Source organism: Anopheles coustani, chromosome 2 (assembly GCF_943734705.1).
Source record: "Anopheles coustani chromosome 2, idAnoCousDA_361_x.2, whole genome shotgun sequence".
Classification (NCBI taxonomy): Eukaryota; Metazoa; Arthropoda; class Insecta; order Diptera; family Culicidae; genus Anopheles; species Anopheles coustani.
Genome location: NC_071289.1, coordinates 7496166 through 7568079, shown reverse-complemented (window position 1 = coordinate 7568079; position 71914 = coordinate 7496166). Strand labels below are relative to the sequence as shown.

Genomic DNA, 71914 nt, shown 5'->3' with positions numbered 1-71914 from the left:
TGCCATCAATCAACCAACGGAGCCACAAATGGTGAAATTATGCCGCCATAAAAAGGTGCAACACAACTATTCCGTTTCTCTCGATTTGTCTTGCGGTTCGTCGCTTGGTGTCTTTCGGATGAACGTTTGTCGTTTTTCCCCACGAAGCGCCTCGGATGGAGCCGTGTAGGAGGCTTTGGCGCTCCGGTTTTTTCGTCTTGTTTTCGGTTTGGTGGGTTGTAATTATTTATTGCTTATTTATGAGATGAAACGGTGGTTCAATGTTCACTGCAGGATGGCGTTTTTTTCTCTTCTCTTCATTCTTTCACCATTGACAAAAGCCTCGCACAAGAACGGGGAACCGGGAGCCATTTATGCTGAACGTCGAGGTACACGATTCTTCTCGATCTTCCCACCCCAAAAGCGCACCCCACACCGCGCCTAACATGGCACGGGTTCGTTTATTTTGATGCACGGCGCTTTGGCACTGCCTTTCTCCACCCGGGTTTGTTGCCTTCCTTTTGGGCTTTGCTTCAGTGCGCGGGTGGTGGTGGCACTCTCTATCGTTATGTTGCGTGATGTTGCACAACACGGGATATGCGGTTGCCCCGCGTAGTGGCCCGGGGTTCTTTCGCTCCGGGGTGAAATAATGATGCACGTAAAGTGGAGCGTTGAAATGGTTAAATTTTCCGATGCCCAATTCGGGAAAAATGTTGCTTTATGGGGAAACGAAGCGAACGGAACGGTCGGTGGTGGAAGTGCTCATTAGAATTCGTCCAGATTAGAGGTGGTTCGGTACAGCAGCACGGTGGAAGGCGCAATAGACGAATAAGAACACGGCAATGAACATAATAATGCATACCATAGTATGAAGCATAGAATTAAGATGCACGAATATTGTTTTTTCTTGTTATGCCGGGAGAATAAACGGCAAAGGGGAAGGGGAATGTACGGAGTGCGTCTCGAGCGGACGGCCAAATGCAGCAGAAGTGCGGATGTGCTAGAATACCTCACCGCCAGATGAGGTGGAAGTGGTCGTAAAAATGATTACGGTAGACAAATGCGTAATCATTATTTTTATTCAGGTTGCTAGCGGACGCTTTTCCTGCGTATTTCGCTTGCCGGTGCCGTGTTTTAATGCCTTTCCCCCCGGGAGTTGGGGTACTGCTCGCGGCGGAGTGCAATTGCCGAAGAAGCACCCCGAACGGCCACGTCCGGCCATGCAGCCAGCATGGACTGGAGGAAGATCATCTGGGCGCATTTCATCTCCCGGGCATTCTCCCGACTTTCGGAATCTCTACCGAACGGGAAATGACTTTGGCTGATTAAATCGTAATAAAAGGAACTTCAGCGGACCAAGGCACTCCCGAATCATGATTTACAATGACCAACAGAATGTACGACGAACGCTCGGCGGAGGTAAATGCACCGTCAACCATTAGGCTTCACTCGACTTCAAGCGGGACGTATAAAACCCCGAGAAAAGTCACCGACCCACGAGACCGGCTGTTCGTAAGAAGAGAAAAATTCCGATAAGTGGAAATGACACACGGTAGTAGAGAGAACGAAGAAAAAGAATTAAAAAGCGTACCTTTCGAGCCGCCGAAAAGAAAGTCTCCCCCTATTTGTTCAATTATGTTCATCCACTTTATCGAACGGCTCGATCGCGCGATCAATCGTGCGTGATGGTTAGTTGCAGGAGTGCAGAGCTTCTGGTTCACCTGCTCCTCCTCCATTCCACCTGAAGTCGAAGGAAGTTGAAGTGCATTTGTGCCAGCTCATCCTAATCAAATCCTTTCGATCGTTGCTCGTGATTTCTGGTTAGGTGAAAGATGACCGCAAGCTCCTGGGAGTGAAGCTGGTGTCTAATGCATCTCGACCGTACTCCGAACCGGTCGTTCCAAAAAACATTGAACCCAAACCCTAGATTTATCGGGACGTAAAAGAGTGGAAAGAAAATTACCTCGGGACTGACGTCTTGTAAGGTAAATTGCGTCACCAATCAATGCATGTGAGCCTGCAATGAACCGGGAAAGAGGTTCATGTTCACGCCATAAATAAATTAGAGAAGAAAAAACCCGACCCTCTAGGTCTGTGCGTTTTTTGGGACGTTCGTCCTATTTTCCGGGGGCGAGAATTTGATGTGTCTTGAATGGTGTCTCTTCAGTGATTGCAGCTCAGGTGGGCACAATGTGGACAGGGACAAAAGTACGCACGGGAGTTGGTGGGAAGCACGGGCAGGAAATAAAGGGCATCAAATTGTCGTCTCGACGATTACTTCCCGTGTGCTTTTGGGACATGTTCGGCTTTGGACCTGCTTCCTCCGCCGTTCGGTGGTCCTAAACCATGGTCATTATCATCACCATGATCATTCGTCAACGGAGACTGCCGTCCGTCAGCGATCGTTAAAGCACTACACGGGAAACACTTTTCCCACAAGCTCGAGGACGGAGATGCGCTTTTTTCGGGAATGTGTGCATGCGTCAAGGCGGTCCGAAAGGTATGTGCGGCATCTTCAGTGGGGGGAAAGTTGTACAATTAGTGACCAAGTGACCAGAGCCCGCGCTGGAAAATGTCACTGCATTGGCGCTGATCGGTAGTGCACGATAAGCTTTGATGGATTTCCTTCCAAGATACGCTCGTCCGGTTCACTCTCTCTCCAATTTAAGCTGGAATGTTTGTGAAGTGATGAAAGGATCCAACGAGAGTTCCGGTGCCAGGAATTCACTGCACGCCAAATTCCCTCATCCTAACCTAAATTTACCCAGAACCGATCATCCGTTCATGCGTCCCCTGGACCAACTCATTTTCCGCTAATCTTCCACCGGGCGTTGCAAAAAAAAGAAAACTCCGTTCTCGTTCTCTCCAGGGCCCGTTTTCATAATCACTTTAAAGCCGGCAATTGCCGACTCTGGTCCCCAAGCGAGACGCTGCCATGCTCGATTCGTTCGCCCGGTTTCCCTGTATTCCCTTTGCTCCAGAACTCTGTGTTCTTCTTGAAGCTTGAAGCAGGGAAAATTTGAAACCCGGGAAGCACCGGCGGGTTGTGGGAGGGTCGTTTTCATGCGTGCGATATTTCGTCCGTGCTCCCACGTGGCACAAAATGCGTACGTTCGGCGTTCGGTCGGAAAATGAAGCACCTTTCGGAGCCATACGGTGCCTAGCGCACGCATCATTTTCCCGGGTCCGGGGACGATAAGTAGGGCACGGCGGTGCGTGGACCCGTCCCCTCCCGTGCTTGGGGATGATGATACGCACGTCTATGCGCGCAAGATTGCATTATTATCCATAATTTCCATCTAAATTTTCTCTAATTCTTTCTGCCTCATTTGCTCAATTTCAACCCAATTTCCGTGATTATGATGCTGTGCCAGCAGTTTCGGGTGCTGCTCGTGCTGCGTGAGATGGTTCTTGCTGCCGGAGCGGTTGGAGCATATGGAGTTTGCTTCGTTGCCTCCCTGACACATCTGCCTGCGATCACGATGCAGCTGGGTGGAGTTGTGCCTAAATTGACATCTTAGAACATCCGGTGCCTCAATCGTACGTCGGAGAAGAAAAGTTTACTATGTAAATTGCATTCCAACTGCTTTAAAATACTGCTTTGCTTTGAAAGAACAACATTTGTGTCTGCTCTAAAGATTCAGAAATTATAGTTAAAAATATCAAAATCACTTACAAAAGTATTTATACCACATATTTCATTTTATTTACTCATGTTCCTATTTATTTATGAAACTTTTCAATTTATATCCCCAAAAGAATTTGAAAATGCTGTTACGATGCAACAATATGTTTCATTTCATTTTTCACTGGTAAAAAGCCAAGTCATCTGGTGAATTTGGTTTGTTATTAACCTCAAAAAGAGATATCTCTAAACTATATCCGCTGCGTTTAGTCAATGTTTATGTTATTTAACATCCAAGTGGAAGGTATTTTTATTTCTGACTGATAAATGATTCACTCTTTGCCCAATCTGAATTCCCTGAAATTGGTTTGGTTTTGTTACTGACTGTGCAGGATATAAATAACCCCCATTTTAACGTCAACTGCTCGCTGCAGAATGCTAACAAAAATGTTAATGGTTTGCGGGTGCAGCAGAATTGCATCAGCAGTGGAATAAAAGAACCAGAGGAAATAAAAAAACCCAGACCTCGACCTTCAACAAATTCAACTTCCAAATTTGTTTATGATGTCATCGCCAACTGCAGCTCGTGTGCACCAAGTGCAAGCCACATGTCAGTGTTTCACTCTGTATGTGTGTGTGTGTGTGTGTGTGTCGAGTAGGAATTTAAATAGTGTGTCCGTTGTGCACACGGTCACCTTCAGCTCGTCCACCCCCGGGTCTTTTCCGAGGGCTGATAACGAAAAAACAAAGCTGGCGGGGCGGCTTGACACCAACAACAAAAAAAAGAAACAGATGGAATGGAACAACATTAGACAAAATTAACAACACTTCCTGGCCGCCCGCAGAAGCCTTTAGTTCTCTGTTTGCCTGGCGCAGCACGTCGCCGTCGTCTTCATTGTCGTCGCAGCCGGGCGTACGATAAATCTTTTCCACCTTTCAAGACGCACGTTTTTCGGCCGTGGGCAACGACGACGACGGTTGCACCAGCGGCTGCAATGGCGGAGGAGGGTTTGCACTTTGCTCGAAACTGCATGCCACCCGTGCCTCTCTAACCCCTCATCACGTTAGTCTCCCGCCAGGGGCGTGAAATATGGTGGCCATTTGGCTAGAGGGTATTTTTTTCTTCGTCGGTTGGTCGGAGCGATTCTTTGGTGTTTTTATTTCACGCTCCCCAAAACGTCTTAATGACTGCGTCCTCGCGGAGGGACACGGTGGCATCAGGGCCCCGGCATCGTGACCTTGGCCGGAAGAGGAGCAGGATGCGTGTGCGCAAGTGAGTTGCACAATTCTTTTTTATCTCCAAAACCCGCATGGTCGTCCGTTTGTTTGTGCATTGTGTAACGCATGTAACGCAGTTGCAACGCCATTGCTTTCGGGTTTTGACATTCAGCCATTGACGTGCGCATAGCTATTATTGGACGCTGGAGGATCGCAGATTTGCATGATTTCATCCGGCGCTGGATTGTTGCGCAAGTGCTATGCTTTGTCGTGCGCTCAAAATTCGAACTGACCCACGAACACGAACAACATCCGACAGTTGTGGTCACAAATAGTGGTTCTCCTTCAAATAACATACCTGTCGCGTGGTGTGTTATTCGAGAAGGCTTTTTTTTCGGTTACTTAAATCACCTTTGGTGAGGTTGTTTTCGGTTTCGATCCTCGACGATGCAGTTCTCCGGGTCGTGGGTCCGGAAATGCCACAAAATGCGTCGGTCAGCGTTAGAAGTGTTTCATCGGTTCGGACCCCCACAACAACGCCCCAAAATACCCATTAGTCATTGCGTCTTGGCTCGCGGGATGGAGGAGGGTTTTGGGTGCAATCCGGGTCTAGGACCGGGAACAGTCGTTAGCTTTGGCGTGAGAAACCCGTTGTTTATCGACCGGGCGTTCATAGAAAACGCTCCGCTGAAGGGAAAAACAACTGACCGCCGGATAGTTTGTAGTTGTGTTGTTTGGTCCACCGTTTTGGGACTGCCCGTTATCGGTGAGAAAAATCTCCCCGTCTTCCCACACCTCCTCCCCCCACCATCGGTTTCGAATGCGATGCGACGCCACAAAGGCAACATGTGTGACCCCAGTCCACCTGAGCGAAGGCTCCCGGGAGAGGAAAAACGCACATCTCATCGTGTGGAATGATGCACCCGTATGTTGCCTCCTCCTTTTCTCCCCTTCCCTTCCCCTCTCTCTCTCATGCCGGTGCGAGAAATGGCCAACAATCCGACACCTTTCCGGTTGCCGTTTGATCCGCGCGCTTTGCGACCGCGATGCTATCTAGTTTTAGACCTTTCTTTCGGCGTATTTTGTTTTTCTTTCCTCAAGTTCTTTGGCACGGGTCTTGAAGCATTTTGTTTCTTTCCTCTTTGAAATGGTTTTCTCCTTCTTTGGAGGGATTTTTCTTTTCGTTTTCCTTTTTTTTCGGGGCGAACGAATCGGCGATGGTCAAGGAACTTTCCCGCGCACATCACATGCGTTGCCCGGCACAATTCGATGCGATGAGGTCCGAAGTTGATTCATTTCGCCTTCGACGAATTACCCTTTTTCCCGCGGGGAGGGGGAGGGGAAGATGCGCTCGATGCATTGAATCGCATTCGATACACTCCGAACCGGTGTTGTTGACCTTCTTTCGAGGTTTAAAGAGCCCAACATACTTGCTTTCTTCGAAGCACGCTTGCGGATGAAGTGATGATGGGGAGAATGATGAAGTGATCGATTACTGCAGCTCGAAGTAGATGGTCTTTAAATGAGCAACTCTTTTTGGTAGTAATGCCCGGTAACTTGTAATGTTTGGTAATTACATTCAATGTTGTTGATATGAAAACCTGATGCAGTTGAGTAAGATCATTTTAAATTTCTTTAAAAACATTAAAATTTTAATATCATTTTGTGTTTCATTTCTAAATTACTTCTAAGTTACTTTACAAAATATTCAAAAGAAACAAATAAAAAAGCATATTTCAATGTTCTTAACATTCCCAAAAATCGAACCTATAAACCATGCATTGAAAGCGATGCAATCTCACAGGTCTAGTCGACGCACCGAGCAAGTTTCCCATCCAATCTCGATGCTCAATAGACAAATCCACCGTGCGTTGCACGAAGAAGCACGGACGGGGGAAAAGGGAGGGAAAAAATCTGTTGTTCCTTCTGACCACTGAAGCGCATAATTACCTTCCTCAACCGTCGCACACATAACCGGGGCGCGCTCGTTACGGTTTTCCATGCGCCCCGGCCAAGGAGGCCTCGTATTTTTCTTCCCCCCCTTTCCCCTCCACCCCCTCCGATGCTCGCCCGCAGTTTCTATGCTCGATTTTCTACGCAACGAGCAACAAAAGGCCGATGCGCGATGCATCCCGAAAGGGGCCTGCGTTCTGGAAAGACGCGTAATCTAGCTTCTCATCATCATCATCACCCCTCGTCCCCTTTCCGCCGGCATATATGTGTGTGGACGAATGTTTCTTATGTTGCGCTTTACGCTCGTCCTTCTGCTTCGGCGGCGCATCCAGGTAACTGGCCAGTTCTCCCGACTGCAAGCGCATTTCGGGCCCGAGCGCATGGTTACGGCGCGTTTTCGACCAATTTCTTTCATTAACGCACAATAATCGTGTTTAATTATTTCCTGACTTTTTCCCTCACGAAGTAGAAAGAAGAAGGGAAAACGAAAACTTAAAGGGTTCGTTCGATGGGGAATCCCTTTTGGGTTACCTTCTGTCCATCCGTGTGCGTGTATGTGTGTGTGTGTGTGGAGGATCGCTTATGCAGGATGGAAGGTCAACGAGCCTTTTAAAAGTTACGTTCTTCTATGCTTCTTCTTCCTTTTTCCCGATACTTCCCGGCGTAACCCTTTGCTCGGATTCGGTTTTCTTCGAAGAAATCTTTGCCCTTTTCTCCATCCATCCACTCCCAGCGCGTTGCATCGGCCATTTGCTCATCTTCCTGCACCGATTACGGCCATTATGTATGGCCCGGTATGGACAAGTGCGCGCACTGGCCAGCTGTAGGTAGGTCACGCTGGACGCTAGCCCGGTGGAAGGAAAGTGATCGAGTTCGAGGGGAACCGTATTGGATAAACGAGTCCACACACGCGGGGGCTTTGGGCTTTGGGCTCCGAGGAATCGCCGGGAATCCATCAATCTTCCTTTTCTTCTCGCCCCATCGGATGCGCACGGAATGAGATTTACCCCTCACCAAGGTGAGCTAAGGTTACTTGGGGTCTATTTTTTATTTTGGGTGAAGATGGATTTTTTAAAAAAACCCCAGCGCTCATCCGTCGACGGTTCGATCTCGCGTGGTGGAAATAATTATGGTAGATAATATCTCTTAGAGAGCATCGTTTTGGAGATGCTGAGGGGCATTATTAGCGTGCGATCGGTACTGCTCCTAGTAGTTATATATAAGCGGTAAACTGTAGTTAAAGCATCGGAAAATTTTAATAACAACAACGTACATTTGCCCCCACCTGGTTTTGAATGAAAACGGTTTCCATTGTGAGTAGGTTTTTGAATAAACAAATTTACTTTGCCACGAACGTCAGAACGTCGAAAAATAAAAAGCATGCGGGTTGCACCGCCAGGATCGCGTTCCGCCGATGGCCACGTAAGTGGAGCCGCCCAAGCCTGTTACGTAAACCGCGACCATCCGACTCGAATGCACGCGCTGATAATTTCTGCGACGCGCGAGTTGACCTCGAAACGTTCCACTCGTGGGCCAAGTCGAAGAGAGCGAAGTAGCGGGGTGGAAAAAAAGGAAACACAGAAACCACTAAACAACCATCAAACTGTGCACCGCAAGAAGAAGCAAAAAAAAAAACAAACGAGGCTACCACAAGATAACGTACCACGTACCAGCAGCAGGAGGCGGTCCACAGAAAAGCAGAAGAAAAAACAACCAAAATGGAGGACAGAAACGGCGCGCCGATGGCGATGATGGTGTGTGCACCGCATCAGCCCGAAATTTCAAACTCAAACAAACCTTCCCCAAAATCCCACTGACACATATTTTCGGCCCCAAGTTGTCCACCACCTCCCCCCGGCCCCCAACCCCCTGGTGCCACTTCCGATGCAGTTCTGCCCAGCGCAGCATGCATCCCGAGTCGGAGAAGCAGGAGGTTGCCTGTTTTTGTGCTACTCACTCACTCGCATCGATAATGAGCATTGGGGTGGGTTGGGCATTGATGGTGGAGGGTAGGGTACGTTGGGTGATGCAAGGCCCACCCTTCCCCCACACGGTACAGCTTGTTTCCCTTGTTTTGGGCCATTTGGCGAACATCTAACAAGAGGAAGCCATAACATTTGGGGGGAGTTTGGCAGGAGAGAATGCACGAGCCACCCCTTGGGAAAAAAAGTGAGAGTGAGCGAGAAGCGAGAATCGCCAAAATTTCCCTCCCCCCCAGTCCCCGCCCCGTGCCCACCAGGGCGGGCCCGAAAAGAACATGGCGCATGGCGAAACCGTTTGCGCACCGTCATTCGCGCGCTAGTAGGTCTCGGAGCTGCATCGACACCGTTTTCTTGCGGTGCCGGCCTATATGGCGGTGGCCGACATTTGTCTTCACTCCTTCGCCTCATCCTCTGCCCCCACCACTCCTCCACCATGTGAAGTCGTAATGGCCGTTTTTTTCTCTCTGTGTCGCAGTTGCATCGGATTTCAAGCCAGTGCAGAGCGCGATCAGGAGCACAGGATCGTTGGGCGAGCTTCGCGGGTATCACTGAGTATCTCCCCCCGGTGTGTAGGCATGATGGGGCCGCCTTTTCTGAGGTGGTTTGCGTGTGCGGCCTGTTCCTCTGCCGGTATTATTAGTATTCTTGCGGGTTTTTTTTTGCTATTCGTTGCCATTTTGCGTCATCGAGCTGCTGCATCTTTGGTGGCAAATGTTTCCTTGTGTGCGCGGTGTTCTGTGTGCGATGAGCGTAAATGGCTGCTTTTATAATTGCGTTGCTCCAAACCCGAGGTGCCCGATTGTTCAAAATTGTGGAAAAGTTTGATCAGAATTTTTTAACCGAGTTATGGGAAGATAAAAACGATTTTAACACGTTGACTGCCACGGCTATCATTTTTGATAGCCAGCTGTCATTAGTTCTAAAAAGTTTTTGCCCTATAAATAAATGAAAATGCAACAGAAAAAATGTACCAATATTTAATATCAATACTCTGGGAAGCTAAGTTTTTGCTTAGCTTTCAAAACCCGTTAGTTTAATAAATGTTGTAAAAGAATATTATTAAAAAAGATTGTACTAAAAAGTGTGCTAAAAACGCTAGGCAGTCAACGTGTTAAACATACTTCTTGAGATTTGGTTGCAAAGTATAAAAATTCGTTACTGATTAAACTAAGATAGTAAATAAAATAATGTGAACAGGCCGTTTCTACTTTGGAATAATGCAAAAAGAACAATAAAAAATTATTTGTCACAGTCAATCATTCAAATTTGAAATATCATTTTAAACATTTAACGAGAGTAGAAAATTACATATTTAATTTGTCTATAAAACAATTCTCAACCGGGAAAAAAGATTTTTGGATGGTAATTTTGTGCAATATAATCCAAAACACTCATAATGCTTAATCTCTACATGTAGAGAGTGATGTAAGCTTATTATTATCCCAAAATTCGACTTCAAGCGATGGGTGGAACTGGTGCACCCCTGCTTTGCGACCGAAAATGCAGCCGGATGGTGTTTTCGCCACATCGTGGTCGTGTGATTTCCGATAAGAACCGGACGGGTGGGACGGTGGGTGGGTGATGGGGACGCGCTGTTTGTCTGAAATTTTCATGGTCAAGTTTAAATAGCTACGCCACGATGAGCGAACCAAAAAAAATAATAATAAGAAAAATGATCCCAGTAAAACACATCACCCGAACACACACGTTCCGTTCGACGTGTAATATCGTTCCGCCCCAACTCTTTGCTGCTCATTCACAATCTGTATGCATTTGGCACATTAGCACTCGGTTTGCAGTTTTGCGCCACAGGCTCTGCGAGTGTTTGGGAATTGTGTGTGTGTGTGTGCGGTATTTTTTTTATCTCATCTTGCTCCGATGCAGTCTTGCAGAGCAGATAATGTGTGGTGTGTGGAAGCGAAGACGGTCCCGAACCAGACGCGCTACTTGCCGACAGACGAAGGAAATTGAATGCATTCTTTCTTCGAAGCCCGAAGGTCACGGGGGTGGTGCTTTTTTTTGTTATCTTCCACTTTTCATTTCAACTTTTCGCCTCAACGAGCTGGTTTTATTTGCACTCAGAAAAGTGGCGCCGACTCCGTGATGACGCCGGTTACGACGACGACGACGACGACGACGACGTTCGCTTTCACTTTCAATGTCAATCTCGTGCCGGCGGAAATGGTTGATTACGAGACGGTGCAGCTGCAGGGGAGCGAATGCAGATTTTTCTTTTAACGCCCGGCGTTGACGATTACGTTGATGTATATCGGTCGAGCGACCGAAGTCGGCAGGCTGGGGGTTTTTCTTGGCATTTCTTTCTTTTATTTTCCACCATCAGTCGACGCTCATGCCGGAGATGCTATTTATTTTTAACAAGCTGCCTTAGTAATCGCAATAAATTGATGTCATTTTTCGTCTGATTCATTACTCTCGTCTGCAGGTACGTCTATCGGGAACGGAAGAACACAGTGGCAGTGCAGCAGTTACTTACCGATGATTGGGATATTTCTGGTTTGCTCGGTCGCTAAGGATTGGTATGTTGTTGTTCTGTCAGTAGGAAGACCATTTTAATGACAATTTCCGGCAAATGAAATTTGTGGTTTTGTAAAAATGAGTTTAACTACACAAAAGATGCTCATGCAGGATGAATACTTTAATTATAAAATCCTTTTAAAACTCCTGGTTTATCAAAATAAATAAAGTCCCTTGAATCTGATGTGAAAATCATATAAAATTTAGCTTGAAAAGTATGTAATAAAACTGCAAACAAATATCACGAAAGATGCAGAATGATGGCACGCCATCGATGCACTCTACCGAGGCCCGGTTTATTCCTAAAAACGAACCGTCGTAAAATTACACCAGCAGCATAAAACCAAACCCACGGTTTTCATGGCCATGCAGCCGACAGTCGGACGCATGCCAGCCCGGGTTTTCCGCAAGCAGCCGAGAGCGAGGCAAAACACGTGCGGAAGGGAACGCACCCGGTAGTAAAAGTAATAACAAAACACGAAAAAAAAGCGCACCATCGAAGAGAAAAATCGATTTTTCGCATTTTCATTTTCATTTGTGGACCACCGACGGAACCCAACTTAGGTGCAACGGAACAGTTTCGTGGGGCTTCGTATTCGTCCACAGGAAGTACCATCGGCTTTCGGGGAGGGGCGGGCAGCCGAATGCGATTTTTCCTCCCTCCGGCGCACAAATACGTTTGTATTTCGGTCGGTTTCGTCCGCTCGGCGGCAACCGAAAAATATTGTATGTGAAGTTGTCTTTGCTTATCTCATTTGTGACTCGTTCGCTTGCGCTGCAGGCACCCACTTTTCGCACTTGCGATAACCGCATCGTTATGTTGTGTGAACATTGACCAAAAACTCAGTCAAAAAAAAACAAAAAAAAAAGAGGGGGGGAAAGAAAACGACAACACCGATGTGCAAACATAAATTGACGGCCATTTTTCCTGCCCGAAGCCCGAAGCGCACTTGAGCCGATGGCACACATATTTTTCCGAAACCAGCCATTAGATACCGGGAGCGGAAAAGAAGAGAGGAATAGGGAATAGGAGGAAGGCACCGGAGAGAAGGTGGAGGCGCCTGCATATAAGCAAAACCAGAGCAACTCGTTCCATGTGCTGGCACAACGCCTCCCGCACTCCTTCCCCGCAAGCCCCCCAGAGCCTTGATGTATGTGCGGCAGAACGGAAAAACAACCTGCAGTTTCCCACCCCTCCCGCCGCTCCTAAGCTTCTCCCCACCCCGACGTCACCCGTTATCTCAGCCCTTTTCCCATTTAAAGCACACCGACCGAGCCACACTCACGGCATGTACCTACACATGCACACGGCGCTCGTCGTCGTCGTCGTCCTTCAGGGCCATTTCGGTCGTTATCCATTTTCCTGCTACGGCTGCCCGATGCCCTTTGCGTGCTTTCTTGCAGCCCAGCGAACGGTCGGTAGGGGGAAGGGGAGGTTTTTCCTATTTACGTGATTATATGCTGAAATTCACTTTCACTTTCCCGGCGTCCGGAGCATTAGGAGGGGCAAGGAGGGAGGGGTGGGGAGGGGAGAAAGGATCCGAAACGGGCACTCCCGTGTCCGACTTTTCACCACGTTCTGCAACACACCGACCGGTGCGCCTGTGTAGTAGTGGTAGGGTTTGGGTCCGTCTCGGAAGGCGCTTCGTTGCATCGCATTTTCTCATTTTCTTTCCACCTTCTCCTTCCTCCCCTCCCTCCAATTACCCGACCGGTGCCCAAGGGAGTTTCCTTCTTCGCAAACAAAAACCAAACCCCTCAACGACGTAATCTCTCAACCGTATACGTATCTCACTATTTCTTTCGCTCTCGCTGTCTTTTACCACCTCCTCCCGTCCGAGTTTTCCCAGCGTCCTTCGGTTGCGATTTTCACCGTTGCGTTTTTCCACTGCAGTGCACCCCTTTTTATCGCTCGCTTCCTAGTGTCGGGTGTATGTATTTTCGGTGCCCGTCTCGTATGTATGCGTTCGTGGTACCTACACCAGCGCCGGGGACATGGTTGCATGGCGATGTATGGCTACACGCTTCCTTCATTCATCCCCATTTATGTTCTCTCTTTTTCTTCCCTTTGGTTCCCTCTCTTTCTCCCTCGTCGTTTGCTATCCTTTTCGTACGGATTATCCTGCCCGGGAGAGGATTGTGCACGCATACATAGAAAAATGCAACTGCGAAAAACGACTCCGATTCGGTCGCGGTTGTTATGTTTTGTCAGTAAAAATGAATCATTCCCAAAAGCAAATTTCCCATGAGGCAATTAGAAAAATAATTTTCCTATTCATATGAAACTTCACGGTAGGCCAATTGCTGGTTATTTTCCAAGAAACCAGATCCTTTCCGTTCTCGGAAAACGTCGAGGAAAAGTGCCTTCCTTGCACCCTTGCCGGGAAATGGAAAACGTCCAAAAGTGCAGCAACGAAGCACGACCCGAAAACCCGACGGTTCGGCTTCTGCGCATCACGGTCCATCGATCGAACCGTCCGCCGTCGGGGCGAAACGCACCGGAGCGCCAGAGTGGTGCAGGGAAAGCGGTGCAATGTGATGGCAGGAAAATCAACCCCGGTTGCGAGCGGCGCAGGGAAAAAATGTGGGCCAAGCACCCTCCCGTTCGAAGGAAGCATGTGCAAAGTCAGTTGTTGGGACTGGATTGGGGTGGTGTTGGGAAAGCGCAAGGGCCGCGAGGGAAAACAAGGAAAAGTGCGTAACGAGCGCGCTGCGTTCTTTCCGTCCGGGAGGAAAATTCGTCTTTCCTCCATTCGTCCATCACCGCATCGGCGTTCGTCGCGCTGTGTGCGTTTTCCATTTCCTCCTGGGGATGGAGAACTGTTTTTTGTTGCTCTTGTTTCGTACATGCCGCCTCTTGTATATTGTTGTCCTGGCCGATTTCCCGCTTCAGCTGGTGCTGCACGTGCACTGGTGTGCGTACGGAATGGTTTTTGCAGCCGCAACGCACCGGGATGGGAATGTGCAGCGCTGGATGTAGTCCGAGTGACAACCGAATCTGACACAGTCCGTCGTTCGGCTCGAGGTCCGTGGGGGGGGACTCGAGGGGGTTGGGCGAGCCAGGCCAAATACCAGGCCGATTTACATAATCGATTTCCTCGCGAGCCTGGCTGGCTCGGTGCAAAATTGCTGCTGGCTCATTTACCGATCCGGTGCTGCATAGAACGAGTCCCGTAAAATCTGGAGATAAACACCTTCGTGAAAATGTTGTGAATATTGCTCCTTTGACAAATCTGAAACACAGCAAGTTCAATCCATCAAAATTGTTTGTTTTAAAGTTACTGAAACATTCAAAATCTGTAGAAAACGTAGCCTATGATTCATGCAATGTCCAGCGACGCTTAACGCATGTTAATTTAGGTCGAGCGAAAGCAAAAAGCAACGAAAAATAACAACTTTCAAACACGAGAAAATGATGCTAAAATTAAAATTTGAACGATAACAGACACGTGTCAACTGCAGGTTTCGAGCAGGTGCGTCGTTCTGTTTATGCAAATGAGAAAACTGGCTCACTGGAGTGGCGAAACGCAAGCGGTGGAGCCACATCTGGCTGTTGGCATTTTTTAAATTTTGAGCTAGACTTTTGCGGTTTTCTATAGCGATGGATCGGTGTACTTTTGGTAGAGATTTAAACCATTTTTTGATGCTCTAGAGGCCATGGGACTTGGTAGAGTTTGAGGTGACCCTAACCTTATTAAATAATAAATCACAGTGAGCATATACATCTCCAAGTTGCCGGTTTGAGGATGTGATTGTTAAAAAATTGAACACAAGAAAACAATTGAGATGAAATAGTGATGTTGGACAGGTGGGATAGATATTGATTTTCCCAAAAGGCCGAAAACAGTAGTGGTCTTTTTGTTTGTGCTCTGAATTGAACAACGGTCGAGCCTAAACTTTGCTGAAGCTACTTAAAAAGCGGTGCCTTCGACAAATGGATTTTGCATTCATTATTCAAACCGGAGCATGGGACATAAACATCCAACGCGAAGAATCTTCTTCACGATTTTCACGGATGCTCTTCCGTGAACTGGAAAGGTGGTGTTTTAAACTCGTTTCCGCAATCAAGCCGTTACAACGGTTGCAAAACATGTTTACCCACGACAATGTGTATTTTTAAAGCCTCTTGAGTCTCTCTCGGTTTCTGGGAAATGGTTGAGGAAAAAAGTCTTGATGAAAGATGTTCACGTAGTATTCACGAAGACACACAGGAAAAAAGAGAAGCTACGGAGTAAAGCAACTTTCCGCCAATCGATGCTTCCACGAATCGCTACGACGGGCCATCTTAAGGCTCGACGACCTTCGTTGGCGGGTCGGAAAATCGATGTTGTGTTTGGAATGGAATCAAGATTGCGGAAGGGAAATGAGGAAGCTGCATGTCATGAACAACGTCCATAATACTATGAAGGAAAGTTTTCTTGTATTAAAATATTTTAACTACCTAATATTAGATGCTGTTATAATGTTTCTAATGTGATTTATTCATTGTTTGGACAACTTTGAAACACATTTCCTTAGAAGTAAATTCAAAACAAATCATTTTCAGTTTGATTTATTGTTTCAACAACACCACGATGGTATATAAATCTAATTTCTCCCGGATCAAACTCGCCTTGAACAGTTTCCCAGCGTTACAAGGTGTAACACTTCCGTACCTTGTGTTCAAATACCAACCGAGCACGAGCATGGTCCTTCCTGCCCGGCCAAAGAAGCAGGTTCGATGGCACAGAACAAGGACGAAGCAGCCCAGTGCACGTCCTTCTATCCCGAAAGCCATCCCTTCAATCCCTCCCCCCGGGGACGCTGCCAATGTTTCCTGCAGTTCCACTTTCACTTTCTGCTGCACCACTACTATTACTGATGGCGTTACTTTCCACGAGCCCCAAAATGCCGGCACCGCTAAGCGCCAATGCACTCTAACAAGCGTTAACGAAACATACACACACACACACAAAAGAAAACGTTCATAGGATGTGTTGGTGAATGCAGGTTGAAGAGGGATTGGGGGGTTGTTTTTCCTTGCGGGTAGGAAATTTGAAACAGTGCCTCCGATGCGAATGTGTGTGTTCGGTAAGGTTTGGTGTGTTATGTACAAACATCCTTTAACAGCGTTGGAGCCTCGGTGGGTTCCGGATACTTGCGTGGGAGCCGGAAGAGGATGGCATATCCTTCTCTCTCTCTATCTCACGAACTCTACCAATACACGCCCGGACTGGGTTGGAAAAGTGCACGTTCCAGGGAGCAAAAATTGTGCCAAACTTTTGGGCGACGTTTGCTGAGCGCCACTCCGAGGAACTCGGATTTCACATTTTCGCTCGTGGATTTCGAATTTCCATCGATTGCTTGCTCTCTCTCTCTCAAACACAAGATCCTTGTCACTCTCTCGAATACTTCCTTTTCATCCAGCGGAATATCCTATGTTTCCTCTCTTTCCGGTAGTACATCTCCTTCAAACTGCAATACTGCTCCCTGCAACTGGTCCAAATGTTGTGTTTCACCCTGCTCCAACGACCCCCCCACGCACTTGGGGGATCGCTATATACACGCAATGTACATCGCCTAGGACATGCATCGCGTTCCGGTGCGTCCTGGGTCGGGACAGGTGGGAAAAGGCGGGAAAGCATTCCGACCGAGCAGCAGCAGCAGCGGGATGCCACTTTTCTGTACATAAAACTGTAAAGCAGCGTCCCACTGGAGCTGGGTGAATTTGGTGGAAATATCCGTGTGTATTTGTGGGTGGTTGCGAGGGTTGCTCTTGAACTATAAAACACACCAGCGCAACGCAACGTGAGCCAACAAAGGAAAAACGGCATTCCATGCTCCCGGTTCGGTGATTCTTGCCGTTGGTGACCGTCTGTGGGCTTCGGGAGGGGGTGGTAAAGGGCAAAGAGGGATGAGAGGTTGCTGCTGCTGCTGCTGCTCTATATACCAGCTAGTACATCATGCTGTCATGGCGTTTTGCTCGGAGCTGGTTGACTGCTTCTGCTGCACATGGCCCCGGCTGCCAACAGTCACATGAGGAGGAGGAGGGGGGAAAATCGGGTGGAGGCGGTGCGTAGAACTCAAGGAAACGTGTTCAAATTGGAGAACAAGGGAGCAGGGCAGCTGGATGGAAACGGTTGGCATCGAATGGTGTTTCTGAAGTCCTTGATAGGATGTCCTGCCGGGTTAGGGAGATCGAAAGGAAGGGGGGGCTTGTGGGTGGGTTTTAACACAAAATGAACTCACGTTGAAAGTGAAAGCGACAGCCAGCAGGAAACGCTAGCTTTGTGTGTGTGTGTGTATGCCAGCAGGGATATAATAACAGAGATCAACAATGGCAACGGGGAAAATAATAAGAACACGATCATCCGTTTGCATTGAGAAGCGCAGTTGTGTGGGTGGTGGGCTGAAACAATGCAAAGGGAGGTGGAAGGAGGTGGAAGGGTGGGAAACAAAATGATAGCGGTTACATCGTCATCATGATCATCATAACCATCATTATCATCATCGTCATCAGCGGATGGAGGAAAGTTCAGCAAAATTTTCCTTCGCTGCGTTTCCTCGTTTTCCCGGCGAGTGAATAAAACGCAGGCAGGCAGAAAACAGGAAGAAAAGAAACAGACAATAATAAATATGTTTTAGCTTTCGTTGGAGAATTTGTTGATTTGTTGCTCGAAAGCCGCCCGCCAGGAGCTGGAGCTGGAGTGTCCGGGTCAACTAAATTGGGTTGCCGTTGCTTAGAACTCCCAGCGAGAACACACCAGGGTGCGTACCAGTGTGGGCGGGTGGGCTTTCCAGCTGCGAGCTTGGTGTCCTTCTAGGCTCACAGAGAAGACGCAGATCGCATGTAGCCTACAGGGCCAACAACGTGTACTAGCGCCGCTGCGAGACCATCGAATTTGGCCCTTATTAGTTCTGCCCTGCCGTGCACTTCGTTTGCAGCGCTGATGAAGCTGGCAGGTTCTGTATTTTCCCGTGGCTAACATATTTCTTTTTTTGTCGGTCTTATGAGTTTCGATTTCTTTTTCATGTAAAGAGCAGAGCATCTTCTGACACAACGAACCGGGGGCATAATAGAGCTTCACTTGTTCGGTTTGGCTGCGTTGGTATACTTTTACTTTCTCCTATGAATGCCTCCATATCGTGCTGAATGACGAAGCGTACGACATCCCGCCCATTTCGTGGCGTGTTAGCCTTCGTTTTCACTTCTTCCGCCGCCCCCTCCCAAGATCAATTTTGAAACGATCCCAAGCACAAGCGTCGTGTGGCTGCCTACGGAGACGTGGTGTTTTGCGAGGCATTTTTCTACGTATGGCGCCCAAACAGGCCCAAACTGGAACATTCCGTCTGTTTTGAAGGTCGTACAATAGCGTACGAACGTGCCAGACGCGACCAATAAACGCAGATGCAAATTCGATTCGAATGAGAATTGTATTTTCCTTATTCTTTTGGTTCCTCCAAAGCAAAGGCTTTCCTATGGGGGGTCTGTTCTGGAACGGCAGAGCTGCTTTTCTTTGGGAGATCTGTTTTGGTGCGTCTGGTTTTGTATTTTCTAGCACTAGATTGCAAGAAGTCATCATATCTGAAATGGTCTGTTGCTTCCAATTCACTTTCTAACGCTGTCCCGTTTGGGGATTTGGCTTCTAATCAAGAAATGTGTGCGCATCATGGATGATCCAGGATCTTCCGTATCTTTTCTACGGATGTTGAAGAAGACTTGGTGATTTTAAGAAGTTGGGCTTCTGCCTTCTGTAGGTTCAGCAAAAATGGCGCTACGAGAAAAAACTATAGCGGTTAGGAATTATTATTTGGCAATCTTATCAAAAACATCCCGACATTGATTTGATGCTTTTGTGTGTGTGTGTATTTTTTCTCCGCCCCGAAGCACCATGCAATCAGGGCTTCATCTCCACCGTCTATCACCGACCGAACCTGTCTCTTTCGCACAAAAGGAACAATTGGAATTTGATGAAAACGGAAACGGAAAAGTGTGCTCCTTCGTTACTCAACCAAATGATGGAAGTAAACCAGAGCGGAGAAGCGGGAAAACATGGAGGGTGAACTTATGAAACCTAGGCGGAAAAGCCATTCACCAGCGGTACGAACGAAGGGTGGTGGAAAACCAGGAGATTTTATTCCATCGAAAATTGGTTTCATTTTCGAACGCGTGGCACACGCCGTGCATCTAGGCGGAGGTTTGAATTTTGGAAGAAAGTATCCCAACAAACCGGTAGCTGGAAAAGGGTTAAAACGGGTTATTCAAACTAGGGGTTGGCGGATGCAAATGGGGAAAAGAATTCAGGGAAAGAAGGGTGAACGGTGAATGTTTTGAATTCCTCGTGTTTCAATGTATCCTCAGGATAAAGCCGGGAGCAAAATCGTTTTATTTTCATCTGTTATCACATTTATATCTATCATGCTAATTATTCTTCGTTAAGTATAACATGACCTATTTTACTTGGAATACAAAGTTTTAACTATATCCTTTTATAAAAGGTTTTGTTGTCACCAATGTCAGATAAAAGTGTGTAATAGGTTTGAACATTATATAATAGCCTTATGACCTTTTTATCTAACTAAGAACGCTTGTCCCCTTGCATCTAGGGTTTACAGGTAAACATCCACGAGTAGGTTAACAGACTCTTGTAACTTCATCGGAGGAGAAACTCGACTGTCGAGTCTTCTCGAGTGGCTCTTGGCAGTCCTCCCTCGAGCTCGAGTGCTCCGTTGTTCTTTTCTTCTTCCGCTTCGGCACTCTGGATTTCCCCATTTTCCGTCACAGGGACACTTCTGCGAACGAATCCAATCGAAAAAAGGATGCTGCAAACCGGCTCCATGGCCGGCGACATTCGCACATTCGTGCAATCATGAGCATATACCAATGTTTCCAGTGCTGAAACACAAGTGTCATATATATTGGACTCCAGCGAACTCCAACCGGAGAGCAGTCCGGCCAACCAAGGGTCCTTTTCCTTAGTCGCACGTGTGCACTCACGCACGGTTGTTTGAGTGTGGGAAGGAAAATCTGTCCATCAACGTTGTGTCGTCGTTGGCTTCCATCATGTTTATCCTTTTTACCATGTATTTCACTTCCTTTGAAAGTGTGATAGTATGCTGTGTGAGCAGCATTAGTTTGCGTAGAATTGAAGTGCAATCGGAAAACGCGGGGAAGAAAAGAGGACTGCCAAACGTAGGCCCCCTTTCCGGTTCTGTTAAGTGAAGGCTTAAACTCACGCAAGGGAATGGAAAAATAAATGTTGCATTTCCGTCGCCTCCGACGACTACTTCTAAGTCTCTATTTCTTGTTAGGCGTACGATCTATTGCTACCCTTCAATCGACGTCTTTCAGCGTTCACTTGTTTACCTCGGAGCCTTTAGACGGGTGGTTTGGAAGTTCTTTTTTCCCCCCAAACGGCAAACATCGAAAGAACTCTGGAGTGAAACATTCTGGCGATGCAAAAAAGAAACGCTCTATAATTTATGGCTTCCCTGCGCTTTTCCTGCAATCGAACCGAAAGGGAAAGTTTGCCCAAAGTTTCGTGCAAGCCGGAGGGAGCGCAAAAACACTTCTTTTTCTTTCCCTGTTCCCTTCGGTTGGGCTCTTGATCCAAACTGAGCTAAGTGTACATGCGAGCATCGAGACCGAAGTTATAGAGCATCGAGTTGTTGAAGGGAAACCGTTACATATTTGAGTTTCCCTAGGTGCTCCCGAGAAGGTTTGCTGGCAGGACGTGGGTGCTTGGAATAGGCCTAGTTTTTCCTGTACTATTAGTGCTTTTTTTCATTCCGGTATAACATCGATGGCTGTGATGGGCAGAGAAAAACGCAACTGTATTTATTGTTGTTTCGTTAAAGTTTCGGTTTCGAGTTTTGCGACTCGTAACTCGCCAGCTACGGAAGTTGACTCCTAGACGAAGAGCCTAAGGGAAGTTTAAGGGCGACTGTTGTCGCCATCGTTTGCGATTTTTCACAATTTATTTCCGATGTTTTTGATTCCACAACCTGCCCGTAGGAGTCGCGTGGAAGCAACGGGTTTTTATGTTTCGTTGCGAATCGAAGTAACCGGTTGGAAAATCCCCCAAGCAGCACTCCGGTGAAGGACACGGAAAATGTTATGAATCTAGAAATATTTATTGCAAAATACACTCTGCCGGAAGGGGTTGGAAAGTTTTTGGTCTATTTTTGCCTAGAGCAGCGGTTTCCTTCTGGTTGCAAATAACTCCCGAGCGCGCGGCAGCGATCGATAAGCACGGGAAAGCTACTCGAGCGATGGGGAACGGCTTCAACCCGGTTACAATCCAGTGTTCGTTTTGTTCCACCGAAACGCTTGCCCAACCGCACGCAAAGCCCAACGCCGATGCGGCTGGCCAGTTTTACAACGATAATACCGATACCGACCCGTAAGTCCCGACAATGGATGTGTATGGTGATAAAATTCATTAGGCGTCTCCATGTGCACGAGCTGCTGAAGCTCAACCCTCAGGTGTATTGTAATACAAGTCGTGCTGTAAATCTGGCACCCAAAATCCAAAACGGAAGAGTTCACGAAGGTGGCACGATGGCGGGAAAAACGCACCCAAAGCAGTTCTCGCTGGCCACCCAGAAGATACATCGAGGTACACTAGCATTCCCGGGGCCATTCTAAGCATTGGGCCGTCACTATAGCCATAATAATAAAAGTAATTACTCCTTTTCTACCGCCGAACCAACCGGAACCGGGACAGTAGCGCACGCCAGTGCCGGGGCGCAGTGGCGCTGTAAATGTTGAAAGCTTTTGTACAGTCATAAAAATTAGTTTTAATAACCGGGGGCTGCCGGTGTTAGGCCTCCCTCTGCCCGCTGCCTGCTGCCCAAGGCTGCGGTGTGCGGTTGTTCTTTTGCTCGAGTTATTCTTTAGCCCAGTTTTTCGCCTTTTGGGGCGGGGGATCCTCGAGCAGGGTGCGAGGGTGCCATCGAAAGGCTGAAAGCTCTTCCTAATCAGACATCCGGAGGCATATCCGATTACGACGATTGCTACGGATTTCGGGACAGAAAATTAATCCTTCCAAAAGGTGCTCCATCTCATACCACCATCATTTTCTGCTTGCTGAACCCTCGGAGCCTCGAATGCCAGAAAGTGCGGGATGAGATGGAGGTCATTTGATATTAATTTGCAGAAGCTTAATTTTTACGTCGCTGCACTACACCAACTAACCATGGAGCCCGGAGTGCGTTTCTAGTTCAGTGCCGGTTTACAAGGCATTATGGCTCGACACTGGCCAATGTAGTACATGGAAGGAGCATTTTGTGTTAATGGAAACATTGGCAACTGTTGGGTAGGCATGGTTGTTTGGAAGTGTGGAACAAGAGGTCCTTTTTTCCTTTACGTTTCAAAGGACGATGAAGCCGGTAGAATCTATGGGCCCTGGAGGCAAGCATTCTTGCCTGTATAGTGGTGCTAGTTTGAATAGTAGTTTTTTGTCGAAGTTAATTGCCAACGGAAATCCGTAGAGATTGGCTAACGCATGGTCTGAACATTAGTTTTCAATTACGCAGTTTTCCTTCGTTTTTTCATGCTGAAGCCCAAGTGGGAAAGGGTAAAAGTGAAGGTCTGATACGTGTTGTTTTTACAATAAGTTGGCGTGGTTTTTTTTGTGGAATGTACGGTATCCCCAAGCAGTTAGATGGATTGGTTAATTTTTTAAATTATGATAATGATATTAAACCAAAACAGTTAGTAATCTGTTCATCTGCAGCAGTTGACATTATTTTTGTGGTTTTTGGAAAAGTTTACTTTTGTTATCACTCAAGTATATTTTTATGGCACTTAACTATTTATCATAAGTTCAATTGTTTACGTTTCCTTTTTCAGTTATATTGTAACAAATCCTTTTTTTATATTCTGCCACTGGGCTTATTATTACCCATAGATAACCAGAGTTACTTACTTAGTTATCTTGTTAAAATTTATTCTTTTTAGTTATTAAAGCCATTAAAAAGCTTTTCAAATAAAACAGAAGTAAAAAGGTTTTCTGCCTTTACAAAAGATAGTACAAATATCCACTGTCTTGGACAACGGTCCATTTATCGATAAATGGATCCATTATGGCTTATTATACTTATCTTGGGTTAGTCGTTTACACCTTGCATACACCTTGTCCAATTGTTTACGTCATTTTTGTGTATTTTTGGTGACGGATACTTTTTGTTTACTTTTACAATGCAACGATCAGCTGTAAAGAACGATAGGCAGAAAATAGTTCAATCACGGTGGCATTTCTCCAGTTTCCTAATCGGATTACGTTTCGACTGGATTCGTTACAATTTACGAGCAGTGAAGTGTAAATTATACATTGAGTGAAGTGTCCGGGACGCCGTCATCCGTTGGCGTGACGGTTGAGGTTGGAATTCTACTTGGTCCGTACTACTTAGTTCAATTATCGGCACGAACAATTTCTTCCCTAATGCTATTAATCATCAGTGCTTTTTCACTAATAGAGACTGTTTTTCATCTCGGTTCATTCCAGATCTCATCGACGCAGGCCATTTGCAGTGAAAAAAGGTATGACCCGTTGTAGGACGACATCAAACTTTTCGCTAAGGGTGTCTGTACTGCTGCCGAAACTTAAGCAAGGAAAGATAAAAGTGTAGTAAGCCGCCCAGTTTCGCACCTTACGTGACCGGCGAAATTAGCTGAGAGGTGGAAATGAAATGCGATTTAAGATTAGCATACCATCGTCCAAGCTGGGGAGAGAACAGTCATTTGATTTCTTTTTTGCCCATGTCGACATTTCTTCAAGGGAAGGCGTTCTTTGCAACGACAATCGTTCTAGACCCGAATGGAGTTCCTAGTTGTTGGCTCTTAGCAAATGGGTCGATTAAAGAGCAAACCTAATTCAGGCGCTGGAAGTAAATTATCTTATCGGACAGTTTAAGATTCTTAACGCAAACACTTAACCAGTCAATCAAAACCAATTTTGCTTTATTACAATAATCGTTTCTTATCTGTCAGTTGAGGTTGATAGCAGTTTCTCTCGGTCTGGAAATTAATTTTGATGAATCGCATTTATTTTGTAGTGGAACTAATAACCAGTTGGTTACCTAGAAGAAGCTGCCTACTTGATAGAACATTCTAAAACATGCTCATTACTTGCTGTAAACATAAGTCACCCTGCGTCGAAGGCTGATTAACAAAGTCGGGAAAATGTTGCATGTCCTTGAAGGATTTCCTGTGCGGTTGCAATGATTTCGCTAGCCGGGGGATTCACGTGCTCTTCATTCCCGCTCGGGTTAGCAACCAGATTGGCCGTCCTGTGCCGCCGCTCATCTGATCGGTGTACCGGCCCCCGACACGTGGTTCGTGCGATAAACGATGATTGTTTCTTTAAGTTTGAAGTTTTAATTACTGCGCCAACCCGGGAGGTGCGAATGGGTTCGGTGTCGCTGGACCTGTTTTCCGCTGCACCGGCTCATATTGCATGTCAGACGTCCATTAGACGGGGGAGCGTATCGCGTTCCGTTGTGAGATTTCATTATTTGATAGTTGAGTTGAGTTTGGTGTTTTTCACAATTCCGCTGGGTGTTGGGTTTGACACCGCGGCGAAGACAAAGTTGTCGACAGTCCGTAGCTTTTGGCGAAAATTCTTAACCAGTCTGGTGCAGCACCGTCTCGCGTATTTAGTTGTTTTGAAATGAAACTTAGATAAACTAACAGGAATTACCTCAAGTTGTGTTGAAACAACTATTTTTTATTTTTTCAGCACGTTACAAACGGCTCTGCCTAGCTGTGAGAGGCGCGTGTCCAGGAGCTTATAACTCCTTTTTCTCAAATTTTACGTCAGATCTCATTGCAAAAAGATTGTCCAAAAAGGGGGAAAAATGTGTCTCAGACTAAGATCCAATTTGTGTCCCAACCCTACCCAGATGAAACGAAACGAAGAAACGATTGACCGTAGGAAAACGAATTCGTACCTTGGGAAATTCCTGTTTTCCCCCTTTCTTCAAAGTCCTTTGATGGTTCCGGCTTAGTGCACGTGTGTGCCCGTTGTGCGCCTCTTGCCATGTCCGAGCTGTTCGTGCAGTAATTACATCGGAGTGCGTACGCGACAACTGCACGCAATGGCGCAACGTGCGCTCCTTTTTATCCTTATATTTACCGTCGCCTAGTACCGCCTCGTCGCCCCTCATGTCCGAGCACCGACCTAGCTGAAGTCGCTTGCTAGTATCGATCCGGTGCAAATGCAAGGCAACGTTTACGAACATTGAGTTTTAATTCCTTTCCATTGAGTTGTACTCTTGTAAAACTTTTTTCCAAATTATGACGTAAGCTGGCAGGTAATCTGTTGGTAACCGTTAATGAGTGGCGACAGGTTTGGCACTGGAAAGTGTGTTTGCATTATGCATTTTTGTCATTTCCGGCATGGTGTCGTTCTCTCGCCCCTGCGACGCTAGGATGCAAAGTTAGGCCGTCCCGTTAGTCTAGCTAGCAAGTATAATTAAGCTCTACGAACTACGAAAGTAAGAGGCCAAAACACAGCACAAAACACTAGTCGAGCCCGGTGTTTGGCCACCGATTCCACGCTCGCCACAGTGCGTACCGTTTTTCGACAGTTTTTTTTCTCTTCTGTTATTATTCTGCTGGGTGTTACTTTGGGGGACATTAAGATATACATATTCAAATGTTGTCACCCGTCGCTCGTACGCGGCCACACTCCACTCCGGTTTCTCCCTCCGCCTCAAGTCGTATTTTGGTGCATTTTGGTTGTTTAACTCTTGCGAACGACACACAGCATAGGCACCGGACTTGCACTCAGCAAGGGCTCACACCGGGGGACGGGGTACTGGGTGTCGGAGGGGTGGGGTGGGAATTAGTTGCGTATAATTAACCTAATTAGCAAACTAGGGGAAAATGCGCCGCGTGTAGCACTCAGCGAAATGTATGCGCCATGCCGACTGCACGCATGAACCTCCCGGGGTGGAAGCGCACCGGTCGGTCAAAGGGGGACAGATTATATTATCACAGCAACTAGGAGGACAGCACAGCGAAATAAATGCTGGTGCACGGTATGTTTGTTTGGCTTTGGTTTTGGGGTTGAATATAGTCGCTAACTTATAATTTTTATATTTTAGAAATGTATTTCATTGTGTGGGCTCAAGAAACTCTTCTTTCAAATGGAAGAAAAGCTACGGCTTTCCCTCGGCAAGAAAATGCTTGTTTCAGCAAAATTCGGGCACATTCGTCCTGCTTCATCCGTGTCCGCTCCAGCAGCGAGGAATGAAACAACCCATCATGCCACTGGAAATTGGATGTCCGGATCCTGACACGCACATTCGCACTGCTGCACACCCCTTCCACCCAGCCCGTTGATCGGTGTGGCGTGTGCATTTGCCAGCGGATGGGCGGCGGAGGACGGGTGTGCGCGTGATGAATTTTCCTTCACCCCTGCGGCGCCCGCGGTGGTGGTGGCGCGCGGGCTGGGCTACGCAATTTGATGCCATGGCGAGTGTACGTGCGTGTGTGTGTGTACGCGTTTGCCGTGAGAGCCTTCCAACTGCGAGGGGAGCGAAAGAAGGGGCAGAAAACGGAAGCACACAGAACGGTTGTGAAGCGAGAGGGACGAGAACCCGGGCAGCGCCGGGTGTTTGATACGCACCGCCGGGAAGTAAGGTGCCCCGTAAGGTCTGGTGGAGGAAGGATTTTGTCGTGGCCATCGTACGAAGCGGGGAGAATGCTATCGCTTCCAGCGCAGTAGCAGCAGCAGCAGTAGGCACGCAGTTGTTGGGGCACCGGAAACGGCGAGGCGGGATCAAGGACGCGGGCGGCAGGACGTGGGATATGCCGTGGGAATGGGAAACGCACTCTCGCCATTGCGAATGCGTTTGAAATGCGCATGAACCGATAAAATGACGCACAAAAGCACCACCACTACTGGTGAAAAGCGGGAGGTCCTAGGGTGTGCGTCTGTGTGTTTGTGTTTCTGTGCGTGAGAAGGTAGCGGAAAGGGGGTAGATTTTCGGGCAGGCCTAGAGCATAATGCCATGGTGTTCTGTTGTTGGTCGCCATCATGCTGGTTGCGTTTCTGGCGAGGACGTCGGCGAGGACGGGTTCGTGCTCCGTAGAGAGTTGAGAGTCTCAAACGAATACCTACCTAGTACGGTTTTCTATGCTCCCACTCCATCCCCCGGTCTAGCTCAAAAACGGCATCCTAGAGCGGTGGTAGGATGGTGCGCTTCGGTGCGTATCATTCTTTCCCCAGCAGAGCCTATTTTATCGCGGAAGGCACGTAGAAGTGAAGAGGCGCCATTCGAGTGCTGGCTCGATTCCTCGAACGATCAACGATGGATGTACCTTGAGGAAGCGAACGGAAGCTGCGGGAGCTGCACTTTGTTGCCCCCCATGCACCCCCATCCCGATCGGTTTTTCTAATCTATTCTCGTTAGTCCTTGCTGCGAGTTGAGTTGATGGGAGTAGCACTCGAGTTTCGAACGCACTCATCTTGGAAGACATGCACTGTGTCTATTCCTAGTCCACCCTGTATGTGTGTGGGGAAACAAAGGAAAAACTACGGACTATGTCGGGGGAATTGGCTCGTCCTGGGACGAATCTTGGAGATTGGGGACAGTTGCGTTTTTTGGTAGGTCTTTTGTCCCCCTCTTGTTTGTTTAGTACCTACTGTCCACAATGGGAAAATGCGTCAACGTCGAGTGTGGATGGACGTACTTCGTTCTGTGGCTTAGGTATATTGGTTTTTCCCGGGACCTGCATTGTTTCGGCAAGCCTCCGGAGGATATTCACGACTGTCTCCTCCTGATAGTGAGTGACCGTTAAACCTACGGTTTCATTTCACCAATGTGGAAAGGATACCCGGTTGGTAAGGGCATGTATGCGAGAAGAATTTTGAAATGGAACCCTTTCGGTCCAAGTTTGAGCCATCAATTCCGCCCAATGCGTTGGTGCATGGCGGCGTGCGGAGGAAAAGTCATTACTCCAGCAAACCAAATTGACTCGGACTTACGGACGCGTCCACGACGCTCGGCCCTTTTGGCCAGTCATCGTTTTTAGGTGCGTTAGCGAGTGTTTTTGTTTTATTCTCTTTTCCATGCGGAAAGCTTGTTTATCTTTTTTTGTAGTACTGTAAACCATGTCCTCCTTTAGAGTGCATTATTTTTTTTCGAGTAAAGAAGTTTTCGCCATTTTATATGTGTTGATGCGTCGTGTGGCAATTTTATTTGTTTTAAAGTTGTGTGTGGTCTTTGTTGCCCGAAACTGCAATCTCTCACCGCACTTTTAAGCTGCGTGCGTTCGTGCGCAGTTTGGCTGTAGACAGTTTCTTTTTGTTTTTCGCCAAACATGCGTGTAAAAACTGACCCTGGCCAGTGGTTGGTTTGTGCAAACTGCCACCATTTTGGAGGCAATAGCTGTCGGACGTGATTCTAGACGCCAATGGGACGAGGCTTGATGGTGTACCGTTTGCAATGGTCATAAGTTGGTCGCGTTGCATTTGCAGTTCCTTGTGAATCATTCTCATTTTTATGTACCTTCGATTCGCCAGATTGGGGACATTTCTTTTTATGGTACGGAATGCACCAACCTTGCTGTCCAACACCGATTTGATGAAATTTCCACTCCACAAGGTGCCGGTTCCATTGATCCACACGATTCGCACGTCGAACGAAACGAAAAATAAAACAATGCGAAAAAGTGGTGCCAAGGCCGGAAAACTTACGCACCCCAGACGTACCCCAGACGCCCAAGGAAAGATAAAATCGGCCGGTCGCAAAAAGAGAGAGACGGTGATGCTGACGAACGAAGTAAAACGGAGTAAGCTGAACACATTATCCACCCGTCCCGGCGGCGGTCAGCTTCTGCTTGTTTTTCTTGTAGGCCTTCGAAGGAGTAAATTTGAAAACCACGGCGACCAGTGAAACAGATGACTTCGTGCGTGCGACGGACCGTACGCACCGTCCGACTCGAGAGTCTCCGCATGGGCCGCGAATTGGCTGAGGATGCGATTTGAAGGTTTTCCAGTCAGCTGACCGGTTCTTTTTAGGTTCGATCGTGTGTCGCGCTTGCATACGCACTTTGAGTGTGGGGATTGAGAGACAGATTGGACGATACGGTAACCCAACGGTGCTAAAAAGAAAAAAACGAGTCCGATCACTTGGTAACCCTCCAAACGATCGAGTTATGACTCAACGGATTTTTTGCCATGGCTGTCTGGTTGAATTAGAGGCGCAACAACGGTCGAGGCCACGCAGAAGGTGCGTTACGTATCGTACGACGGCGTTGGAGAAGGGTACAGACAAAAAAAAAACAGCGAAGGGGTGGGTTGTGCCCCCACGTAGCAGCTGTTTGCCGTTTTGGCCACCTCAAGCACCCAGCCGAAAAACTGCACTCCGTCTCCGTCGGTGGTTCAGCGAATGTGTACCGTTGTAGTACAACGCCGGCCACGCATGCCTGGTTTACATTCGCCCGGGCTACAAAAACCTTCGCATTGGTGCGTAGCAACAAAGCCGTTCGCGTAACGGCCTCTATTTGCACTGGAGGAAGGGAAACGGAAATCCCCTTCGGCGCCGCGCGGAAGAGGGCATCACCACCTCCACCGTCTTCCTCCCTCGTCGATGTTAGTGGCCTCGATAAAAATGCGTTTTTCGAGTGGAGTGGAAGTTGCGCGAGGTCAATGCGCGGTAGTATGCGTTGGTGCGTACGATCGTGCGTCTAATCTCGTCGCATCGCGTTCGCGTCGCGTGCGTGTGTGGGTTAAAACGGTGGACGTGGACCGGCCATCCGCCCAGCCAGATGCTTGGGTCGCGGAAAGGGAGACATAGAAAAAAAGAGCTCGAAGGTAAAGCTGCGTCTGGGGTTTCGATGCTCCGGAGACACATTTACACCATCCGTTAGCGGACAAGACAAGATTGCAAGAAGTAATCGCCCCATCAGGAGGAGGGTCAATATAAACGGAAAGTTGCTTCGGTCAGACGAAAGTGGTTTTTTTTTCGCACACTTCCACACCTTTCAACCAACGGTCTGATGATTTATGTATTGATTTACGCATTTTAGCATCCTGCTCCTTTCCCCCCATCGTTCTGCTACCCTTCCCTCCAAAAGCTAGATGCTAACGACGTCGAAGTTGGTGATGATAATGATGAGTCCACATCGTCTAGGCTTTATTGGGCATCTCGTGTACCGTTTCGCGGATTTGGCTAGCCCTCTTCCGAATCCCCGAACCTTCAACCTTCTCTCGTGGATGGTTTTGCAAAAAAAAAAAAAACGATGCGCTTACCTTCCCTGCAGCGAGCTTTCAGGATGTTTTATAATGGTAAAATGTGCGTATAAATATTAATGGCCGTTGGTTCACGAAAGTGATTTCTACACACTCGTCCACGATCGCGAAGGAAAAGGGGCTCCCCGAAGGTGGTTCTATTTCGTCGCTGTAAATCGAATTGATTGTTGCTGTTCGGTTCCCAAGCGGGTGCGTGTGTTAGAATTTTGTGTGTGTAACTTGATTTTCTTTGCCGTCCAAAGACTAAACCGAGCCTCACACGCAGGAAGATCATTTGAAGGATTATTTAACGCATTAGGCAAAATAAAAATAACCTCCCGCACTCATTAGTGCCTGTTGGTGGACCGTAAAAACGGGGATGGTATTTCGTCCTGCTTCGCTTGCCTCCCGGGTTGGCATCCCCGTCTAGAAATTGGGTGCTTGGCAATAAATGGATTATTAGACCGGCAATGTCCGAACCGGCCCAGAGTCCGAACGTATACCACCGTTGCAATCCATTTTTGGTCGGTTCGGTTTTAACTGCTCTTTTTCGGTTTTGCCAAAAAAACAAAAAAAAAAAAGAAAAGGAAAGAAATGCGTCTCATAAACGCAACAGCATTTTCTCGTTATTGTTTGCGAGCGGAAAACATCACCTCAGCTCATTAGCGCGCCACGGCAGGCAGGCGTGGGTTTGTTTTCGGTGGAAAAATATTGCCGATTTATATGGCCGTCGGTTGCTTCCTGCTTTATTGCAGTGTGTTCCCGATTGCCGGATAGGTTTCATGTTTTGTTTCGTGCGCTTTTTGTGCGTGTTTAATCGGGAAGGAAACAAATAGTGCGTGCGGTGCTTCGTTTATGACTTTTTGACCGGCGCAAATAACCTTGCGAGGTTCAATTTTGACTTTCAATTTTACAATCCCACTAAAAGCGTTATATTAAATCATCGTTTGGAATGCTTTAGGTCAGAATTTGGGTTCAATTTACTATGCGGTCGTTCTTATATTTATTCGTATGTGGAGGATGCATGTCTAATCGATTTTATTAAATTAAAAGTAAACCAAATAACTTTCTTTTAGAAAAGAAAGCAATTTTCCATGTTTTGAAACTAGAAAATGTACATGTTAAGACTGCATCTTCCCTTCCATAACAAAAGTAACGGGGTCACCAGGCGCCTCCATGGTATGTTCTATTCTTTGAAGCCTCGTTTCCAGTTTCATCCTTTGCCCCTCCGTTTCCACCCTTCTTGTGGCATCAAAAAATCGTTTACAACAACGAAGATGGTGGTGACGTGGTTTTAATCCGTTTTAAGATAAATGTTTCTTCCGTGTCCTCTCCATCCTCCCCCAACCCTCGAAAAGACGAACCATCCGGTGCAGGCAATTTTTCATCCAGCTTTGCTTCGTGTGGTGCCAGTGGAAATCGGCCATCCATCACCGTATCTTCTAACGCTGCGTTTGAGCTATGCGTCGTCCCCAGATTCCGGCGGCTCTATCGATCGTGTGTTTTTTTTTTCGTTGTCTTCGCACAATCTGAAGGAAAGGCCCCTTTTTGAGGGACTCGAAACTCCCGAGAGAGAGAAGGACAATATCCGTACGCTGTGAAGAGGGTGTAAATTTTATGTTTTTAAGGACAAACGATAAAATGCAGTTTTATGAAGCAACATTTAGCGTGCAATGGAAAGCCCAGGCCGGCCCTCGGGCCTCGAAAACAAGGACATGCAACGACTTCGCCGTGTCAGGGCGTTTCGGTGTTCGGTGACGACGGCCGTTTAATGGGGTTTCGCTTTCGGGCCGGCTTGTTTTATTAAACGGACTTACGCATTCGATGCGTCACCGAACGGCGGTGTGTGCGTTGGCATGGGACGAACGAGAAGATTGTGCGGTAAGGTTGGTAGTAATTTTCTCATTTCGTCCCGAAATGTGTTTAACCCTTTTTTTCCGAGTCGCATTTTACAGCCTACCGGAAGGGAACGCCGGGGGATGACACGTTGAATGAGCACCCCTTTCCTGTAAGGAGTGTAACGCATCCTGTGAAGCCTTTGGTTGGAACGAGCGCACCGAACGCAATAAAACTGCAGGCTTTTCGATGGTTGGCTCGTAAAATCGGAACACGCAGCAGCAGCAGCATTTGAAAATTAGTACCAGCACCACCACCCGGGGCAGAAGTGGGAGCGTTCGGGCGAGGGAAAATCAATACCAACCTCGAGTTTCCTTCGGGCTGTAGAATGGTTGGCTTCTTCGTCCCCACCTACAAGCGTCGAAATGGAATAAAACCTACATCCGCTGCAAGCGAAGGAATGGAACACAATAAAATTCGTCCGGCCACCTCCCCCAGCCACCGGTTTCCTCCGGGGACATCGGTTCGTTGTTGCCGACGTTGACGTCGTTCGTTTTGCTGCAGCGTTGCCTTTGCCGGTGGTTACGATTTTTCTTCGGCATGCAATCATCCCCTCCGATCGCCTGCCATCCCACCACCATTTCCGTTCCGTTGCTTAGAGAATGTATTTTTCCTCACCCACCTGCGGGCAACACGGACCACCCACCCACCCCCGGGACGCAATTCCTGTCTTGCTTGTTACGTCGGTAAGAAAGTGAAAGTAAAATGTGCTGCACCACCCTCTGTTGGCTTCGGAGGGGGTTTGGGGAGAGTGGAAAACGGTGTGGAAAATCCTCCCCCCGAGGGATAGCATGCAGTTATGCTCGGTCGACGCTGCACCGGAATGGGAAATTGCGGAAAACCCCTAACCCTTGGGAAGGGACGGAGAAAGGGCGTCTACTTGCAGAGGTAGTGATGGGTGGTGGTGGTGTGCCATAAAAACGGAATGGTTCGAGCTGGAATGCGGAATGTGAACACAAGCGCAGCTGCATTTGCGCATAGTCGCAAACCCGGGAAAGAAGGGAGCCAAACGCGGTGGCAAGGATTCGGTGACCCGAAACAACGGAACGGGTCGGTTGGCGGATGTGGACGGTATTACGATTTCACTTTCACTGCTTCATCGTGGCGCTCGGAGGGTTGTCGGCAGTTGGGTGATTCGCCGGAGGGGGAAGCGAAGGATACTTAATTTTATGCAGCACTCTGTAAAGGACACACACACAGCGAGGTTGGCCACACGGTGAACGGTCGTTGCGGAAAGGATGATGCAACGAATGTGCAGGGAAAGCTGAGACGCCACATCTTACACCTCCTCCCCCGCTTGCTCAAAGGTCCAAGGACTCCCGTTACCGAAGTCCTGCGATGTTCTTTCCCTCACCGAGCCGGGGTCTATATATAGACGAAGCGAGCAGCATGGTAATTTTAATGGAATTTCCTCAACCACCCGCTGCAGTATAAGGTTATATAAACTATATGCGACCACACAAACAAACGCATGCGTCCCTCCCTTCTTCAACCCTGGTGGGACCGCATGGGCAAGGTGACGGCTCGATGGAAATTTATCTTCCTTCCCTATTGGAAAACTAAAGTGGAGTTTTACTACGGACCGAGGAGAAGGGTTTCTTGCCAAAAACCACCTGCCTTTCTTCAGTTTCAATGTCGGCGTATCGCTTCGTGGGGGACGTTTTGGGCCAAAATCTTCCCTTTTTAGAACGTGGTTCGCTTCTGCACGGACGTGACGTACAATACGAACCGGCTCTTGTGCAGTGCGGAACTCGGAGGCGATGCATGCCGGCCAGGATAATGTGGTTGTTTGTGTGGAGGGTGGCATATATTATGCATGCATGTAAAGGAGAACCCCGTTGGTTGTTTGTGGGCGGTTTTGGGTAAAGTTGTTGCATGTGGGAGTGGTTGATGGAAATACTACAAGCAAAGGGGAAAATAAAACGCAGAGCAAACTACTAAGCAAACAGAAGGTGAAATAATTATGTTCCCTTTTACTGCAGCCTTTATGCAGGCAGGGGGAAATTGAAGCATAATGCATTGCTGCAGTGACAAGCCGAACGGAAAAGTCATAAAACGGGAAGAAATTGGTATCCGGCCCCCTTTCTTTCGTTTTTTGCCCACTCCTCGGTTGTCGGTTTCTTTCCGTGCATGAGTTAATGAAACTTTTATGGGAATGTCCTGGTCCAATCCACTCCTCGCTTATATGTGAGGGAGAGAGGGTGTGTTTGCAACTGATTGCAGTGAGGCGAAGGTTTCCGTCCACACTGCAGTCTGCCGGTGTAACCGCATAGGACACGATGTTGTTTCGCTTTCATTCTGCAACGTCACATTTCATTTTCATTGAACGACCCACCTCCCTTAAGCAGACCTCATCCTACGGTACATGTGTATAGTGTTTTGTGCACAGGACCTCATCTGGTTGGTGATGGGTGTGGACGTTGTGTCCACACGACACACGGCGCAGCGTGCATTAGTTTGTCGTGTATGATGTGGGTAACGTCTTTATTGTTTCGTTTGCCTTTTTTTTTCTCTCCCCCGAACCGGCCATTTCCATTATAGCGTTCCTTTACGTTGTTCTGGCCGAGGCATAGAACCATGTTGGACCGTGCAGTAGCTAAATTGGCTCCCGGTCGGAGTTGCTACGATACGTGGAGGGGGTTCTGTTTCATGAAAAGTTAAAATGCCTGCAACGAAATGAGTCTCCCGGGAACGCCCCGGGGAAATGCCTTTTTATTTTTCCACATCCCTTCGATGTCACTTCGGTGACGCATGTCAGACGCAGGTTTCTCGTCGTTAAAGGATACTATTGTTGTCTTTGAAAACAAAACCAGCAAACAAAATATATAACTAGCTATACGAAGAGTTTTAGAACGGAAAACACTTCATTGTTCGGAACAAGGTAGATAGACTAATTAAAAATTTAAAAATAAAGAAACTTTATAGCAAAAAGAAAAAGCTAAACATAAATCATACAAGTCGGAGCAGTTTGCGGCTTCTGGAGGGTAAAGAGTGAATTGGTTTATACATGTATTTAAATTGAGAGTGTTTTTAAATTCATGGATGTACTTTTTCCTTTTCTTTATTTCTTTATTTGCCATTGCATCAATGTATTTCCCGTCGCGCACCGAAAATACATTGTTGCGTCTACAAAGCGCTTCGCTATTGCTTTTGTTTGTTTCGTTCGACGTTGTCCATTTTCGGCAGCGCTACTTCCGACCCGACGGGCAGGTGCTACTTCCGCCGGCAATATTTGGAACCGATGCACAAATGCAGAAAGGCAACAAACTGCGGCTTGTATTGAAGAATAAAAATACAATTTCAAAAAGTCACTGACAAAATGAAAACCTCAAAAATTCGTACCAAATTTGTGTGTGTGTGTGTGTGTGTGTGTTAGATTTGTGGCCTTTTTTTTCTATCTGCCTTGAGATTCCACCACATCGCACACGGTTCGGTTATGCAGATGCGCCGAAAAATGTGTGACCCGAAACTGAATGTGAACGAACCGCGCGAATGCAACCCATCCCAGCCACCCCCCGTCCCTCCCGGCTTGCCAACATTAACGACAACAGCAAACCTCAACCAGTGGCCATGGCAATTGAAGCATATATTGAAGCCGCAGAATGCCAACGACAAAGAGGTCGTTGTTGCCGCTGCAGCATTTGATGTGCAACGGGGTTTGGGGGCGGGTGTCGGGGATCGCCCAATGTGTTTGTGGTTCATGCATTTTTAATTGCTGATTAACGCGCATTCATGCAACCGCAACCCTCCGGTCGAGTCGCGAGAACCTCCAAAAAGTTAATACTATGGCATGGGAGGGTTAAGCGTAGAAGGGAGGGAAGCGAAGGCTTTTTATGATTGTCGATTGGCCATCGAACTCCAACATTGTTGATTGTATGATCAACCCTTGTGAATCTGTCCATATTTATCCAACCTAAATTAGGCATTTAATTTTTATTGGATAAACATGCTACATAAAAAAATCTTGGAAATTCTATTGCACAACTTTGGTGTTTATTTATTGGAAAAATCTATTTCAATAAGGAATTGTATTTTTTCTTGCCCTGCAAGGGTTTATTGCAAGTGCATTACGGCAAGCAAGAAGAGAGCTTACTTTGAGAGACCTTTACCGGCGGAAGTGAACAACAACCCGGGAGGGGAAGGGAAACTATGTATGTGGCATGCGTTGCCTCTTCCCCCGCACACCCCACGCGCCTGCCGTCGAATCCCTTCGCCCAAAGGTAAGCACGATGCGTATTCGATGTCGTGTTCCCAATAGAAGACCCCGCTTTTGTGGCGTGTACCAAAAAGCGCAACCTCGGTGCGTTTCGTTTGTCGCTGCACAATAGTTTTTGTAGGTCAAATCTATTTAACCGAAATTTCGTCGCTGGTATTGGGTTTTTTTTTCTTCTTCTTTCTCACTCACTCTCACAGACTTTATGTCTTTTCGGCATTTGGATGGAGGTAGGTTTAGCGCGTCCATTTCGCTTCTTGTGCAGTTGCGACTGAAGCTGCTGCTCGATGCGCTTGGTTCCCTTTTTTTGTTGTTACTATTTTTTGTTCGGACCTAAGTGCGTTTCACATTACGGATGTGACGGTGCTTGTTGTTGTTGTTGTGCATAAGAGAGGGTTTGTTTTGTTTTTCACCTTCGCGGAGCTTTACACACATGGCACACGCGGCCGCTGACGATGTGGTTTAATGGTTTTTGTCAAACTCCCACTCACTTGCTATGCCCTCTGCCCTACCCTACCGCTTCTTCCAGGGCATCCAAGAGGGAGGGGATGGTGGGAAAAAGGGGTGGTTTTCCTGTGCGCTATTTCGGCCCAATCAGAAATGTCGTGCGCGCCCTTGCAAATGCTACCCGAATGCGAGGCAAAATAAGCAACACAATTTAAATCCATTTAAAGCTACCGAAGCGATTGTTTGTTGTGTGGATGTTAGCTGCCAAAAAACTGCATCGAACAAGAAAAAACCTCGGGCATCATTTTCGACGATACGACCCGTCAGCAATTGATCGCCTAATTTCCATGATCAACAAACCCCGCACAATGCTGGGTGGAAAAAAGGGGTTAATTAGCGTCGGTTGGTTTTGGTGCATTTGGGATTAAATTACACCACCAAAGAAAGGGAATTAACCCGAAAAAAAGTCTTCCCGTCGGATGTGCACGACGTGTTTCAACGATAATGAATCTGGGTAATGTTTGCTCACAAAACGTAAAACAAACACGCACTTTAAATATTTTGACAGTAAGCATTGTGGTGGCCAAATAATTGTTATTAATGGAAGCGTCAAAGATATTGAGATCAATGCGTAGTGGATTAAACGGTTCTCTTTAGCTTATGCATCATGAAAGCCAAGGAGTGCATTTTTTATTATTTAATTTTGCTAATAAACCATGTTTCCCAACTTTCGATTCAGTTAAGGATACCAATAAGCGCTTTCATAACTCCCACCCTGGTTTGTCTTTGAGTACCGAGTTCAAACATTTCATCACGTTATGTGTTTTTTAGTAACACCAAAAAACTAGACCCATTACAGAGACGTAAAAGATGCGTTTGCCAGAGTGCGTACAGGATGAATTTCTCACAGAAACAATTGGGAAGAGGGCGAAGAAAAGCCTCACCCCCTAGCGGGTGGCCCAGTTTCCCGTCGGCCGCTGTCTCAACATCGCCATCGGTTTGTTCTTCAATATTTGCACACTCTGCAACACACGCACCACTTCGGATTGTTCGAGGAACCGCTGTCGTCTTTTGCGGTTTGTTTCGTAAATCTGCGTATCGAACGCATCGGAGACCGTTCCTTGTTTCAATATTTACACATTGGGACTAAATGTGCGTGGCGACGTGCCTTTGTGCGTACCGTGTCACTGGGTGAATGCGTCTTTGGGGTGGGGTGTACATATTTTATCGTGAGCAGAGCAGCACTAGAGTCATCGTCTAGCGATGGAGGATAGGTTTCTCTTACGTGATCGCGCCCTCTAAGGGGAATTATGTAATACGTTCAATACTTAACAGTCGATGGTTCTTTAAAACAATATTCTAAAAGCAATATCTATTTTTTTTTATGGAAAAGTGGCAGAGATGTAAAAAAGATGTCTACTTCTTGAGTTTACAAAAGTAAACATAAACTCACTATGACGAAAAACGAGATCCTTCTCGTTTGACACTTTTAGTGGTCTTTCTAACAAAAACAGTCGAAAACACACCCAAAAAAACCTTCCTACCAGCATTTTAATGAACGTTTGAATTCTTTTGTCGGTTTTATTTATTATTTGGTGTGTCCTGTCTTTTCCTGCACATCGTGTGGATTTATTGTCCTAGGTGTCATAGTCGTGTTGGGCGAAGGATTTCGGGCTTTTTTTTCGGGACACAATGGTGGATGGATAGTCTGAAGCGGGGAGGGGGGTGTATGTGGTTCCACATTACGACCTTCGAGGCCCGATCGAAGATAAATCAATGATTTATGTGCAACGCACATCGTTGGAGTAGAATCTTTTCGGAGCGTTCGGAGTTTCCACCACACTGATCCTGAGGTCCTTAAAAGTCCTTTTATTTTGTAAATAACATTTATTTTTAGGCCACGATTGCTATTTTGAGCCACGATTTTCTCTAACCTACACTTTCGCTTCGGTTTCATTTTAGATCTTCCGCGGGACTGCCGAGCACACGGATCGAGAACTAGCTGGCCGGAGGAGAAGAAGGAGCTAAATTTTCCTTTTGGAAACGGCACTATACCGTGACGCGCTCGTTTTTCGCGTCGTAAGCCGGAAGGTACCACTGTCGGAACGCTGTGTCTACGGGCGGCAAACAAAGGCTCCAACATGGATCAACAGCAGTACTGCCTCAAATGGAGCAACTACTCGTCGAACCTGGCGGCGGCCTTCTCCAACCTGTTCGATTCCGCCACCCTCACCGACGTCACGCTGGTTTGTGGAGGTAAGTGTCACTGACCCCCCGACTCTCCGCCAGCAGTGGCTGGGCTGGAAAAGCACCCCTCACAGAAGGGGTGGATTTTAGGAAATGGCCGTTGCTTTGAAAACCCTTTTCGACCGCGAGGCCCGAACTCGCGAGCCAATTGGAGACGTTTTTCCGATCGCTGGTTGACATGAAAGGATTTCCGCGCCACATACGCACGTAGACGATACCCTTCTTTCCTCTTTCTCGTCCATTTTCCAGTTCCCCGCGGGTTGATTGGTTGGCACGTTCGTGCGTTCGAGCGATATGTTTGTGTGTTTTTGGCGGAAATGAGAAGCGGATTTTCGAAGGATTAGACATTTGTTTTAAATTTTCATTTTACCATGCGTCGTTCACAGTCAGCCCATCGGGATGGGAAAAGAACTCGCGGAGACATGCGTACGCATTCGCGATTTATTTTAATCTAGTTTTTTTTTGTTGTTTTGTGATTTAAAGGGAGAATGTGAGTCTCGTCCGTTTCCTAGGACAAGGACGCTTTCGCGAATTGGAGGACTCACGTTTCGGAAGCAAACGTGGCTTTACCGTTCGCGGATGGCAAAGGAAGGTGCCACCAGGACCTGATGATGATGATGATGATGGTGTTGCTGTGGGGACGTTGGTCCAGTCCTTCTTGGCGGTCCGTCCCGTTGTCGTTTTATTGGTCTTGGCGTGGGCAAAGTGTGTATGTCCTGTTTCGACGGTGGATCGAGGTTTTTTTTTGTTTAAACCCGAGCCCCCCATTCTTGTCTCCGTTGCCCTTTGACGTGAGGTTTATTTTACTTTTTTTTTATCCTTTTACCATCAGGACGGTTTCGGATGGCAGACTGCGACTTTGTACCCCGCCTTTCTGGACGCGCGTGTGTGTTGTTACGTTTTTGTTGCTTCCGGAAAAAAGGGACACTTTTCGTGCGTTAACAATTCACATTCGCGATTTTCGCTCGCTGTCGTTGTCACTTTGTAAACAATGAACTACGAACGCACCGAGTGGCACCTATCTTTTTTTTTGTTTCGAACGTATTTGCCTAGGATTAGCGAAATTCGGTGAGGTGGAATCGCGAGTCCTTTTCTTTGACAGTTGATTTCGCCTCCTCCCTCCAATTTTGGTTTCGTGCTGGACGTTATGTTACACACTCGTTAACTGGTAACTGTAGTGTAAATATTGTGGCGCTCTTTTTGGCGTTCGAAAAGAGTTTTTATTTTGCTGGGGAAAATTGAAACATATTTATTTTACAAATTTCTCTTCAATCGACGAGGACCTGTAATTTGATTTTTCTTTTGCAACTTATGATTAGTTTTATTCGTAATGTAATTAGAAAACAAAAATTTATATTTATTTTACGTTTTTCAATCTATCCTGTTTTAGAAAATTTAATAACCAAAAGAAAGCATCCAGGGTAGAAATGTCCCCCATTTATGGACAGCATGATGCCTTTGTTGGCGCAGTTATGGACTGAGAAGCTGATAACGGACAGCTCTCGCGGTCGTGTGTCACAATCGCGGAAATTAATTTTTCTCGCGCGGAGCAACTCATTCCCAACCGCTTTTCCTGGCGTGTTGTGATGGCTTTTCCCTCCATTTTGTTGCGAGTTTGTGCTTTCGTGTGTGTTGTATGTTTGTTTTGTTCTTTTGATATTTACAAAAATCACCAACCAGTCACCGAAGGTTTTTTTTTCTCGATCCCTTTGGTGGTCGTTTGATGGGTCAGTTAATGCACGACGGAAGGTAAGGCAGCTCCCGCACGACCCCTTTTGTCGCTGCCGCTCCGGTTTCCGGTTTCCTGTTCGGTGGCTTGCCTTACCTGTGAGCAGAAGTTGTGGCCAGTCGGTTGTGGTGAACGCTGCACGACACGTGGCAGGATGGTTATTTTCTTTTTCGGTGCTACTCAGTTGTGTTGTCCTGTCGTTCCTGCTTACGTTATAGATTTCCCTTTGACTCACATCCGCTGGAGGTTTTTTTTACTCGTATTCAACCACTTTCTCTCCTTCTTCTCGGTCGCGTTGGGTCGTGAAGATCGCCACACGTCGCGCGGAAACACGGGAAATTGAGTGGAACTTTCGAGTGAAAGTGAGGAAATGTGTGCTTGGCCGGGAACGAAAGATAGTGGAAATGGAAAATACGAATATTTCATCACTAGAAGAGAGTGCGCTCTCCAAAACGCGTGTTCGACTGTATTCAAAAACACGCTGTCCTTCCGGTTCCGGGGCGCGAATGTCCGGCGGGGGAAGGTTTGGTGGGCCAAGCCGAATTGAGCCGGAGGATTAAAATTTAATAATGTTCGGGGCCGATGTTTGCTCGCTTTCGCTGTCACTCGACGATCCTTTCGCTTGCGACAGGGATACCTCGGAGCGGAAAAAGAGTCCAGAGTTCGGAGGGGGGTTGTATTTTTATCGTTTGTCCTTTCGCGCGAGATCGTAGTTTTGTTGTTGCGTGGAATGCTTTGAAACGACTTTCCGTCCATGCAGGACTTTTTATCCTGTGTGTGTGTTTTGCCTGACCGCTTTGGATAATTCACCACTGTGCGGCTCGGTGTGTCCCGCGAGGTCGTTTTAGGATTGAATTTATTATAATTTTTATTGAGCCGAGGTTTTTTTACTTCTTACCTGCCCCTTTGTCCTCTTTCTCGCGAGGTGGACAAAATCAGAGTTGTTGCTGTGTACCGATTCGTCCGTTCGCTTGCGAGACACAATCCTCGCGTGAAGGCAAATATTGCAAATTTGGCTAGTTAAGTAGATAATTTCCCCCGCGCCCACGAGCTGAGGTGGACAGAATTCGCTTAGCGTTTGAGTTGTGTCCTACATTTAAGGATTAAAGCGCGAGAGGACCGAGGGGAACACAAAAGTTTCGAAAGCTCACCCAATAACGCGGTGTAGATTATCCGTGCAGTAGAGTGGCTTAAAGTGTGGCGAACTGTGGTTATCTGGTTGGCGAAGGATAAAATGGAAAAGTGGGCAATGGAAAGAGCGGTTTTAAGCACCTGCACAATTAGCACAATTTGAATCGAATGCTGAGCCACCGGTTTATTTTTGCCACGGTGCAAAACATAATGCACATTAAAGAATGTGAAATAATTGCATCCGATTATACTTGGAAGAGATTCGCTGAACGGAATACCACTGGAAGGGGAAGTTTTAGGGAAAAAAATGTTCAACAAGCGGGGGAAAAAGTGTAGCATGTACAATAATGATTAAATTCGATTAACTGACACAACAAATAAATGTTGGCATACAGGATGGTTGTAGACTAATTGAATTGTCATTAAATAGGATAAATGAATCAGAACTCCTCGTGTTTTGATTTGTGCAAACAAACTCACAAAATTAAATGTAATATAACGTTTTTGGAGAGCGTACGGTTTGGGAATATTTTAGGAAAATTAAAATCGAAAGAAAAACGTACAAACACAGCGTGAAAGCCTTTCGCTCAATTTCAGTTGGATTATGCAAAGATTGTATCCTCTTTTCTTTCATTTGAGGGTGACACTACTTCCTCTCTCTCTCTTTCCTTCCCGCTTGTTGACTACCATGGTGATGAAAGTTTCAGTCAATTTAAGATGAAAAGTAGAAAACAAAAGTGACGAACCGGGGTGAGTGGAGGCTGGAAAGAGAAAGTGAGAACAAGGACATTCCAGTGTCACAGGCACACACCACTATCGAACGTGCATACTACTACCACGCTCCGAATCGGGTTCGCGCGGTAAATAATGAATCTTTCGGGCGAAAAATTTCACTTTCGTTTGTTCGCAGCACGCGAAAAGGACGATGTGGAAGAAAGGGGAGACGAATGGATCGTGGGTTTGGGCGGGGAAGGAAGATTTTACAGAGAAGGGGGGAGTAGTGGACCGGGGGAGGGGGTGAGTAGTGTTAGAGTTGCGCCTTTCGCCGCCGTTGGAGCCCGCGGGCGGAAATGATAAAAACCGACACGATTTTCGAAACACGAGAAAGTTTTCCCACTCGCCTCGAACCATCGTTTCCGCACTCTGTTCCCCGCACCTTCCGCTGGGCTTCTGCCTTGCCTTGCATCAGGAGGGGGCTTGGGATGTTCGGGGCTTCTTCTGCTTCTCGTCAACCAAAACTCGTCGTCCGAGCGTCGTTGGTGTGAAAATGTTCACGGAAAAGCGCACCATTTGCTCCCGCACTGGGTTAGGATGGTAAGCTTGGTGTGTGCAGGTGTATGTGTGTGTGTTTGTGTGTTTGCGATAGCGACGGTTGAGATTTTAAAGTACAGAATTATCCTTTCTCCTAGGGGCCGCTCATTGAAACCGTCGTCGTCGTTATCAAACTGTGGTTCGGAGTTGTGTGTTGGGAAACGGCACCGGGGAGCCCATTTCCATCCCGAGGCCTAAACGCACGCCTAGGACGAACGTGTACCGACTGGCAACAGCGAGGGAAAATGGATGGATGGATGGATGGATGATTTTTCCGCTGCGTTATCAGCCGCGAGTTGCGATTCTTCGCCTCCGATGAGCCCGATGTGTATCGTGCTTGGGCAAAAGTATGCGTTCCACTTTTCCCACCACCCTTTCGGTGTAATTATTTTTCATCTTCACCTATTTTCCTCCGTGTCGCTGTTGGTTGTTGAAGGACTGAGCGTGGTGTTGCCCGTCGTCGTGGAAAAGGATTGCGAGATCGCTCCGTGGCGATGGATGAGTTTCCCTGGTGACGAAGACGGGGGGAGGAACGGTGGCGGAAGAACAACAAACAATTTCTCTTTTGCACCGCCTCCTGCCTCCCACCACCACCAAAGGCGCATCCTGTGCCGTGGTTGTGTCACTTTCACGTACCGCACCACCACCATCATCCTCCAGTTTTCCCGGGGCTGTCATCGTCACTCCCCATCCGTTCCTCCCTCCGTCATTGAAATGTTATTGAAATTTTCTCCCGAATCACTTTTCACTTGCGTCACTTGCGACAATCCATTCCCTCCCGCTAACCCCCCTCCGGGTTGCCTGGCAAACAGTGGGAGCTGCTCGCGCTTTTCCTCGCCTTCGGCTCGGGGACGGATGGTGGATTGCACGCTTGATTGAAGAGACCAGAGTGTGAGCCGCTGATGAGACAAAGCGTTTTCGGGTGGAGCGTCGGGTTTTTGTCTCCGTGCCCGAAAGCCTGTTGGAAAATTGCGGAGGAGGAAAAATTCGCATCAACGTCGGTGAAGCGAAAGAACGCACTTGAAATTGAACGCGCTCGCGATACGTGATAGTTTTGTGGTAGTGGTGGTGGTGGTGGGCGGTGTTGTGGAGGTGTTGTGGTCTCCTGCTAATGACATGCTCCGGAAATGAGGGCGTGGGAAGGTGGAAGGTGTCGGTGAAGCTCCGTTTTTCCACCATTTTTCATCCCTTTTACGCAGGACAAGTTTCTCGGGTTGCGCCGTGGGGTAATATTGCTGATGATAACGCTGCGATGATGCTGCGTTTTGGTAGTGGAAGTGGTATATTACTAGTAGTAGTAGTAGTAGTGGAAGAAATAGTGGAAGCCAAGCTCGACCCGAAACCGGAGCCTAGGTCGTTGTTCCGGTGGCTTACTTTCACTTTTCACTGTAACAATACATAAAGCGCCGGTGCAAATTTGATGCCGGCAGTTACATAAAACCGGGGGGCGAATAAATAGCGTGCAGACTTTTCCATCATCTAGAAAGGCTTCCATAATTTTGCTGGGTGGGTTTTCCAACCCTTCCGATAGATCGTTGGAAAGACGTCTCCAATTTACCCTTTTATTTTGTTTGTTGTTTTTTTGTTGCCGACAACAAGCGAATTAATCTACGTAGAAATAATAATTCTTGTTCAATTTCCACCAAAAGACACACACACACTCCGAAGCGTATATGTTATGGGAGAAGTTTCCTCTGTTTCATCATCATCGATAACAAGCAGCTGCGGTAGCGGATTTTTGGGACGACTTTTTTTCCGGCTGCAGTGGAAAAAATGGGAAAAAAGGATATCTGGTGTCCAATACCCTAAAGCTCGACGAGACAAACCGCCCATCGGAGCACGGTTCCCTGGGAAACTGGTCCATTTTCCATACGTACGCTGCTACTCTAGATAGTCTCGATAGGAAGGTCAGCTCGTCGTCCTTATTCCGGTTCGCTCGCCGTTTGTAGCTGAACCATTCTTTTTCCTCAAAAAAACAAAGCCGAGTGATACAAAATGTCAGCGAAAATTCATATTGAATATAGAACAGGCATGGGTGGTGAAAAACAAAACACGGGGAGGGTACGCAGGCTGGCTGTACACAGCAATCCATTGCGTCGACATTGTTGGCGGCCAGCGATGGCGATGGTGATCGACTCAAAGGGTCTACAAACTTCATCCACTTTTTTCCGTGCCGTTCATTCGCGTTGCCGGTGGAAAGATCTATACGAGATGAGGCCATTTTCCTCCCACAATATTTTCATCATCGTTCGCCATGTGAAAGCAGCCCAGCCTGGTTTGCGTCGGAAGGGGGAGAATGCGTTGGGAGCAACACAATTCGCGTGTTGTTTTTCCCAACGAACGTGCAAAGCTCGATCCTTGGCATGCCTGGTAGTACAACAACCACAACTACTACTACTACAACTACTATTACTACTACTACGGTTAGCGTTTCAGTTTTCCTCTGCGTGGAATGTTAAAAGCAACGGTTGTATCTCCATCGCTTCGAGTTTTCCCCATTTCCCACCAGTGCAATGTGGGGGAAGACAAAAAAAAAACGATGAGGAAATACGGAAACCCTTTTGGCCGGAACCGTTGTTTGTCTTCCTCGTGGAAATTATGGGCGAGGAAGCAAAGGTAGGGGAGGTGTACAATATTCAAACGGGCCCCCCGCCTTCCCTGTTTCACTCCGAGCACACCCGCTTGTCGAGCTGAAGTAAAAACTTTCAGCTTGCGTCTGAAGCGCTGTACCAACAGTCGGCGTTCGGTAGCATTAGCCGGGAAAATACCCCCGGCCCTAGTCAAACTCTAAACTATGTCCATGATATTTTCCACCCGCGCTTCGTTCGTGTGTACCCTCTACCATCCCAGGTCCTTTCCTTTCTTCAAACTTCGAATCCGCTTCTTGTGGAAAACCCACCACCACCTTCACCACCACCATCGCAGGCAATGTGATATTTGCTTTGATGTGGAAATTTATCGAATATCATTTTCCCGAAACGCTGCGAGGCTCAATATTCTCCATTCGGCTTATTTGCGCTACTACTACGGGTGTGTGAGAGATCCCCAAACCCTTTCGTGCCCACGCTGCAAGCCCCCCGCATTTGGGGCTTCGAGTTTGAGGTGAGCTGAAACGCATTTTCCGTTTTGCCTAACCGATGCGACTTTACTCGTACTGTATTAAGCCTAGTTGTGGTAGGGAAGGAATAAATATAAGCTTAAAGAGGAGAAGAAAAAAAGCCTTACGAAGACCACAATCCACTCGAGGTTTTTCGTTCGAACGAGGCCTGGTGGATGGGGGGAAGGGATGTCCCTCGGTGAGGTGGATAATGAACGGGTTATTTTGTTGTCTTGCAATCGTAAGAATGATTTCGATAGATACGTTTCTGGTTTTTTAACCTTCCAAAACATTTCAATTGAGTGATGTTTGTGTTTTGTTTTTGATGTTTGTTTCTTTATTTTTAGAAGTTTATGTCTATTTTCAATTGGTTGATGGAAGATTTTCCATCGATTTTCACACATAGCACATCACTTAACAGACTTTTTATTTCGTTTAAAAGATATAAATTGGGTTTGAAATATTCACTTTCTTGCTAGAGAAATGTGTTTTTCTTTGTGCGATAAAGATTCTAGAATCTAGATCTTTTTTAAAATGTTTATGTGCCAATGTTCCGTTAGAGGGAAAACAATTATCCAAAGAAAATCGACATTTGTTCCGTCTTAGTGTCTCTCGAAAACTTTTGTCGAAATTTGTTGTGTAGCTTTAGATGAATGTAGTCCTCACATTCGTTGACGACTCTTTTTCTAGTCGAGAAAGCTCAGAGTTTAATTTGCTAAATTGAATTCAAGTCTTTCCGCAACAGACCGGGAAAACCCACGGTACGGCGTGGAAAAGCACACCGCATGCTACGAATGTGACGGCATAGCAGTCGTACGAACCGGTGGAAAGCCTTTTTTCCCAACACAATCCATCAGCCACTTCACTTCGCTTCATCAAGAACACAACCTAACACACACACACACATACCCACATGCGTACACAAATGTTCTCCCTGATGGCAACCTGCCCTCCCTCGGAATAGTGTTTGGCATAATTTTCTAATTTTTGCTCTAAATCCTCTCCACCACGCCTGCCACTTCCACGGATCGTTACCGCGCGGTGTCGATGTAGAATTCGTCCTTGCCTTCCTATAATTCCTCCCGTTGGTCCCTTCCTCAAACATCATCAACATCATCATCATCATGTTCGTCAGCTTGGGGAGCATCAACCATCATGCTGCTGATGATGATGCTGATGCTGATGCGGTGCCGGACCTGGAATGTGTTTTCCCGAAGAGCGATCGCTGATGTCGTCGTGCATGTCACTGTTTTCATTTAGGGCCCGACAGTTTTCCAACCGCCGGGTGGAAAAGTAAAAAAAAGCAAACAAAATTGTGAAGCCAGCAAACTTTTCTAAATGATAAACTTTTCCCCTTTCCCTTTGTCCCTGGCGTACGCTGGCGTCCACTAAACCTGGTGGGGCTATCTGGTATCTCTCTTTCCCTTTTCACTTAGTAAACTCTATCTTGCCTTTTTCTACACTGGTTTAGCGCTCCGCTTGTGTGTCCCTCTTTTTGTTATTCTTGGGTAGCTTGTGATGGCTGTAAATTTGGAGCCTTGTTTTTATTCCGAAGGCCCAAGCCCAACTTCACCACCAGGCGGAGGCTGCTGTACGTAGTTTTTCGGTGTTTGCACTTGCCTATCGTGCATCCTTCCCCTTGGCCGTGGTTTTGTCGCGCATCCGTGTACGTTACTTTCGATTCGGTGTAGCGTCCATGGGTTCCATGATATTTCCACCGAATTCATTCCCGTGGCGGAGCGGAATGTCGGGCGGTTTTTGGCGGGGAAATTCATTGAGCCTTCCATCCGCTTTTGCGTTCTACTTTTCGTAGTGGGTTTATTTTTTACCGAGCTGTTTGCAGCAGCGTACACCGTCTGTGTGCCAATTTTCAGTTTTTCTTCTCCTCAGAACCTTCGGAAGGAAAGAGCGTGTTTCTACTTGGTCCGGTCTACATTCTGTACCTTCATCACATCGTGCAGACTCGAAGGATGCGCAAGATAGGCTCGGATGATGTGGAAGAGGTTTTTCATTTTGCTCTATTTTTCATCCACCACACGCACCACCATCTCGGGGGAGGAGGCTCTCGGGGTAGTTTGTTGGCAAGAAATAAATTAGTTAAGTTTTTTTTTCGCCCTCGCAGTTGAGCCATCGCTCCAAACGGAACGACTCTCCGCAGGAAGTCGACGATGTATGCGGTACGCTGTTTGACTGGGTTCTTTGGGCTTTTTCTCCCAGTGTGTGCGTCGGTGTTTTGCACGGCTTCGTCTTATTTGCACCCGAAACAACTATTGCCGGGAAAATCAGCCCTTTCCGACGGACCTTGTTCCTTCTTGGGTAAAAACCTCGGGCCCACGTTATCATGAGAAGCCTCGTCGTTCTTTTGCACCGTCATACGCATTTTCCTCCGATAGCAAGCACTCGCACGACGGTGTATGAATAATGAATGCCAGCACATAGAACGGGTTAATGAAATAGGTTGAAAATGGAACGCCGGATACAGAGGATCCCGATGTCCTTTTTCCACATTATTCTGATGTATACGGTAGATGATAAACTAACGACGTTGTGTGTCAGTTTCAAAAACGTGTACCTCAAATTCATCTGCATAATGACTTGTAATGTAAGTGGTGGTTAGTTTATTTGGTAGTTTTTCGACCACGAATGGTACTCGTTTTATCAGCAAATTTTAGAAAAAACAAAACGCTAACAAATAATCCTTTTTCTTCCCTGGTTCGATAATCCTTTCTATGCATCTCCCCCTTCGATCGGGCCCGTGTGTATCGGACGGCTAATCTTTGATAGTTTAATTTCATCAATCGCTCGGCTTATCGTACGAAACCACTGCCATTCTATTTAACGCACGCATTTTCACCTAATCCTGGCGAATGCATTTTCCCCCCCACACGCGTAGTGCGGCAACCCATTAGCACCGGGTTCACTGATCCTCCAGCATCCAATTCATCCAATTGTGGGGGGCTTTTCGCATCCGCAATGGTGCAGGGAAATCGTAGCGGCTTTATGCGCTCACATGTCCCAGCACATTCAGCAAAATAGGGAATTAATCCTTTAGCCAGCGGACTGATTGCGGACGTTGGGCGAGGAAAAACCCCTGCCCTCGGTTCGCAATCGAATCAATCTACCACCATCATCATCCGTCCAATTCGGCTCATTTGTTTGTTGGGAACGCGGGCTTTTCCGGGTAATCGCGGTGGAAGCGGCCTGAACCGGAAGTTATGTTTTCCCTGTGCTCCGTCGTCAAGTCCGTGTTGGATTTTGACGCTCGTGTTGTTGTGCGTAGAGTTAGCATATTTCCCGCATTGCTGCTGCTGGTGGAAATTCGTAGTGTTTTGTGTTCGCTTTGTTCTATCGCTTGCTTTAGCATCTCGGATTGAAGCGATGCTTGATGATGATATTCGATGGAGAAACTTATTTTCCCTTTTCTTCCTGCGTCCCTGGATTTTTCCAATGCTGCAGCCGATATGGTTGCCTGTAATACTTCAAAACTCATCGGCATTGCTGCAGAAGAGCTCGTTGGAAGCAGCTTTGCGGGAGACTCGGGCCCAATGTTGTGCCATTTGGCGAAAATAGACGAGAGCGTCGTGCGGGCGGGTATAGGTACTGCAATAAGTTTCCACCCAGTTGGGCCTTGGAAAGCAATTTTCTATCTACGGCAGGAAACGGGGTCCAAAAACTTTTGGGCCGTTCCTCATTCGGGCGTCCTTGTCATTACCGAGTCCGAGCGATAGAACATCACGTGAAACTATTACTTACGGAAAAGGGAAAAAGGGAAGCATGGCGATCTCTCTTCGTTGCAGACCAAGATTGATAAGACAATGTGGCGGGGGATGCGAACGGGAAAAACACGACGCTCGTAGCTCATTTCCACCGGAATGTAGCTTCGTTCTTGAGACTGGAAAGCACCGTACTTTCTGCTGGTGTGCTTTCCACCGTCTTCACGTCGATTTTTCCCTGACATCAGCCTTATCTTTTGCAGTATTTTCTCCGCCATGGAACCATTTAGGGCGCAACGTAGGCAAAGAAGATCAAGGGGGAGTTATTGGTCCATCGTGTTGAAAAGTTTTTTGCCTGTTCATGAACTTCCTTTTCCCTTTTGCCATAAGCCTAAACGAGTGAAAAATAAATAAATGTGCCAGCATTCGGGGGGGAAGAAAAAAATGTCTACCGCCACCCACCTCCCTTTGGCGCTTTCATTCTCCCATGCTGTCGGCCTCAAACGGGTGTGTTCTAGTATTTAGAAAATGAAACCTGATAACAGCCGAACCGGCTTTCGGTTCTGTACAGGAATCCTTACCAATGATGATGTATGCTTGCGAACGGCTGCAATCACGGAAGATCTCTTCTCGTTTGGGAGGAAAAAAAAGGAAAAAAAAACCGAAGGGAAGGCAAGCGGAGATGCGTATAAAGTGGTGCGGGGGTTGGGATGGGAGGGAAATTGAATCAAAGGGAAGCAGCTCCAAACCAATTGAGCAGACGGGGAATTTTCTGGCCATGTCCTTCGATTGTCGAGAGCAGGAGGGAAAACATCCACGAACACACACCACCTCCGGAAAAGTCTTCGCCCGGTCGTGTTCGTTTTGTTTTCCGCCAGGCGGCGGTATCAGCGTATTTCCATCCAATTTGTGTGCTCCAGCACCAGACGGAGCTGTCGTGACGGTATGAGGTGACGTCGTCGAGCCTACCACCACCGGGGACTTGGGCAAAGCAAATTCATCTCCTCGCCACGCGGCAAAAATTGCGTATGTGTCAAATGGTCCAAAAAGGTACCGGGCGGCTAACGGACGGAGCCAAACGCAGCGATCGTCGTTTTTATTTGCTTTTGGGGCAGGCATTTTGGACATTGCGTTTTTTTGTTTTCATTTTTGGCCAGCATTTCCTTCTCGAGGTACGATAAAAAATAAAACGCTGGAAAACGCTGTTCAATAACCGGAAGTGAAACGGATGGAGAGGGTCGGAAAAATTATGGTGAAAACTGTGAGGAGTTTCACTACGTCACCGTATGTACAGCTTGGTTTGTTTGTGTGCGCTCCGGTTCGATCTAATTCGGAATTGAACGACGGATGTGCCGCTAGGATGCGTCCATCAATACGTCCATCGGTCGTCCTTCTGCGTCCTTCCGGTGGATGGTTTCTGTTTTATTTTACTTTTTCATCTTCACTCACCTGCCTTCGTGGTGGTGGTGGTTGAAAAATCGAACGCTGGCGGAGGGGGGAAACGGTTTTTAGAATTGATATATTTTTTTTCGTCGACTACGAATGTTGTGAGTTATCGAAGACCAAAATCCTACCAATGTGTGCCGGTCGCTCCGTTGGGAAATATTAATCGAAGAGAAAGAAGGGGCCGAACAGTGGAGGATCGATCCCCATTCCCGTTCGTACGCACCGAGTTCCAATAGTCGTTTGCTGGAAGGAAATGCTTCCGTAGCCTTCGCATCCCTATATTCTTTTATTTACGTTCATCATGACGGCCCCGGCCCCGAAATGACGCTCGCTACCGTCTAGCGCGCTGCCAAATGAACGTCGTCCTTTTTCCGTACCGTTTTTAGGCGTGGGTTGGATGATGGAATTGGAACGGCTTCACTCGAAACGAGAAAACACCGGCCGACGACGACAACGACAACGACGACGATGTTTGACTTTACAATTGACAGTGATACGCAACGGGGGTTGTTTTTTTCTCCTCATCTCTCTCTCTATCTCTCCCTCACAGACGCTATACGCATTTCCCAACGCTAGGCGGACTTTTGGAGGACTTTTGGTTTGTTCTTTGCGCACTCTCCACCAGGGATTTTGATTGGTCAAGTCTTGTTGTTCTTCCTTGTGTCACTCACCCGGAAACCTGGGACGAAAACATCGGACCAACGCTAGTGTTTGGTTGATGAGAAAACGAAGAAAAAAAGATGAATTTAAAGGGAACATGGCGGTGGTGAGGAAGGAACAGGAAAATCGTTAATGAGTGGAGGGAAACTAGAAAGGAAATCGTAGTACTTTCCCGCTGTTGCCGGCAGCTACAGGCCGCGCTTTCATCAGAGATTTATTCCGACCAAATGCGCTTACACTTCTCATTGCGCTTTCAGGTTTTTAATTAAACAACGAAACAGTTCGTTTCTCTTGTTCGATACTAATGTTCTTTCTTTTTTCTCTTCTTTTTTATTTTAGGTAAGAACGTTGTCCGACTAACAGAACACTTTCTTCATGATGGGTATCTGGTAACTATATTTAAACAACGTGCCGGACGTTACCAATGTCTTCAGAGGATTTTTAAAAGACCGTGAATACTGCTAAAAGTTTAATTTCGACCGCTTTTTTTTGTTCCAGTTATTGAAGACCAAAGAGTACAAGAATGAAACAGTTGTCTTAATCGTTCGTCGGTCATTAATATGTATTTGACTATTATTAGATTGCATGACCGACAGATGCCTCAATTCCCACCAAAAAAACCTGATGCGTTCACATGCTCGTCTTGACTTTTTTTTATCGAACGCTGCTATCCTTCGAACCCTCGGCTGCTTATCGTTGGACGTATGACTTGATTTCGTTCGGAAACGGTGACTTGTTGTGCTTTTGTGGAAGGGCCTTTCGATTTCCACCCATATGATTTTCCGTCCAAAATTGGCCGCGCCACATCGCAGGAGGGGTAGAAAAGGTGTGAGCCTTCGGGGGGTGTCGGGGTCGAGCCCTTAACCAGAAAAGAAACACACACGCACACACATGTGGTCCTTTCCCTCCCTCCCCCCCAGACAATGTGCCTCGGAAGGAGGGTGGCGTGAAAGCCGTCGTTCTCCGGCGTCTCGAGGATTCCGATAAAGCCGTCTTCATTATTCCAAACAAACACGCATAAAAATTCTTCAACTTCCCGGACCTGCTCAAGCCGTAATAAAAACCCGGCGCGCGCGAGTGTGAGCGGGAAATACCGTCGACGCAAATAAAATGTGTCGGGCGGGTGCGGCTGGCTGGCGAGGCCCATTTCGGGTCGATGGCTGCCGTCTCCGACGCAGCTGAGAGGACGATTCGACCCATAAAAGCGTCCGGGATGTGGTGTGTGAACTGTTGTGGCGTGGTGTGCTGTGAACGGGGGGAGAACAAGAAAGAAGAGAAAATTCCGTAAGTTGCTACCAGCCACCTCCACTCCATCTTCCACGCCAACCCGCGCCCGCCTGCCGGCGTTCTCCTTTAGTATGTCCTAATATTTTCTTCCCTTTTTTATGTGGGGTATGTTATTGTGCTTCCTCGATTGGCCGGAAGGAAAATTCGATACCCTCTCTCCCTACGAGACACACTCTCCACACCCGGGCCGCGGGTGGAAATCTCACCGAATGGGTGCGGGGTGCTCGTGAAAATAAGGAAAACATAAAATGTGAATAAAACGATACAATTTCTCCAGCATCATGGATGGAGGAAGGTTGGGCGTATGAGGTGTCTGTGGCGTAGCAGTATAGTACTGCCGTTGCCTTCCAGTACACGCGCTTGGTTGGTGGTTTTGGGTGTGAAAGGAAAAACCAGGAAAACGAGGCTTTACGATGTCTCGCTGGCTGTTACTTTCCTCACTTCACCGAAGGACGGGGGGACGTTTCGTTGTGGAGTATTTTTTTTTGCTTCCTCCTTGCCTACTATCACGGCACTAGGCTGCGATGGCGCGCTAAGTGAAGATATTTATAAACATATGTTTCTCCTTCTTAGCCGCCAGACGAGGGTTTCGATGGAGGCGAAGGTATTGTTTGCTATTCATCGATTTGACGGCATTAAAGGTGTGCCGTCGTCGATTGAAGGTAGGTGGTAGGTGCGTGTGTGTGGGAGACAGGGATGCCGGGTGTAAAAACGAAACCCAAACAAACGTAAAGTGTTGTGATTGTGTGGTGTTCCAAGTGTTCTGCTTGCAAGGATCACTTCCGAAACAACTCTATTCGGTTGACTAACCCAAAGACACACACACACACACACACACACATATTCCCCATGCTTACGCTCAAGCTATCGTCATCTTATTGATAGTATCTTGGGTTTGGGCGTATCAATGAGATCCTACAACGTTTCCATTAGTACCCCAAACCAACTTGGTCGATCTACAATCGGCCACATTTTCAATGGATTCACGAAAAAAATGTACAGAATTTGTCTTCTATTTTCTCGCGAGAGGATTAATGGGAGGTATTATTAAAGAGAATCGACTGTTTGGGGTTTGATTATAAACCACACCATAAGAATAGGTTTGGGAAAAAGGCGATCGAGCTTAGGCATGTCATTTACGGGGGGGACGCTTTGACTTTTACACAGATTTAAAGCTCCAATTTATGAAAATGCCTACCATGTTTATATTGAATTATGTATTATGGATATATAGTTTATTTTGCAAATGATTATAATCTATCCTTTCACAGATATAGATAGTGATTTCCTTCTACCAGACCTTTCTTTTTAGATTGTTGTTTAAGTGAAAGTTTGCTGCAAGAAATGCTCACTCCAGAAGCGGAAACAAACATCCTTGAACGATGAATGGGAAAACTACATTCCGCTAGTGAAAGTATTACGCTAAAAAAAAAAACGAAAAATCATATCGCGCATCCTCGATCATGATGATGATAGAGCATTTCCCTTTTGCTCGCTTGTTTCAGCCACGACGCAGGAAGCTGGAAGCCCTCTGCTTGTGTGTCGTGCTTTATTATGCTCCTTTGTACTGGTTGTCCTCCAACGAAGGGTTAGATTTCATGCGTGCGCCTGTTTACATTGTTCGCTTCCGAAACGTTCCGATGACGCGAGGCTGGCCTGAACTGCAAGCGATGGTTTGGTTCCATGTTGCTCAAAAACAGTTTTGCTTGATATTTATTTCGATTTATATTCATTTTCCATTTTCATGGAAATGTATGTATTCGGAATTTATCTTCTTCCGTCCGCTGCTTCTTTCTTCCCCACCAGGCGTTCGCGCGTTCTTTTGGTTTTGTTTTTTGCTTTCTTCCGTACCATGCTTACCCTCGTTGTTATCCTAGCTTCGGTCTGGGGTTTGCTTGTTTTTTTTTTGCTGCCAACGTTTTGTTATTGGCCCCCCATTGTAGACGAGGAGAAACCGATGGAATCCATTTGCCTCCGTGATGCGTTGCCTCGTTTGAGATCCTTTCATTACAAAAAGGATGTACCAAAAAAAGAGCCAACTTCAGGATACGCGTGTTGGTACCAACTTCCCTTTCAGAGTAGAACGCAAACCCGACGTAGAGGGTAGTTCTTCATTCCCGGTAGAGAGTAGTTCCATCATTGCGCATTTCTGAAGAGTGCGGTTATGTAGAGCCCGTGTGTGCTGGGAGATGCGTTCGAGATGCGGTCCTTGTGCCATTCGATGGCGGACCCGTATGTCCTTGCTTGCCTACCACGTGCGTGATGCTTTTCCGATTGAAGCAAGCAAACAACGGAGTGGCAAAAAAAAAATGAAACACACATCTACCCTCGGTGTTAAGCTCTCCCCCGGGGGCTCGGAATTGTCGGATAGTATCTCTTTTTTTCCCCCGGGGCGCGCACACCGATGCGCTTGATTTGATTTTGAATTCAATCGGGCTATGCTTCCGCAGTTCCGCAGGAAAAGAGTTGTCTCTTGTTCTTCCCCGGGACCCTTCCCGCGCTTCTTTCCGTTCCCTTCGTCGAGGCATTGGCGCCGTACTTCGGATTCCAGCGCGGTTGTTGGCTAACCCTGCCGAGCTCCAAATGTACTCGTCTCCCTTTTTTCTGTTTCATCAATCGGTTTATGCTGGTTTCACTTTTCATTCCGATAGTGTGCACGCGGAACGAAAGGAAAAGATAGGGCGAGTGTCCGGCAGCTGCGTGTGAGCCGCCTGTGTCCTGCAAACCCATTAGTCCTCTGAATCGAACATCGATCTCGTGTGCATTGCCCGCCCGCAACATCCTCCCTGCTCCGTTGGCCAATAAGCCACTCGGTCGAAACCATCAGCTAAATGAATCCTAGTTTTCCGCCATAACCGGGGGCTTACTTTTCGGATGGTGAGAGTCTTGTGGCTTCGCTCCACACTAGTGTGTGCGGCGCCATACATCAACCGGGTCTGACATTATTGAAAATGGCCAATATTGGCTCATCGCATTGCCGTGGCCGGCCGGTAATGGATGCCTGCTTTCGTTCCGGGAGGCAAACGTCATTTTGCCGTCATTTCATTTTTCCTTTTTTCAACAAACGGATCGCTGCACTCTGTCTGTTACCAATTTCTTCCCCCCTTTGGTTGCAACGCATGGAAAATGGAAAGTCATATCAAACCACCCCCGATAGGAAAAGGAGGCAAACTCAAAAAAAAAAACCCCCGATAGGGGAGGACAAGCGAGTGCGAGAGGTGAACAAATTGAAATTGATGACTATTTGTAAAATGCTAATTTCATGTATATTGCCCCTATCTGTCATTCATTTGATCGAGCTCTTTTGCTACCGTTATCCATTTCGGACATCCTTTTTACTCCAAATGTCCATCGGTCGTGGTCAGTAGAGGGTTTTCCTCGCTTTTTTTTCCTCCGTTGTGAGTGTTTTCCAATTCAATTTCCTATGCAAACAGGAACGCTGCTTTCCGATATGCATGTCGAATGGATTGGGGCGGAAAAGTTTTTAGTTTTAGTTTCTTCGATGTGAACACTTCTATCTTTTCTCACTGTTTTTCTTACCTTTTTCTGCACTTTCTCTCCGATAGTTCATACATTTGCTTTACTTCGAACATTCAAACTTATCTGAAAACTGACTTTCCTCTTCTTTTGACTGGATGAAACGGAGACGATCGATTTCCTGCAGTGACCACACCGACATCTGCATCGTTTTTCTATTGATCTTCCATTCCCCAGGACATTTCTGGTCCTCCATTTGATTCTCTGATTTGCTTGCTACCCGAATGTGAAACGCGAAAGCGTTCTGCATATTTTCCCGACAAAAGTTTTCCCCTTCCGCCGCCGCCAGTCTTCGCACTCATGCGGGTTTGCTCTCGTGTGTTTAATGAATATTGATTTATAGGCACTTCCATTTCCGAACGCTCTGATATTCGTCGCTGTGTCACTTTCCGTGCTTCCTTTTGTTTCCCCTTCCGCTTCCATCGGTGCGCGCATAACGGATACAGTTGACGATGTTCCGCCATCCCATCAATTGGGGGCCAAACATTATCTGCGCACTGTAGCAACCGATCCGGAACAGAGGCGCGGGGGAGGAGGGGAGGATTCTACCTGAAGGATTGAAATTGATTTAAAGTTTTAGTTTTTTTTTTTACTTCTCCTGCTGCTTTGATGGATTCTTTCACGTCTTTTCCATTCCCATCACGATGGTTGCCATTAAAAGCTGCTTCTCTCTCCAGTATTAGAGAAAAAAGAAATTGAAAATATGGATACATCCTGTTCAGACTCTTGTTCTTCACAACGGAGAAAAAGGCTCCCACTTTCACGGTCATGCCTAGCCAAATCTGGTTATCCTTTCCGAATTGTTGTGCAACGCGCCTCTTCGTCATCGCTTGGACACTGATTTGAATTTCAATTTTCGTCCGTATGATCGAACGGGGATGGGATCTATTTGCGTTCGTTATGAGTAAGGTGATTTTTACTTTTATTTTACCCTGTGCTGCATTCATCTTCACGTTGCGTCGCGAATGCGTTTGATTTTGAACCGACCGCGTGAACGTGCAAATGTTCGGGGATCAGTTTCCGATTGTCACATTTGCTTGTTCACGGAAGGACAAAAAACATGTGTGCGCCACAGGGTGTGTTGTACGTGTGTGTTTGCTCATGTGTTCTACCGTTTCGGTCGATCGGCGGTGAAGGCTGACAAAACTAACCGATTAAAGGGAGGAAAATGGAGAGAAGAGAAAAAAGCACGCCGTGTAAATAGTGGTTGGCCTGTGGAAAGAAAATTAATCAACGTTTGCTTACTCGGACCTGGACTGGGTAATAGAAGATCAATATCGTTTCATTAGTTTACTCGCGATGGACGGGCGTAACAAATGTCTTGCCGTTTGTGCACCGTGTGCTCCTCGCATGTTTCGCCATTAGTAGTGACAGGTCGTTTGAATTGATTTTCTATGTTTCACTTACTCGCGCTAGGGAAATTTAAATTATGATGGACGTGTTTGTTATTCATTCTCGCAATTTGTCATTCATTCTATTTCGTCCTTATTACTAAAATTATAGTAATGAATCAAACATCTTGTTAAAGAATCAAATTTTCAACTCTTTCCCCTTTAAATGATTTTTTGTTTAGTGAATCAATATCCATTAGATAAATGCAACATTTTATTGATACAAAGTAGGGATAGTCTATCCGTGTTTGAAAACACCCCCTACAGGTTACACACACCCGGTCCGCGATCCTCATGGGAAATCTCTCATATTAAAAGGGGGTAGTTTGTGGTGCTGCTTCATCAACATCATCATCATCATCATTGGCATCATCGCGCCGGGCTAATTAAGTCGTAGCCTAGGGACTCCGGTTCTCTGTTTGGTCGGCTGATTTGCCTGCTTATACATCCATCAGTTCGGTAAACAGAAAATGTATGTTTGTGTGTGTTGTAGTGGGGAAAAGTTGCTTCTGTATCATTGTCCTTGCTTCCAGTGCTATATGTGCGCTGTTCCGGCTCGGTTTGCATCGCAAACGGTGTGGTGTGTCGTTTTTTTGAATTGCGAAGAACTTGGAGCTGGTGACATTATGCGGAATGGAGGTTTTTTTTTGTGTTTTGCATTCGACATTCGAACTTTTTTATTTCTTTCTCAAAGCACCTGTACGGTGCAAAATCGAATGAATGTGAGGCTTGCCCGTTTGGCCGATAGGGTTCGAATAACTCTTCCCCGTTCTGCCGGGAAACTTCCGCTCGGGGAAACGAAAACAGACCACCAGAATTCGTTCGCCACGACAACAAACGAAGTGAACGGAAAAATCGAAGCGCTCCGTTTGTGTTTGGCAGGGTGCGTATTGTGTGTCCTAAAGGGGAGAAGAAAAAAAAACAGGGCCTCCCTCTAGATCCAGGGAGCGCTTTTTCTGTAGTTCGCCAATTTTTCCATATCTCGCTCTCCTCGACCGGGACCGCTTATTGTTGGACAACATGCACGACGACGACGACGACGACGCCCGCCGTTGGTGAGTTGTGACTGGACTTCCGCTTCTCGGCCCGGATATACTTGCCCAAAGGGGGGGATGCCGAACGCCCACGCTTCTACTCCAGACAATTGGAGTACGGGTTGGAAAATACGATTTAGAGTGTAGGACTCAGCGATGCATGAAAATCTGCTTGAGAAGCGCCACTACCCGACGAGGTATCGGCCGATGGATGCTTGTTTCCTTCCTCGCCGGGCCTAACCGGATCGGAACGCCGCGATTGGATACCATTCCGTTTTTTTTTTTTTCAAAACTTGGATCTTTGTTGTTTGTGTCCTGCGTTCGTTTCGTTCCTCTCAAAGTATTGGCATGGTGGCGTCGTCCGTTATTCTGTGGCCAAATTCTTGCCACCGGAAGGGGCCCTCTCTGCAGAACGAACGGATTGTCCCCCTCCGAGGTTGCTGGTTTGGGTGTGTAGGTGTGTGTGGTCTGCTCGATGATTTGTTCGAGCGAGCTTGAACCTCCTGACCAAACGGAATCGGTTCGTATATTCCGGAATCTATCTCTCCCTTTGCGTTCACCAGAAGTCGACGTGCGCTATTTTGTGAAATATTTATCATTGTTTCCCCGGCAAAAGGGACCCACTCTGGTTGGGAGGTGTGGGCGAAACGGACCAACAGCTTGGCGGTCGGTGATCGATAGGTTTCGTCTCCCCGGGAAGGGGTCAAACATTTTCCTCAGTTCGCTGACTCCGGCTTGCGTACCGTATAACCGTACGCATCGCATATCGCAATCAGCCAGTTTGGTTGGGAAGGGTTCGTCTGAAAAAGGGTTTTAAAAAATGGTCTTTGGAGTATGCAGAAAAAAAACATCGCCGGACTGGCGATTTCGATTGTGTGCTTGCGACCCGCTGTGCGCGTACGGGGGTTTGCTTTTGTTTTTTCCACCAAGCCTTTGCGGACAGGATTTGAAGCATACGTCAATCAATTTGCTCAATCAGCGAACGGGCGGCTCACAATGTCCCTGGCTTGGAGCAGCAGGAGTTTCGGTTCGGTTTAAAAAAGTAAATTAAAACTTTAATCCGATGTTGACGGAGCATTATTTTATGGAACTGTTCGTTTGGGGAACGCGACGCGACTGCCGGTACGATTGAAACATTTTTATTTTTAATATTTCCATTGCCTTGGGGCGGGAGAAGGAGGGTATAATGGAAATTTTATTCATTGAGCTAATCAGATTAGTTCGAGCCGAATGGATTCTGATCCTGGTAGGGCTTCTGGTGAATTGTGAGCATTCATATGAGCTAAATCGATTAAAAATAAAATTTAAAAAATATACATTTCGAGGCACTCAAGTCTTTCTTTTAATCATTTTTGCTGAGTGTCTCGTGCATGATCCTTCAAGAACATTTGTTTAAAGTGGAACACTTGGTTGACAAGGGAGACAATGGTGAAGAGATTTAAATGCCTCCCATCCGGATGTGTCTTCTTGAAAAAAAAACCCCCGGAAGAATCCACCTCAGACACAAACACGTTACGCTGTCTGTAATGAGAGTGAAAACAAAACTCATAAATCCATCCCTTGGGCTCAGAACGCGCGCGCTTCGAAGTGACCTTGACGAACCGTGAGGGGAAGGGAGGCTGGTCGTCTTCAGCCGGTCGGGTGGGGGAGAGAGGGTTCGGTTTTGTCTCCCGAGGCTCAGTCGCTTTTCGCTGAGATGTAGATGATGAAACAAGATGGATGGCTGGCCATGGGCGGCGGGCGGGTTGGGTGTGGCTTCTCCAAACAATGATGACGAAACCTTTTCCCACCTTTGCCGACCCGGCTTATCGAACGTTCCGTCACTCAGTCGCGAGCGGTGGCGGCGGTGGCGGCGTCGGCGGTTCCTGGAAGGGCAGGTCCTTTTCGCCGTAAACGGCGTGCGTCTACCGTGCGTCTGGCAAAAGGTCGAACCCGAAGCGCACCCATTCCGCCCGGAAGGAGTTCAAGGGAAAGTCGTCGGAGCAAATACCGCGTCTGGCGGGGGCGGGAAGAAGAAAACGGGAGCGAAACGGGGTGAAGTGGTGAAAAAAATACGGAGAAACAAAACCGCGCGGGAAGGATAATAAAATAAAAACATAAAAGCACAAGCACCACTCGCGCGCCCAAATGGAGGCGCCCAATACTTGGTGGGTGGGTTTCGGTTATTTTCCTTCCCACTTCCTACGTGTGTGGGTGTGTTTGTACGTGTGTTTGCGCCCCATCGTGTACGTTTGTTTACTGCCGCAGCATAATGGGAGCATAATAGGGCGAGTGAGTGGAGTGATGTGGGGTGAGAACATTCCAGCGAGGAGCAACATTTTGGAAGGGAAGGAAGGCAGACGACGACCGACGACGACAGGCGACGACGACTAAGGATCATATCCATCTTATTTCCGTTTCTTCTCCCCATGTCCTTTTTCCTGGGGGATGGATGCTTTATGCTCATAACCTTGGCCCGGGAGGCTGAAGTGTCTGATGAAAATAAGGCGACGGGAACCGAAGGAGGAAACGATTATTGTCGTTAAAGCCGAATTTGGCGACCCTCTTAACCTGATGGCATTATTCTTCCGCTCCTCGAGCGGTGTATACTTCTGTTTTCAATGCTGTTTTTTTTTATTTCCCCCATTTCAACTGGTTTCAGTGTGTCTTGCCGTCGGTACCGAATACATTTTTCCGTGTGAAGGTCGAAAGACAGCATGTACCCGGCTCAATTGACATTCGCAAAGGGAAAGAAAATCGTATAAATGTCGCTCCGTTTTTCGTCGGCCAAACGCAAAGAGGACTTTATGCTCCCCCAACACACGTCCCCCAAGTGCCGACCGTCTACCGTCGACGACCTTTCGACCCACTGACACCGAAAAACTTCCGTCGTGGTTGTTGTGTTGTTGTTTTCCACGACCGCATGTGAAGTTCGTGTAAGTAAATTAATCAAACAATACCCAATTCTTTGCCGCTGGCGTCCGGGCGTTCGGGGTTACTTTCCCCGGAACTCGGTGGGGTTTTTCGTGGTTTTATTATCTTTTCCCCGTTGACATGCCGCGGATGAATGAAATTAATGAGGAAACTCCATGAGATGCGACGCGCCAGAAAAGGAAATGGGACGATAACCAATAAACACGCCGTTTGTAATGGTGTGCGCGTTGTGTTTCTGTGGTCAGTTACCGCAAGGGTAAGAAAAATTAGGATGCATGAAAAAAAAATGGAATCCAGACGAATTTTTGTGGAAAACCTTTCCTGGGTTTCGAGCAAAACCCGACAATTTTTTTTACCGGCAATATTTTTATCTTTTTCGCTCGCGTGAACAAGGAAAAGGTGTCAACGGGACACCCTCCATCCGGAGGTTTAATGTAAGATTGCTCTAGAAAAAAAGAACAAAAGATATCGAATAGATCTGCGTCAGAGAAAGCAACAAAGATGAAGGATTCTGTTGATAACAAAAAAAAATTATACTCACTCCCAATTCAACCCCCCGACTTTATTGTTACTGCTGCTGGCTAGGGAAAATGGGAAAGTAAGAAATGGAAATCATCCGCGTCGCTAAAGTTATGACGAAGGAAAGGGTTCTTCCTATATATTTATGCTCGGCTTTTTATGTGCGTTTGTGTGTGTGTGTATTTTGTTTCGGGTTTGTTGTCTGTCGTGCGCTTTTCTTTTGAGCTTTCCACCACGACGCTACGTGTTGCCGAAAGAGCGGGGCATCAATTTTATGAACAAAACTGACCTGCCCTTACGTCGGGTTCCGGCGTGGTTCGAGTCTGTCTGTTGGAGGTTATGGGTTTGGGGTGTTATTTTTTGGCTCCTTTCTTTTTTACCCACTCAAACGTGTTGTGTGAGGGATTGGAGGGAGGTAAAAGGACACGGTCCTCGTGTGGAGGTCGTGGAAAGTGTGAACAGATTGAGACGCGATTAGCGGGATGATGGCGTAATTTGCTTTCGGAAAAAAAGAATCCCAGCGCTAGGAGTAATGATAATGAAGTATCGAATGAGACACGGTTTATGAAGTAAGAAAACTAGGGAGAGAGAGCCTAAAAGATTCAGTTAATCACGTAATAAGTTTTTGATTGACTTGTAAGGAAAATCATGTTCTTATTTATTGTGTTAGTAATACAAATCACACAAAACAAATTACGGCAAGTGGCACCGATATGAAGAGGAATTATTAAACATGTTGAAGTTTGAAACGTAGCTTTGAATTCAGTTAAACAAACACTCGTTGATATATTTTTGTAAATTCCCATTGTAACATTCTATTGCAATGGATTTCTAAGAACGTCCACGAGCATGCAATCTTGGCTTGATCCCTCCCGTCTTAGGCGTCGGATTTAGTGACCTACTTTTTACCCTGATTTCTTGCAGTATTGCGACGTCTTCGACTCGGAAGCTCGGAAAGAACCCGAACTCGGCCCCAATCTCTTTCGGGCGGGATGAATGAAGCAACGCAGTAAAAAATGTTCTTCTCGTCTAGCCGGACGAAAGGGGGGGGGGGGGGGGAGGGGGGGGGAGAGGGGCATGATGTGCATGCACCCGCAAACCCTGCAGTGCATTACGCAGGCCACTTTCGTTCACACACGTTCTCATGCCGTTTAATGTTGCGCCATACCGAAATGTGCATTTGTGTCGCGCACACAACGCAACCCAACCCATCCGTTTGCCGGATTGGAGACGGCCGGGCCGGGAGGGGACGATAGGGACGCAAACATAAAACCATGCTCCCCAAAAAGACGCGTCGGTTCTACAGCTGACAAATGTACAAACACACACGCGTGTGCGTCCGAGGCTGGGGCCATGTTTTCTTTCCCCCCTTAATGCGCTTTGAACGTTGAGTGTTAATGTTTAACTGCGAGTGCGTGCGTGCGTGCGTGCGTGCGTGCGAGGGGGCCAACGGTTCGTTTGGCCATCTTACCATCAACGCAAGGGCGTAAATGGGAGCGAAGCGTGTGCAAGCATTAAACCCGTAGGCGCATCTTTAGCGTGACACAGTTTTTGTTTTCTTGTCGGTTTTTTCGAGTAGAGTAAATTGTCGCCATCGTAAAGATGTACGCAACGAATGCACGAGCGAATGCGCAGCTTGCTCGCCCGAAATGCAACGCAAGGGTCATTAAATTGGGGCAAAGCTTACTTGGTTGCGTGTCGGAATGGGGTAATTGCATGGTGGGATGCAAGAGAATATTTAAATTGTACAATTTTTGTAAAACAGTAATTTAAAAAAGAAAATGTTCGACCTATGTCTGCGATACGGTGTCATACAAAATTATTATAACAACTATAAAGTATTAAACAATTGTAGAAAAATTACGAAAATTATGAAAAAATATCGTCAATGCATACAAAAAAAACCTTCGAGCAAAGAACTAACCCTCACTGATTGGCTGAGACACGGGATGTTCTTTTCTGGGACACACGCACAAGACGACGCTGGGCAATGTGCGTGACCTACTTTCGGTCATTTTCGGGAGTCGGCTTCTCGGTGCAGCAATAGCAAACGATCCGTTGACGCCACGCACTGCACTGCTGCCCCTCGCCGACGAGCCCCTTCGGCCGCAGCATATCGGCGTTGCGTTGCCTTTTCCCCGGGTCGTAATCTCGCATCGCTCGGGGAAGATGTTGCGCATTTGGTGTGGAGTGTTTGCAGTCGCACTCGCATCGGTTGGCGGACTCTGTTTTTTAATTTCTGTTCAATATTTTCCCTCTTTTTTTTCTCTTCCCCTTGGTGGAACTCACCAAAACAAACCCCCGTGAGTGGTTTGGTATTGGTATGCTTTGCTTCCTTTCCCCCGAAAACGGGAGGGTGGAGAATTTTGGGGGTTGGAAAGGAGGTGTGTTTAACAAGTTGCATCAATTTCACCAACGCCTCGCTTGCGTGCATCGGTTCACAATGTAAACACGCGTATGTTAGGAGAGTTGTTTTTTTTTTTGTTAACGATCGTCCAAGATTGTTTTTAATCTTTTTCTTCACGGCTTCAAGTTGGGTGTTTCGCAGAACGCGTTCTCAATGTGACGCAAATCGGGACGGACTTTTACAACTGTTTGATGTAGAGAGGCAAGGTTGGGAAGAAGGAAGTTTTAACGATGCACTTGCAGTGGAAAAGTCTATAAATGCATCCGACAGTAGATGATGCAATGCTTGTTTCTCTTACGGTTCGGTTCGGGGTATGGTTTCGATTTTGTTTTATAAGTTGCTGAATATTTTATTTAAGTTAAATTAAGTAGTGTAAGATTTCTTTATAATCAAAATCTAACGCATTTGAAATTCCGAATCAGAATGAAATCAAACATCTTTCACATTATCTTCCTGTCCATTAGATCTTACTTCACTCTTTGCAACATTGTCTTCTTATCAAACGATGTTGCTCGCCCTCTCCTCTCTGTGATTTTTTTCCAAATCAACTGGTAACCACCAGCACCACATCCGGTCTTTAGCATTAGCCTTGACTGTTCAAAAACCTCTGGTGAATAAAATTTCACAAAAAAAACTCCACTTTCTACGGCGAACGAACGGTTTTGCGAACCGCGGAACGAGAAGAAGATCTACTTATGCTAAGCGGCAGCATGATGCTGTAAACATCAACATCGGAGAGGCAACAGGACGAATTACCAAATGTGTGTCGCCCATAGATCAGAAGGAATGGGAATCAAAAATGTATAGAAGAAGATATAATACTGGAACATACTTAACTGCCGAGTATAGTGTAGAATGTCGAAGTAAAAATGCCACCCAAACTAGAAGGATTTGCCATCGCTAGAAATGTAGAGAAAAAGATACCCTCTTGGAGACATGATGACTCACCACAGCGTGTGCGGGAAGTGCGATCTTTAGGAAGTGAAGTTTATGTTGCGCCGTTTTTTTTCAAATTTTCATTTTATTGCAACCGTATGGTTCACACATTCTATCAACCGCACACGTGGTGGACGTTTCTGTGCCGGAAATGAATCTTTCGCTGTCGCACTTCTTCGGTGAAGCAGTGCAAAGAAAACAGGAAAAATATATGCTGCCTTTAGGGTTTGAGTTCCAGCAGGCGCCACATCGCATATTTGAGCAAATAAGCGTCGGTTTACGGAGGGTCCATGTTTATCAGTTTCACAAACAAACACACACACACACTCGGGCTGGTTTGAATTGCCCGCTGCAACGGAGCCAGTTGACGGTGCTGTTGATGATGTTGATGATGATGTCATAGCCCCTATCGCATTGGGGGGCGCTCAATTTCAAGGTCTTCCAATGGTGGAGGAATTTTGGGTTGCCCCCCTGCCCGCGGAACAAGCAGCGCGCACCCAAGCGGGAGGAAAGAGGAGGTTCAAAAAAAAGTGTAAGAATTAGGTCGGAAATCGGGTGCATTCTACCACTACGCCATCAATAACTGTTGCTTCCCTCGGCCCCTCGAAAAAAAAAAACGACGTTGTTCGCGCGTGAAACCATTATCAAACGGTGGTGGTGCAGTGCATTAGAGATTTTTTTGGTCTTCTTTCGGGTGGAGCTGCCTTCTGGCCAGTCTTATTTATAGTACAATGTTGGAGCAGATTTCGTTCTCTTCCTCCCGGTGGTGCGCTATGCGCGGTCTCCCAAGCCAAGATGATGTTGCCGGCTGCTGGGAAGGTTGTTTTCGCTCTTCTTTCGTGGAACCACAACATTAAACCATGCAACAATCTTGTATCGAGCGCGTCCTCGAGTCGCATTTGCTGCTGCGTGTGGTCAATGGATGCGCGTGTTGTGGTTGGGTTGTAAAACTTCGCAGAACGCACGATAGAGCACTATCGAGGGTGTGAGGGTGTGTTTGTGTGTGTGTGTATGTGATTAGACACACTCAAAAATAGGTCAATCAGTCAGCCTGGCCCCGGGATGTTTGGGTCGGGAAGACCAGGGGTCGGATTGGGTGTGAATTTCCCTTCTTTTTCGCTCCCACTGCAATGCAAGCTGTTTGTAGGGGAAAACTAAGAAAAAAGGGAGCGCTAAAAGAAACACATGTGCCGGGTATCGCAACGATGGTCATGTTGCAGCTGTAATAAATTTCTTTCTCCCCCCACCCTAGAAGTTGACTTCATTATTTTCCAGATGCTTTCGAAATGACTAAGTTGAAGTATATGTATAAGGTTTTGACATAACATTTTGTCCAGTGCATACTAAACTGTTACTAATGTGACACATCGTCATCTTCTCATCCCCTTTCGTAGGAACGGTATTCAATGCACACAAGGTCATCCTGGCGGCATGCTCGAAAAACTTTGCCGACCTGTTCGAACGGGCCCCGGTCGGCACGGGACAGATCTGCGTGATGCTGGAGGCCACCTCCGCCGATAACATGCACGCCCTGCTCGAGTTCATGTACAAGGGCGAGGTGCACGTATCGCAGAAAGCGCTGGAAAGCTTTCTCAAAGCGGCCGAGAACCTGCAGGTAAGTCAATGGTGTTCTATATTCCACGGTCGGAAAAGAGGAGATAGATAAATGTAATGTTCTCGCTCGCCGCAGGTTAAGGGTCTCACCACGGAACATGGCCGTTTCGCGAGTGCCAACGCCGGTCAGCCATCGCAATCGCCGTTCCACAATCCACCGAACGATCTGCCATCGCCCGCCACCCGACGACAGCAGCGTAACAGCCTGTCGTCCTCGCTGGAGTCGATCAACCGACCGGTCAAGCGGGAAAGCGACAGTGTGGTGGGCAGTGCGAGCTGTGGAGGTAACGGGGCGAACAGTAGCGTGGGCAGTGGAGGCGTCGGAAGTGCATCGGATCGGGGCAGCAGTGGAGGCGGTGCGGGCGTCGGAAGCGGACGTGGTGGAAGCGATCGCAATGAGGGCGCTGGAAGTGGCGCTGCCGGAGGAGGTGGTGGTAGTGCAGGAGGTGGTGCCGGCGGTGGTGGTAGTGATGGTGGGGGAGGTAGTGGCGGAGGAAGTACACCGGCCTCTAGCTTCTCACCGTACCTGCAACCAGCGGCCTACATGCCACCGTATGACAGGAAACGACCGCTGCGAAGTCCGTTCTACGAACACCAGGAAGCGACACGGGACAGTGTGCTGCGGGACGGCAAGGCGAGCGCAGGCAATGGCAGCCCGGTGAGTGGCAGCAAAAACTATCGACCGTCCAGCAGCGGCTCCTCGGCAACCCCCACGGAAGCGGATACCATACACACGGATCGGGATTCACCTCAACAGTCGAAGTAAGTTTGGGAAGTCACACACACGTGATATCGAACGTGCGATGAACGCTTTCGTTTCCGGTTTTCCCTCCTTAGTCGCTATGAAAATCACAGTCCCAGCACAACCCACCATGGCCACGGAAATGGACCGGTATCGTCGAACACAATGGACCGGGACGAACGCAACGATCACAACGGCTCAATTGCGGACAAAGTCAAGCACGAATGTCGAGAGGGAAATGAGGTAAGACAACTGCTTTCCCTTCATCGAACTTGTGACTAAACTGAGCTCGATTTTCAGGCTGGTGCGGAAGATTTACGAGTAAAGTTGGAAATGCGACCCATCCAGTCTCCGCTGAGGTCTTCGGCGCCGTCCACCCCAACGACACCGGTCGGTTTTATCAACGTGAAAGGTGGTCTGGAAGGATCGATACCGTCGGTCGACATGCTGGGAATGATCAGTGCACCGCGGGAAACGACGGGAGATGGTAGGTCATCAGGCGCTCGCGGGTCTCCCAGGGTCACGGATAAGAGTGCACTGATTGAAGGCATCGTTTACGTTCCAGGCAAGAAGCTCCAGTGTCCACTGTGCGACCGGCAGTACGGCTACGAGACGAACCTGCGCGCCCACATCCGCCAGCGGCATCAGGGCATCCGCGTGCCATGCCCGTACTGCAGTCGGACGTTCACCCGCAACAACACCGTCCGGAGGCATATCGCCCGGGAGCACAAGCAGCAGACGGCGTTCCTGCCGAGCCAGCTGCACAGCTAAGCGGGTGCTCGGGTCCGGGAGCCGTCGTCGTAGTCACCGAACTTGATGCCCTCCTTCCACTCCACCGCACAGCGAAGTCCGACACCGCAGCCGCAGCGCGCGGGTGGACCCGTTTGTTGGTCCGTTGTTGTTCCTATAATTCATAAGCGATAATAATTGTTGCACCAATTCGTCGTGTGTAGTAGCCATACCGCCGCAGAGCCCTTTTTTCTTTGAAGGCCATCCAAAGAGAGATACACTGATACACGCAACTACTACGAGCCAGCCAACCAGCCGCCAGCGAGCCTACATCGACCAGCTATTACATCAAACATCAACAGCTGCACTTATGGTACAATCCCCAGACGCTGGGAAATTCGAACATAATTTTCTCTAAGAAAAGGTAGGCATGGGGGTGGTAATGGGAGCACAGTGGAAAACGCCATAAACTGTGCGACCCGTAAGGAATCGCCGCAGCGAAAAATAGAAGAAGGTGGGATCGCAGGGATTGCTTCTTCCTAGAGAGTACGGTTGGCAGAATGAAGTGACACCACGATTTCAAGTGGTGGACAGTAGCAACTAGTTGCGCTGGGTTGTATTTACGTACGTTCTACGTAATCCACCCGATTTCCACCTGCAATTGAAAATGGATTGATAAACGATCTGATTACAATGAATATTCTTGAACTTTTACAGGCCTAACGTACTGTTAGTCTGATATTTCCTCCTGGATGGACTTCTTTCCTTCCTGGATGGACTTCTGTTAGCGAGAAAATTATGGATAGATGCATACACGCACATGTTCACTATTAATTATCTAAATTATATTTTTTCTCTATCATCATTCTTTACCTCTTCCCTCACCACACTATCTTACTATTTCGAAACGTATCCCCCCCTTTCATTGAACTCATAATAAAAACAAACAATATTCAAGCAACTGCGAATGAAATAGCGAAAAGAAAGCTTTCCAGCGCCTACGAATGGAAACATCGACAGACAGCACGTACAAGACTTGTAGCAATGACGAACACTGGACGGTTCTTTGTAACAGGACACGCTCATCGCGACGCGCAGTACCTGCCACGAGTTGCTCTTTGCGATCGTAAAATACGATTCAAAGGAGCGACGGGTGGCCTTTGACTTTCGAGGGTCGGACGGTTCGATTCGCCCGTCAGCGTTTGTTTCGACCGGCCCGACGCCTTCGGAGTCGATCAAGCATGAAAACTATAATCACCACAAGTGTCATTAAATATAGATTTGTTTGAGTACATATGGAACATACTTTTTGCCGAAACCGATGGGACAAACAAACCAACAAAGTAATAGGCCCCAAAACCAGAATCTTGCTCACGTAACTCAACACAAATCGCAGTACACAGACATTAATTAATATATGAGAAGTATATACTTAGCCGAGGAAGGGAATAGGGTAATAGGAAATATTAACGAATAGTTGATTATAATATGTTTGGTTTATCTTTCGTTTTTTTTTCGTTTACAAAATGTCATTACAACACGCAACACACGGCGTCTGTTTATTGACGTTTTTGTTTTATATAGTATCAGATTTGCATTTCCTTTGAAAACGGCGAACGATTAGTTTCAAACGATCAGTTGATTTCAATTGTTTCACGCCGTGATGAGTCGTTTATTTAGTTCCGGGGATTTCGTTCTCCATCGTAATGCATGCGAGCGAGGTACTAGGAGGTACAGCCGTGCGGCACATGGTGGCATGCGGTGTATATCCTACTAACGTGACTACTTGTATCATAATTGGAAGGGGCAAAGCAACGAGAACAGAACATAATAGAGACGTTTTTAAAGAATAATACACATGTACCTGCTGATAATAAGAGATGAAACTAGGGAAACAGAACTTGGGGAGGGGAAGATAAGTTGGAATCGATAGGTTAATGAGAAATATTTAACTACGGCATATATACACTACGCATATATGAAAGGTATATTTAAAACCTTATCTACTGAACTACATAGAACCTGTACAGCGCAGTTAAAAGGGAATAGGGAGTTACAAAACCAGAAGGAAAATAGCAACACAGGTTTAATGACACAGGATCAGCAAGCATGCAGCAGCTAAGTAAAGAAGGTGTAAGATCAATATGCGTTCCGAACGAGGCAAGCCTCAAGACGAACATAATACACAGACAACTTATAAACCCTTCCTTCTCAACACTGCCAGGGGAATCGGAAACTTTCGTCCGATGCTTGGCCGGTTTGACAAATGCAACCGGACTGAGAGTAGTAGTGTCCGGTACAATAGTGTGATCATACTTGCAAGCATACGATTCCGACACTGTTCATTGGAATCTCCTGTCAAAGCAAATTCCTGTTCGAATCTTCTACAGAAGAGCAAAC

The 71914-nt window shown here is 47.2% G+C and overlaps 1 protein-coding gene across 1 annotated transcript; it reads left to right on the top strand.

Annotated features, from left to right (window-relative positions):
- The first annotated feature begins 23491 nt into the window (after positions 1–23491).
- Positions 23492–70256, top strand: LOC131262602 (zinc finger protein chinmo). Its single transcript, XM_058264645.1, has 8 exons — positions 23492–23654; positions 23781–23815; positions 39034–39327; positions 67824–68044; positions 68120–68805; positions 68881–69028; positions 69086–69272; positions 69351–70256. Exons 3-8 carry the CDS (start codon positions 39213–39215, stop codon positions 69554–69556), a joined length of 1563 nt encoding a protein of 520 aa, XP_058120628.1. The 5' UTR covers positions 23492–23654; positions 23781–23815; positions 39034–39212; the 3' UTR covers positions 69557–70256.
- The last annotated feature ends 1658 nt before the right edge of the window (positions 70257–71914 follow it).

Excerpts from the sequence above, each read along its gene's own strand:
- LOC131262602 (XM_058264645.1), top strand. The coding sequence starts at position 39,213 with ATGGATCAACAGCAGTACTGCCTCAAATGGAGCAACTACTCGTCGAAC. Across the intron at positions 69,029-69,085 it reads AATGTCGAGAGGGAAATGAG|GCTGGTGCGGAAGATTTACG; the intron begins GTAAGACAACTG and ends CTCGATTTTCAG. Across the intron at positions 69,273-69,350 it reads GCGGGAAACGACGGGAGATG|GCAAGAAGCTCCAGTGTCCA; the intron begins GTAGGTCATCAG and ends TTTACGTTCCAG.